The 72,089-nt window shown below is 27.1% G+C and overlaps 7 protein-coding genes across 7 annotated transcripts in view; 5 read left to right on the top strand and 2 right to left on the bottom strand.

Annotated features, from left to right (window-relative positions):
• Positions 1-2,388, top strand: part of LOC129985358 (adult-specific rigid cuticular protein 15.7-like) — a 2,459-nt gene extending 71 nt beyond the window's left edge. Inside the window, exons 2-3 of the mRNA XM_056095358.1 lie at positions 783-845; positions 1,829-2,388. Coding sequence (XP_055951333.1) covers positions 783-845; positions 1,829-2,251 — 486 coding nt within the window. The 3' untranslated portion in view covers positions 2,252-2,388. The remainder of the gene's footprint in view (positions 1-782; positions 846-1,828) is intronic.
• A 3,784-nt stretch (positions 2,389-6,172) lies between these two features.
• Positions 6,173-9,014, bottom strand: LOC129983577 (cuticle protein 10.9-like). Its single transcript, XM_056093108.1, has 3 exons — positions 8,954-9,014; positions 7,823-7,882; positions 6,173-6,643 (listed from the first exon to the last, which is right to left on the bottom strand). The coding sequence occupies exons 2-3, from the start codon at positions 7,880-7,882 to the stop codon at positions 6,302-6,304; spliced, it is 402 nt and encodes a 133-aa protein (XP_055949083.1). The 5' UTR covers positions 8,954-9,014; the 3' UTR covers positions 6,173-6,301.
• Positions 9,015-12,837: 3,823 nt separating this feature from the next.
• Positions 12,838-15,750, top strand: LOC129984734 (adult-specific rigid cuticular protein 15.7-like). The gene is made up of 3 exons (XM_056094681.1): positions 12,838-12,888; positions 13,992-14,054; positions 15,150-15,750. The coding sequence occupies exons 2-3, from the start codon at positions 13,992-13,994 to the stop codon at positions 15,570-15,572; spliced, it is 486 nt and encodes a 161-aa protein (XP_055950656.1). The 5' UTR covers positions 12,838-12,888; the 3' UTR covers positions 15,573-15,750.
• Positions 15,751-21,517: 5,767 nt separating this feature from the next.
• Positions 21,518-25,410, bottom strand: LOC129984736 (cuticle protein 10.9-like). The gene is made up of 3 exons (XM_056094683.1): positions 25,379-25,410; positions 24,270-24,329; positions 21,518-21,996 (listed from the first exon to the last, which is right to left on the bottom strand). The coding sequence occupies exons 2-3, from the start codon at positions 24,327-24,329 to the stop codon at positions 21,643-21,645; spliced, it is 414 nt and encodes a 137-aa protein (XP_055950658.1). The 5' UTR covers positions 25,379-25,410; the 3' UTR covers positions 21,518-21,642.
• Positions 25,411-30,149: 4,739 nt separating this feature from the next.
• On the top strand, positions 30,150-33,762 carry LOC129984735 (adult-specific rigid cuticular protein 15.7-like). Its single transcript, XM_056094682.1, has 3 exons — positions 30,150-30,156; positions 31,236-31,295; positions 33,192-33,762. Exons 2-3 carry the CDS (start codon positions 31,236-31,238, stop codon positions 33,612-33,614), a joined length of 483 nt encoding a protein of 160 aa, XP_055950657.1. The 5' UTR covers positions 30,150-30,156; the 3' UTR covers positions 33,615-33,762.
• A 14,601-nt stretch (positions 33,763-48,363) lies between these two features.
• Positions 48,364-52,243, top strand: LOC129985302 (adult-specific rigid cuticular protein 15.7-like). The gene is made up of 3 exons (XM_056095280.1): positions 48,364-48,407; positions 49,592-49,651; positions 51,630-52,243. Exons 2-3 carry the CDS (start codon positions 49,592-49,594, stop codon positions 52,050-52,052), a joined length of 483 nt encoding a protein of 160 aa, XP_055951255.1. The 5' UTR covers positions 48,364-48,407; the 3' UTR covers positions 52,053-52,243.
• A 16,335-nt stretch (positions 52,244-68,578) lies between these two features.
• LOC129985253 (adult-specific rigid cuticular protein 15.7-like) overlaps positions 68,579-72,089 on the top strand; it is a 4,018-nt gene continuing 507 nt past the window's right edge. The window contains exons 1-3 of the mRNA XM_056095211.1: positions 68,579-68,622; positions 69,710-69,772; positions 72,018-72,089. The exon at positions 72,018-72,089 is cut by the window's right edge and continues 507 nt beyond it. Coding sequence (XP_055951186.1) covers positions 69,710-69,772; positions 72,018-72,089 — 135 coding nt within the window. The 5' untranslated portion in view covers positions 68,579-68,622. The remainder of the gene's footprint in view (positions 68,623-69,709; positions 69,773-72,017) is intronic.

Below are 72,089 nucleotides of genomic sequence, written 5' to 3'. Positions count from 1 at the left end.
GAAAATCTGAATTTAAAATTGTATGAATTTCTTATCAAAGACAATAAAATGATGGTAAAAATGAAAATATGTTATGTTCGCTTTTAGATTGTAATTAATTAATTTCAGAAATATTAGATGAAGTTAGATTTGTATGTGAATATAATTAAATTCAGATATATGCCATTCAATAACGTTCAAAATTTGTGTAAAACATATCTTTGGGCTTTCAACAACTAAAACTTTCATGTAGTTACATGTTAGGTTCTAGGAATTCCCTAAAAATGAGTTCCAAACTTTTATTCAGATTTTTCTTTAAATCCCCAAAAAATACAGTGTTTTTCTTGAATAACTATCACACAAAATTTACATTTGAAACTTTTTAAAAGCTTTTCGCTATAAACTATTTTATTCCTAATAATTGCTCGCTAATCTTAATTCATTTTAAAAATAATACAGAAAATATTTTGCAGCAAAAATTTTTCATTGTTTTAGTTATTGCATCTTTTGCTTATTTCCTTTCCTTTACGCAAGTTAAAACATAAATAGTATCATTAAAGATATTTTACCTTTATTTTGACTTTATTATGATTACGATAACCTTTTATTCATCGATTAGCATATCAAGATGAAATTTGCAAAAGTATCACTAAGCAATACTTTCACTTTAAATTTCGGTTGTGAAGGTTTTTTGCAGTGTAAATTCTTCTCTATAATGATGATAAAACGAGATTTTTTAATATATATATCTTCCACTTATTTATTAACGCAAATAAAATAATCATGTAATTATTTATTTTCAGATGTTTCTCTTAACTGTATTAGCTTGCATTTCTCTCAGCCAGGCCAGTCATCTCCTCTATAATGTGAGTATTAAATTTGCACTTCAAAAATATAAATTTCAAAACTATTTTTTTGATGTTTTAAGTTATATACAGTTTAGTTAGAATTGATGGAAATATTCTTAACTTACTTACGGAAAATTGTTTTAAGCTTGTTTATCCAATTACGATTAAAATTATTTCTTATGTTTCTATTTAGTTTAAATAATTTTCGATTTAAGAAAAGTTCTGAATTAACTTTATATAAATATCTTTTAAATTCTTTTCCTATGACAGGAAGTTCAAGATTTAGAGAGCATTATTTGAGGAAATATATATTCGAGTTTATATTAGCCTTTATATTTCTATTTATTATTATATTAAAAAGAGAAACCTTTAATTTGCTGATTCCTAGAAATTTACAATCCATAAGAATATTATTTCGGAAAAATGAATAAATAAATATCTAAAATGTAATGAAAAAATATTGAATACTTCTTAGATTCTAAAATTATTTTCCAAAGAATAACGAATACGTATCATTAATTTTAAATCTTACACAATAGAAATATCAGATGAACCCATTTCAGCGGTGTAAAAAGTACTTGTATTATGTTTATTACTTCTTGTCTAAACGCCACACATATACGCATTTTAAACCAACATCATAAAAGCAAGTTTCAGTAGAAAACTTATAAACTGAAAAAAACTCAGAAACAATATATTGTAATTTTTATTCTAATTAAATACATAGAATTTTATATAAGAAGACAAAAGAAAACCTACCTCATAAGTCAAAAAGAAGAAAAAAAAAGATATTCAACAAAACGTTTATTTTCCCTTTGGAATTATAGGAATATCTTCTCAGAAAATTTTCAAGCAAAAGTTAAGAAAAACCTCTATAATATTTTCCAGGTAGTCTTTATTGAAATAAAAAATATATTAATTTTATTCTATTCTCTGAAAGTTTATGGTCAAAAATAAATTTCCATTTACTACTAAGATAATTATTATCTTCTTATTTCCAGGCTTATCCTTACGCCCGTCCTTATCAAGCTGGATACTACGTCAGAGAGCCTCATCGCCACGAGCACGCTGAAGTAGTTAGAGACCACGGAGGTGCAGTTGCAGGTCGCTACGGTTACCTCGACGCCAGTGGAATTGGACGACAGGTCCATTACGTCGCTGACCACGCCGGGCTTAGGGCTAAAGTACACACCAATGAACCAGCAGTCGTCCGCAACGCACCACTCGCCGCTGGTATTGTCTCTGATGGTCTTCTCGCTCGTGGTGTAGCTGCTGCAGTTCCTTCCTATAATCCAGCCCTCGGTTACGATTATGGATTGAATCCATATGGTTTGGCATACAACAGATTGGGTCTTGGATACGGCTATGGAAGTGCTTTGGGATACACTGGTCTTCTGGGCAGCTATCCAAGTCTCTATGCTTAATTTTTTTAGTTTTTAATCAAAACGAATTTGATTGCATCAATATAAAAATTGATGATTAGTACCTTGAAATTCTGAATCTCATTTTCTTTTTACATTCTAACTTTCTTAAAATGTTTTTTTTTTTTATTTCTTTAGTCATGCCAATTAAAATTTTCTTGCTCTTCTTCAACTTGTACAGTATAATTCCTTATTTTTTTAGATGTAAATAATCTTTGAAAATAGTCATATTATTATTTTCATCTATTTTTGTAATAATTTGAATAATAACAAAATAAATTTGAATTGAATATATACTATTGTATTTTTTTCCATTAATTAAGTCTAAATTGCGGCACATATTAAACCAGCGGAAAATATTATTTTGGGTAGTTACAAACTGTTTCCTTTTACACAAATTTATACTCTCTTAAATTTGATTCAGTAATGCGGGACTAAGGGATAAAAAAAAATAATACTTTATATATATACATTTATGAAATTTGTAGATAGTCATATAAAAGTTTTAAACTTTGAATTTAATAACTTATTAAACTTTGATAACTTGTATGAATTCAAAGCATAAAAATATAAAATAAATAATATAAAAATATATAGTGAATGTGAACAAATGTGAATATATCTTTTTATTAATTATTAAGGTATTCAGGATTTAATAAATATAGGAATTTGTGAAAAAGTGAATTTCATATTAAGCTTAAATATTTTGATTGAAACTTTCTCATTTCTTCTTTTGTATATATACATGTAATGGATTTCGAATCCTGTCGACTAAATAATATGAAAACATTATTTTGGTTGAAACAGAAAGCAGGTTCGAAGACATAGACGAGACGTTGCATTTTTAATTTCGTTTTATTCTCTCTCTACTGGTATGATACAAGAAGACGCAGCGCGACACAAAAGCAGAAGTAAGAAAGAAAGCAAAAAGGGACGAATAAATGATCACTAGTCTTATATAACATAGGATTTCCGGCCAATTCAATAGACATGTTGATCTTTGGCACCTTTTCAAGGGCACCGAAGGGATCACTTTCATTTGAGATGTAGTACTGATGGCGCTTTAATTTTAGAAAGGGATTAATTAATTAAACCGAAAGTGGAATTGGATCACGAAATAAGAAAATATTTTTAGAATGAAGTTGCTATGGGCTAAATTAAGATAAAATTTTGAAAATTAATTAAATTGAAATTAGAATTAAAATATTATTACATACATATATTTTTATTACTCATTAAAAATGTCCTTTTCTTTTATATAGTAAGTTTATCTTATTATGAAACTCAATTTCTATTATATGTAGAATTCAAAGGACACTCAACGAAAAAAATTATAATAGCAAATTATATTAAGTCTTTTACAGTAACTACGTCTTTGAAGTTTTATTCTAAAGCTGTTAAAATAATCGACTAAATCACTAGGCAGATGATCAATCGAATTTATCTGAATTTATTTCTTGTTAATTATATTTTCTGTGTGCCAAAAATAAATGTAACTAATTCTTAAATAAATTCACTCTCATGTGCAGAGAACAATTTACTACATTATTTATGTGAAATGATTAATTATCTTGAAAGTAAGTTATTTTTATGATTATAAAAAGAAAGAAATCATAACTACATGAAAACCATCATTGAGAAACGCACAAAAAATCACTACTTTTCATTTTTTTTTTCATAAATGACATTAGAAAATCTTATCATTTATGTGATAAAATTTAGCATTCTTGAATAATTCAACTGTTTTTAATATAATGTAATATAACATTACACTCAATTTTAATCAACACAAATTTTAATTAAAAATCATAAAATATAAATTGAAATGATATAAAAACGAAAGAAATTAACATGAAAAAATTAATGTCTTTAATAACCATTCGCTTTCCAAAATTATGTCATAGATAAAGCAATTAAATATTCCAATTAATTTTGTATTCAATAAGAATAAAACTCAATTTCAGGAAATGAAAATGAACGAGATAACAAATTTTACATGTTAAAAACCAAATTTTCATTAAAAAAGTAATTATTCTTTATGATAAGAATGACCTAAAATTAAATTTTGTGCCAATAGGGATTAAATTTTCCGTTAAGTTTTTTTATTACATTTATTTTTTATTAAACATAAAACGACTTTTTTAGAAAAAATGAAGCCATGCATATTTCATTATTTTATGCTTCATAAGTTAATCGTTTTTCCTTTGAATAATTATAAAAACGAGGAAGAAAAAAAAATCCCTGAAACATACGTTTATTCTTTACGCATGAGTTCCTTTTTATTCTTTCTTTAAATTAATCTTGTTATCTTAATCTCGTTGTAAAGAAGCACATTTTTATATGTAGGATGAGTCGTTGATAATGTAATAGACACTTTTTAGAGTAACGAAATTTTTTTCCTGGCTCTTCTATAATATGATGCATTACAAATAAATTAAAAACCTAAAAATTATTTATAGTATCTGAATAAAATCAGACTTTTAAGAATAAACAAATATAACATGCTTTTTTTTACAATCAATAATATTAAATATTAATCAATCTCAAATCTCAACTCCAATATTATCCATTGGTGAGCATGAAATCTTTTTACAATATCCCAGACATTATCCATGTCTATTTCTTCAATATAGATATTCATGATTAATATCATAATTCTAAATATCTAAAGTTGTTTAGACAACTTTAGATATTTACAATTATTTTAAATCTTGTAATTCGTCATTTGATTTAAGAAAAACAGCATTATTTTGATTGCAGAGAAAGACACAGATAGCTGTATTTTAATGAAAAGAAAGCCTATCGGTGTCAGATTTACGCAAGATACAGGATATAAGTAGATGAATGTACCTTTTTCACAAGATTATTAAAAGAAAAGAAAACAAAGCTCAGTTAATATCAGAAAAAAAAAGAAAAAAAAAAGAAGAAAATTATTGTTAAATTCAGATAAAATACAAGATATATATAATTGTAATCGAAGTCAATGTCTATAGCGTCGATATAATATCTTTATTAACAACAATATTTGGAGAATGGTAAATGGAAGTGTTTGATGGGGTAAGACAGCTGCTTAAAGTAGAGAAGTTTATAAGACATCCCTTAATTGAAGAAATGAATAGGAAGCCAAAGCTTCTAGAGCTTCAAAGTAATAAGTCACATGTCACATCGTTGCTGACAACTTGGACTCTTGATTTGCTTGAATCGTCTTGACAATTATATCTAAAAGAAGCATTTTTTTTAACAAAAAGGTCATGGTATACTTGCAATGCGTTAAATTCATATTCCCATCGGGATTCATTAATTCCCGGAAAACTATAAAGTATAAAACTATACAAATTTCCATGTGACATGTGATAACAATATTGGTAAACAATTTGTTGAACAAGTTTGTGACAGCTACAGAAAGCATGTCAATTTTCTTTAAAATGTTCATTGTCGATGTGTAGGACTTTATACAGAAAAGATGACTTTCAACGGTTAGCCGTAGATTAAATGAATTCAGAAAAAAAAATCTTGCTTGACTTCTGCACATTTTTAAAAAAAATATTAAAGTTTAATTCTCTTATATAATATTAATCATTGAATATCGTCAATTGGTACAGTTTAGAAATGGGAATAAATCTATTTCTTAAACTGTTACTACAATTTAACAATAATTTTAACAACTGTTCGTTCCCGAATAATCAGTATTATTAATTAAACAGCTTCTGTAAACTCTTGTCTTAAAAGCAATTATAAAGAATAGCGGATTTTGAAATAAATATTATATTCCATTCATAAAATAAAAGACACCAAAAAATGCATGAAAAAGGACTTTTATTTTACAATCAAAATATTCCTATACATTTTCAAATGCTTTGTATCAGAATCTTAATTTTAGAACACTTTTATAGATTAAAAATTATAATTAATATTCACCAAATATGAGGAAGAATGCATACTTAAATACTTAAGCAATTTATATTGGGAAAAAAAAAGATAATATTTTAAATTTGATTTTGACTAATCTCTTTTCTTATTTTCTAGGATTCCTTAATCACAGTGTCATAATTCTTAGAAAACCAATCCAGTACCAAAATCATGGACAACTGGGGCAGAAACTACAGCCACTGGATGAGGAAGAGATTCAACTACTGGAGGTTGATGGGAAATCACGTGGACAGCAGCAGGATTTTGATTGGCAGTACCTGGTTCGTTGGTCCTGACCTGAGCTCTGAATCCGGCGTGGTCGGCAACATAGTTGACCTGACGGGCAATTCCTCTTGCGTCTGTGAAACCATAGTTTCCCACTACAGCCCCGAGACCGTTGCCAGTTTCATGCCTGTGCTGTTCACTAAAGTGATCCTTAACAGAGTATCCGAAATTGTAAGGTTGGGGATTATGAGGATGGAGAATCTGAAATGTTAAGAAAGATAATATTTATTTATTTTGATTTAATAAATAAATATTATGAAATTACCATTTTAAATTAATTAAATTTTTATTAATTAAAAATGTTAAGAAAGATAATATTAAATATAAGTTTTCCTAAATAAATTGGTAAAAAAAGTACATTAGAGTTAAAATATATTTTCATTATATATTTGTTTAAAGTTCAAAATTATTGACTATCATGATATATAAGGAATAAAAATAAATAAGAAAAAGCAAAATAATAGCTAATACAGAAACACACACACACACACACACACACACACACACACACACACACACACACACACACACACACACACACACACACACACACACAAATCAAAATATAAGAATGAAATGGCAAAAAGAAAGAAAAAAAAACTTTGGAATGTTGTTCTTTATAGTGGAAAATGTCCTAATTGTATTCAAAAACATTAAATATCATTATATTACGCCATTTATAGAATATATTCTTTTATTTCTTTGAAGGTATATTATATTTATTAATACGATATTTTCTAATTATTTTTGATTATTAAATATTATACACTAATCAATTAATATCAATTTTATATAGTGAAATATTAACTATCGCTCCCAAAGCATTAAATATTAAGAATTTAAATCTCCTAAATAATTTCAAAAGATCCATATATGGTTGAACTGGTTAATAAATCAATGTCCGAAATATTTGAATTAAAGATATTATACATGAACTCAAAATAATATTCTAATGATATTATAAAAAAATATTTTTTTTTAGTAATGTCAAAAAATAATTACTATTCCTAACTACTGTCTGAATTAGGTATTATCGCTACTGGATATAATTGTTAATCTCAATGTTTCAGTGGGAAGCATATGTACGATTGATCTTCGGGAAATGCTATGAAAGCAGTTGTTTGTACCTTTATTAATTTATTTCATTGCAAAATTAGGAATGAAAAGTTCAGTCGATAGATTGTAATTACTGTAGCACAATTAAATGTACGATGTAATAATTTCCAAATGAGTTTTTCTTGCTATGGTTGTCTTCCTTAAAATTGATTTGAGAGTGCGATTCTGTGAAAGGCCCATAGCCGTTATAATTTATTCTTAAATATCCATAACATCGTTATAAATAGTTTTATTTTATTTTCAAAAATAAAATTATATACTCACTGGTCCAGAAGGCTTGGCATGTGCCAGGACAATGCAAGAGAGGATCACTAGAAGAAACATCTAAAAAACAAAATAATAATCCTTAAATATTTGAAAATAATTCTATTTTTCATATTCATGCAACATTTCATATATACATCAGTTCTTTGAAAATATGATCATTAATACTAATGCAATAAAATACATTGGAAATAATTATCAAATGTATAACTTTAAAAGACGTTAAGCATTACTTGCACTTTAAATCATTATTTAGAATAAAGAAAAATGAAAATATAATTTTCTTAGCTTATCAAAATATCTTAGATTAATTTGAAAGAGGGTTTAGTTTATTCAAATAGAGTGCATAGCAGTCGTTTTATCTGCTCTTTTGCCATAAATTCTAATTAGGTTTAACATTATAACTGTTCTGCATTTCTATATTTGTGGAAAATTAGTTACAGTTTTAAATTAATGTTATCTGCATGAGAATTTAATTTAATTTTTTACTTACTAATTCTTCTTTCTCATGAAAAGAGTTATAATTTTTTTTCTCAATTTTTATTAATTTAAAGTTAAATGATTTATTAAAACAGTACAGCTATTATTTCTTTTTTTGGGAGTTACCAAACAATGTTTATCAATACAACTTAATTATAGACATTTTCTTTAAAATTAATAATTTCCTTATTTAATACGGAAATATTGAATATTTTTTTAATTTTAAAAATAAGCCTTTTAGTGCAATTTTGTTAAATTAATTTATGTGAGAAAAAGAAATGTTTTTATTTTTATATACAAATATTAGTTTTAAAAAAACCGGAAGAATCTTTTTCGAAATTTTATTTTAATTTAATTATGTATTGTAAATTGGATGAATTATCATTTAATTCAATTTTAAAGAAATAAATGAATATACAGAACTACTTTAGAAACATCTTTAAAAGTTACGTTTCGAATTATTTTAACACTGAAAAGAATTTAGATGTTAAAATAAAGAATAATGAATTACATGATGTAAAATCATGATGATGTCTTAATAATACATTCCTTACTGTAATGCAATGAATTTAACATTTTTATAACGTAATGTTTTTCAAATACCAAATGATTTACAGAAAATACTTTATGGCATAGTCTGAAAGGACTTACCTTTGCTAGAATATGATATTTTCTTCACAGAGAAAATATAAAATGATTTTGACAACAGCTTGCTAACTTCCTTTTATACTTATTCTAAAACCCAATACTTATTTTATATTTCGCTATGACTTAATTAAATTATTTAATTTTACATTTTTTCCTTTTCAAGTTACTTTAAAATCAGATATTGACTAACGTTTTCAAAAGAGTGTGATATTATTCTGATGTCATTGATAGATAAAATTGTACAACGCAGCTTTTCAGCGTATCAGAAAACGATTGAAACCACGATATCGATTTGCATCTGATTTACTCTCATATAAATTTGAATTTTTTCCGGTTTTTGACTGCAAAACATTATTTACAAATTATTGAATTTAATTAAAAAGTAAAACATAAATGCATATGGCTTTCATAACTAGATTATTAATTCAAAGTAACATTGAGGAAAATATGTTTTGAATTTTTAAAAAATCAATAAATAATGTATTTTTTATTGTTTTATATTTAAGTGTCTCAATATCTATTTATTACAAAACGTATTGTTTAAGAGTTCCCTCCTCTGACAAAGTTTTTTCATTTATATATATATATATATATATATATATATATATATATATATATATATATATATATATATATATATATATATATATATATATATATATATATATATATATATATATATATATATATATATATATATATATATATATATATATATATATAAGTAACCAATTTTAAGTAAGAAAAAGTTTGAAAACGAAACAAAAACAGTTTCGAAATCGCAACTAAAATTTATAACCTATTTAAACTAAAACCAAAAAAGAACTTCATAGTATTTAGAGAGCGCAATTGCAGCTACTTCTAAAACACAGATGAATTGATACAAAAGTATTAGAATCAAGTTAATAGGAAAAACAAAAAATCAAATAAAAATTAAACCAAAAAAATTATAAAAAATATAAAAAAAGAATCCGGCCTGAAGACTTTATCCTTTCTGTTAAAATGGTATATCTCTTGAGCATAATTTCAGGGGATTTGCGGGTCACGAGGAATCCTTATTAGACAATGTCTGTATTTCCTCACAGAAAAAATCCCTTTCTTTGAATCCCTGCCTGAGTGTGACCCTTGATAAAGTCTTCAGGCCGGATTCTTTTTTTATATTTTTTATAATTTTTTTGGTTTAATTTTTATTTGATTTCTTGTTTTTCCTATTAACTTGATTCTAATACTTTTGTGTGTATATATATATATATATATATATCATATCATATATATATATATATTCATAGTGTTCGTGAGCGCAATAGAAGTGAATTTCTTCTTAAGAATTAAGAGGCAAAATGTTTTCCAAATTTGATATTCACGACATGGTTTTAGAAAACTGACCATTATGTTATCATTTGAAATCATAGAAGAACATTTTACGAATAAATTTTTTTTTCTTTTTGTTAATTCTAACTGATAAAAAAATACTTATAGGCATTTTTCTTTATAAAACCATGTTTTTTTTTTTTTTTTTTTTTTTTTTTTTTAAATGAAGCCGAATTTTTCAAAAAACAATTCAGATTTTGTATTACAATGACTTAACTTGTATTCCAAGAATTTTGCTAAAATGAAGAAAATAGTTTTCAGAATTCGCAATTTTTAAAAAAAATGACATTTTTCATGAAATTGAACTATTACAACATTTTATGATTTATTTCTTGACCTGTTTAAAATCTGCTGGATTTAAATTTTCAATTTTCCTTTCAGGACAAAAGATTTTCATTTAAACGCAAAAAAATCTATATTAAATCTTCTACTCTTCATCTCATAATCCGTTAACTGATTTGGGTGCAAACTTAGAGGCCTATTTTGAATCGGCAGCCCGATAATTCAAAACAATTGCAATATTGAATTATTGAGCTTTATTGTTTTTCAAGAAAAAGTGCAGTTTGACTTCACTGCACTGTACATCACAAAATTCAATATAATAACTCAATACAACTGCTGTACTGAATTTTCGGGCTTTATTGTTTTTCAAGAAAAAGTATACATTGTACATCACAAAATTTATCTTGAAACTCTTTTTCTACATAAACTTTAACTATAAAATTTTTAACTATCTATTTTTCTACATATACTACTTTAACTATAAATTTTTTTGTAATGTACATAAGACTTTAATGCTTAACTATTCTATCTTCTTTACTTGTACTGTGTTTGAAAAAAATTGATTTCAGTTTATTGTACAAATTGTATTTTTTCAAATTTGCTTTGCATTAATTTAAATGAAAGCTCTTCTATTTCAAATTAAAGTTTGAATTTTAGGGAAGATCGCTGAAAATAAAGTAAATGCATAGAACTTAAGAATAGAATAATAATAATTATAGCACTATTAATAATAATCGAATAATAACTAATAATAATAGAAAAATAATAATAGCCCAATAATAAAATAACAAAATAAAAACATTATAATTAAAAATTGCAAAAACGGCATAAGATTATCAAAATCTAAAGATAAATATTTTGCTGATGAAAATATTAAGAAAAGTTACATAAAATATACAATGGAAATTTTAGCAACCATGAATCCTGATGAACAAATTGATCGTCAAAGTAGTAGATACATATATGTATCTACAATTAGTAGATACATATATAAGAACCTGTAACTATGTAAACAGATATATATTATTTTAACTATATAATATCTCAAAAGCAAAAACGTCCTAGCCTTACATAAGAAATACACTTAAATTTTTATCATTTATCATCCATTAAGCAAAAGAAAACCAAACTTTTTGCGATGCAATCGTTCTTGCAAAACATTACAAAAGAAATTATAATGTTGTATGGTTCCTAAATTAGTGTTGCTAAGCTGGACTATGTGTTGCAAGGATTTCTTTCTTTCTTAGTTTTCCACTGCAAAAGCATACCCAAAGAAACACCCTGTGCAGTTGCGATTGTCAACTCAAAATAAATATAAAGAATAGTTTTTTTCTAATCTCGAAGTCCCACATCGGTGATTAAAATTCTTAGGTGAGTCTTCAACAAATAAACACGGTTGCAAATATACACATTTGTTATTGTCAATGTATACAATGTTGCTGTGTACATTTGCATTAGTCAACCTCAAATTCATGTAATTAGCAGTTGGATTCTGATTATTTATATCTGAAAATGAGGGTCAAATGACCTCTTTTGAGTCTTTAAGAAAAAATTAATTGTCTTTATGGATACATTGCGAGGTACAGTTAATAAAGTCAACAGAAATCTATAAAATTGCTGCTGTTTCCGATTCCTAAAAATCGAGTGTTAAATGTCATCTTATGAGGACTGAAGAAAAGTTAAACACATTTATTAATGAGATGCAGAAGTTTGAAGGAGAAGTGTCAGGTCAAGCATCTTTTTTTGCCGTTTAACTACCATCAAATCTTAGAAGTTCACACTAAAGTAACTTTTTTCAGAGCATAATGTCAGTATAATTAAATGAAGTAGCCATCCCTTTGAAGGATTCTGCTGTCCTTTTCCTAAAAAACGCCTTATAGGATTTGTCTTATAGGATAGATTAAAAAAAATCCCCTTTTAAATTTTGTAAACTTTTTTAGGAAATATTTTTCTTAAGTAATTCAACTGATAACAAGTTTTTCTTGTTTGACTTAAACTTCAAAACAAGTGTTAATTCTTATGTTTGAATGTTTTATGAATGTTCACAAAAAATAATGCATTCAAACTTGGAGATAATAATCAGAAACTGTGTTTCTTAGTTCAGATTGATTAGAATCGAGATTCTATCTGAAATATTGACTGGAATTTATCGCATCAGTAGTGTTTTTGATTATTGAAGGTCAAGTGCTGACTATAAATGAGCTTGCAAGAATCAAAACACACCACAACTTCATCTTCCACAACAAAGCAGTTTGTCTTTCACAAGACAGTGAACAACTTTAAAAGTAAGTATAATTCAAATCATTTTCACATTTCTACTTAACAATCTCAAATATAAAATTTATTATCAAATCAAGCTTGCTTCAAAGGCAGTAAAATTAGAGTAAAAATGCCGAACTTAGCATTCTATTTATTGGCAGAACATCATAAATTTATTTCAAATATATTAAAAGAAGGAGGATTGTGCTCTTTCATTTAATACGGTAATGTTTAGAGCAAGGTATAATATTCGTAAATTGTGGCTTATATTTCCGATAAAATTCAAAACAGTCTACAGGACAGAAAGTTGTATATAGAAATGAAAAATTTGACATGTAGCTCCTTTATTAGGTAAAACGCTCATTGAGAAAGACATTCTGAAGTTTCAATTAGATTTTTACTTTAAAAAATCAATTAAAATATATTATCTTTTCTTCAATAATTATTTTTAAAATCCACATTTGCACTTCGAAAAAAGTTAAAGAACTTTTTAAAGGTCTCTATTTTATCCCCTAACATTTTTTTATTTCTAATATTAATATATTCTAAAAATATTTTTAACTATATTACAGCGATACTTTTTATATATTTAGTTGCTGTATTTATACACGTTTGCATTGTACGATAATAAAATATTTTTCTGTTCTTATTGCGTTGCTATATATATATATATATATATATATATTTAAGAGTTAATTATAGAAATGAATTAAAGATTAAAAAAATCCTAAAATGTTATACCATTGATATGTTCTGGGTTGGAGGCTTATATCTCCTTAAGTATTTAACAAATTTCTTTTGTAAATTATTACTAATGGTATTTTTTTTTTCGTTTTGTGATAGAAAGTTTTTTATTTCTATAATTAAAAATTTTATTACTGTATAAGTTTATTTTAGAAAGTAAAATATAGTCAATTCTGTAAAAAGCATAATATGATACTTTATTTTTTTTACAACTCTTCGAGTTAATATCAAGGTAAAACTCACAAATCTATCTTAAGTACTGTGTTCACCATGAATTTTAACTTTGAATGATTCTTGTAATATAAAAAAGAAAGACATAAATAATAAATAATTTCTAGTCATTCATTTATGCAAATTAAATAAATATTTAATTAATTATTTTCAGATGTTTCTATTGACTGTATTGGCATGCGTTACTCTTTCCCAGGCTAGTCAACTCCTTTACAATGTAAGTATTGAATGAGTACTACCAAAATAAAAATTGGAATGACAAATTGCTTCTGTGGTTCTTATTTATAAAATGTTTAGTATCAATTTGAATATTTTTAATTAACACCGAAACTACCTTCCGTGTTCAAATAGCCGTTTTCCAATGGCACTTTCAAAATATTTGTGAAATGTTATGTGCTTCTTTTGCCTCCTTGTACGTTTAATTTTAAAACAATGAAAACTTGTATTAAGCATTTTTACCAAATAACGCCATAAAATGTTTTTATACTTCCCTTTAGTTTAGATAATTTTCTTGGCTTAGAAATTTTGTATGTGATAAATATTTCAAATTTTAGAGGCCATTGTTTCAGAAAATATATCTTTATATTACTTGTTTTTTTTTGTCAAGTCAGTTTGTCATCATTTTAACGCGCAGTTCTTTAATTGTTGATCTGCTGCATAATTGCAGTTTGTAAAATAATCTGTCAAAGAATAAAATAAATCAAAATGCTGAATTTAACGAAAATGTTTGAACAGTTTCCATGAATCTATCATTAGTTTTTCAATGAAGAATTAAAAAGGAACTATACATAACAGAAATATTAGATTCTATTCCCATCATGCACTCATTTCAGCTGTGAATGAAGTAATCAATATTGTAAAATCGGTCCGTATTCACTTTGTTTTTTCTTTATTAAACTCAATGTGCAAACACATTTTAAAGAAAAATGACCTAAGAAAATTTCATACGTAAGGTTATAAGGAAAAAATATTTAAACAGAAACATCTTACTAAGATTTAATAGTAACTTTTATTTAGAATAATCTATGAATTCGTATACAAGGAGGCAAAAGAAGCACATTAAAATGCATACATAAAAGCGAAGAATCTTCCAATAATATTGTTCATTCCTTTTTTATATATTTTTGGAACTTTAATAGAAAATACACTAACAAAGAGTCAAGTAAATATATAATATTTCTCTGTATAAGATGCTGTCTATAGAACTAGAATATTTAAAAGTTCAATCTCCTCTCAGGACATTTATTCTAAAAATTATATTTTTTTAAACTTATGTGAGTAATTTCCAATATTTCCATGATCTTATTTCCAGGCTTACCCTTATGCTCGGCCTTACCAAGCTGGATACTACGTCAGGGAGCCTCATCGCCATGAGCATGTTGAAGTAGCTCGAGATCACGGAGGTGCAGTTGCAGGTCGATACGGTTACCTCGACGCCAGTGGAATTGGACGACAAGTCCATTACGTCGCTGACCACGCCGGACTTAGGGCTAATGTACACACCAATGAACCAGCAATCGTCCGCAACGCACCACTCGCCGCTGGTGTTGTCTCTGACGGTCTTCTCGCCAGTGGTGTAGCTGCTACAGTTCCTTCCTATAATCCAGTCCTCGGTTACGATTATGGATTGAATCCATATGGTTTGGCATACAACAGATTGGGTCTTGGATATGGCTATGGAAGTGCTTTGGGATACACTGGTCTTTTGGGCAGTTACCCAAGTCTCTATGCTTAAGTTCTTTAATTCATAATATGTATGAATATGCATTCCTCAATTGGAAATTTGATGACTGATTATTTGAATTTCTGAATCTCATTTTTGTTTATCTTTGGATTCTCATAATTTTTTTCTCTTATATATATATAAACTTTCTTGACAATCTTAAAACAATAAACACTTTATTTTCTTTTAATTTATACATGCTTTGTGACAAACATTGGTTTTGTTATTTTCTTCTATTTTCTTAACTATGCCAAATAAACATGAACTAAATGCCTAAGATTGCTTTTTTTTTTCATTGTTTCCATTTAAATTGAAATTATTGAATTAAATCTGAATGAAAAAAATGAATTAAATCTGTTCAATATTTAAATTTGTCAATATGATTGGGTAAACTCTGCACATAAAAGGTTTACAAACTTTGTATCTGCACACAGACAATAAATTGACAGACATTAATTAAGGAATTCGATAATTCAGAAGAAAATATGAAGAAGATAAATAAGATAAATAAATATGTATGTTTCTTGATTATTAATATTTTCAAGACAAAACAAATAATAAAATTCTTAAAATTTTAAATTTTATTGTATATTTTGAAATCTATTTTGAAAATAACTTTCCATGAAAATTAATGATTTTTACAGTAATTTCATATTTAAAAATAAGTATCATATGGTATCACAATATTTTTTGATACACTTTCCCAATTTATTATCAGTTTTTAACAAAATACTTTTTCCTGAAAAAATTAGCGAGGATTGTAAACGCATTACCCATACAGATCAAATATCAAAATATGCGTTTAATCTGTAAATTTTTATTAAGTTGAAAGAATGTAACTTTATTCGTTATTCTTTTCTCTATCCAATGCTTTTTAAATGTACTTTTTCTTTCATTGGATGATTATTCAATGAAGAAAAAGCTCTAAATAATAACTTTAAATTATTATCAGGTAAAAATATTTCTTTCTTACATTTTTTTAAAATTTTATGTGAAACTAAATTTCTCTTCAATGTGTGATTCAAGTAGACATACAGCGAGAAATTCCTAATACTCCTAAAGACAAAAATATAACTATTATTTAAGTGAAACTACTTTCTTTATGCTCCAGTCTCGAATACGTCATAAAAAGAATAAAATATTAGACAAATAAGTGGTATAATGAAATAAATATTTTTTGGTAAAATAATAATATTGTGAAAAAATTAGCCATACCGCTATTCAACGTTCTCTTAAATTACTTCTTTTGTACGGACGGAATTTTTAACAAATAAACAATTGCTAATGTTATATTTCTTCTATTAATCATGAAAAAAAATTCTTTCTCTCCTAATGTTAATTTTATTTCATTGTGAAACATAACTAAGATTCAAATAAATGCTTAGTGAAACACCAAAGAATATTGTTAAAACGAACTGCTAAGCTATTGTTCTATAATTACTACTTATACAACAATAAACTACTTATTGTGTAGTTACTACTTATACAGCAATAAACTACTTATTTTGTAATTACTACTTATACAACACTAAACTACTTATTGTGTAATTACTACTTATACAACAATAAACAACTTATTTTGTAATTACTAATACAACAATAAACTACTTATTGTGTAACTACTACTTATACAACAATAAGCAACTTATTTTGTAATTACTAATACAACAATAAACTACTTATTGTGTAATTACTACTTATACAACAATAAACTACTTATTGTATAATTACTAATACAACTAAAGCAACTGAAATAAGTGAATGAATCATTAAACTGAGAAGCAACTTTATTTATCTGAATTAATTAATCAAGTGGTTAGCTCTAATTTTTTTCTCCAATAATAATTATATTTGATTCTTTAATTAATCAAATTAGCTCTTTTCTACTTTTTAACTAACGGCTAAAGACTTTTAACAAATTTTTGACTGAATTATTTTGAAATCATATTTTATAAACGCTATTTACATTAAACAAGAAATTTAACTTGAAAGAAATTTTCTTAGGATAGGAAACAGAAAACAAATTTATAGCCACGTGAAACAAAAATCATTGGGAAATTTCAACAATGGCTATACTACTATTCAGTATTATTTTTTTTTAGCCACGGGAATTAAAACACTTATCATATCATGTGATCAAGTTTCGCATTTTTGAATAATTCCTTTCTTTTTAATATAATGTAATATACACATATACAATCATTTTTTTTAATCTGCGCAAATTTTAATTTAAACAAAAAGGTAAAATATAAGTCGAAACATTCCTATTGATAATCATTTGCATGCAAATTTATGTCACTGTTTTTGCAATTAAATCACTTGCAATTTAATCAGCGCAAAATTTAATTTAAACAAAAAGATAAAATATTCCTATTGATAATCATTTGCTTGCAAAATTATGCCACTGTTTTTGCAATTAAATATTCGAAATAATTTTGTATTCAATCTGAATAAAACTCAATTTCCGGAATTTAAAAAGGGTAAGATAAAAAATTATACATTCTAGGCCTATTCTCATTTCAAATAAATTGTTTTTACCATAAGATATACACGCTTCAGAAAGCTGAGCTTCAAACGTGAATTATATTTTCCTTTGACGAATCATAAAAAAAATGAACAATAAATGAAAAAACAAAACAAGACAAACAACAACAACAAAAAAAAGACACAATCCTGAAACGTATGTTTATTTTTTTACGCATGAGTACATTTGTATTCTTTCTTAAATTAATCTTGTTATTTTAATCTCGTTGTTAAGAAGCAAATTTTGACATGCACGTTAAGCCATTGGACAGGTGGACATTTATAATTTTTTCTAATCTCTTTTGTAATATGATGCACGGGAAATAAATTTTAATAAATAATCAAAACCTAAAAGAACCAAACTATTTTTATTATCAGATTAAAATCAGGTTTTTAGGAATAAATAGATATAGTTTTCTCTCTTTTTATAATAAACACAAAGATTAATTTAAAAAAAATAATCTATAATTATTTAGATTATATTTTTTTTCTTAAACTAGTAATCCACCATTTGATGCTTGGTAATAACGTAATTTTCATTGCTGGTAAATGTGAGATTAAAATATCTTAACAATAGCAAAAAAAAAAAGGATGTTAATTTTAGATAATGTTATATGTAAATGAATGTTAAAGCTTTAGAAGCCTTATTAAATAAAAACAAAACAAAGTACAACCTTTTTGTTTTTCAAGTATGAAATATAACAACTGAGAGTTTAAATTGAATATAGATATAAATATTCAATGTGATTCCCCTCATAAATGAATATTCCAAAGAAGCAGAGCTATTAAAAAATAATGAACATCTTTGTTGTTCATCAAAAATCAAAAATAACATTTGAATGATTAAATTAAACACAGTTCTTAATGTTCAATGTGAGACTCTAAAAACAGCAAAAAGGACATCGAGGTGTACGATGACACATCCCACAATTTTGTAAGCAATATTCTTTGGCGTTTTGAAAGTAAATGTTTATTCGTATCAGTGGAATAAACACCTGCTCATATTAAACATATATAACTGTGTCGAATTGAAACCTTTAACTGTCCTTTTTGATTTTCTTTGAACATCAAAAGTGTAGTTTGTATCGTTTCATTTGAAAAGAATTGTAAATTTGAAATAGACACTTATGTACGTTCAGTATTATCCATTCAGCACAATGAAAATGTAATTATAATATCATTTCGGGAGTGATAAAATCCATTCATAAATGAAACCAGTTTTTTTTAAAAAAATAGCTTTTGTAAATATACTAAAAACTTGTGATTGCAAACAATTAAAATATAAAAATATCTAAAATTAATTTTGTTTGTATGACATTTTTTTTTGTTTTCAATATCTTCTAACAATAAACTTTTAAGTTATAATTCATCATAATAAATATTATGGCATCTTGAAATCAAATTTTTCTTAAATTGTAGGTAGAATTGATCCTGTATTATGCCAGGAGTAATGTCCAACCAAAGTACGTAATACTTTTCATTCTAGTATTAATAAGCTTGCATTTATTCTAGAATTTTAAATTTTTCTTGAATAACAAGGTAATTCTGATTGAGCGGATAATAGAAGGTAATCACCTTGGCCACTCAGCCCCACCTAAAAAAGGCATTCGGATTAAATCTGAATGTTACTAAATCTGCAGTTACAATAAAAAAAATACAGTTGCAGGATACAAATCAGGACTTTTTATAATAGAGTTTGAAATGTTCCATTGTACGATCCAAAGTTGTAACGCAAATTTATGAGTATCATGCAGTAAAGTATGCTTGATGAAATGCATGAATCAAGGACGGAGATAATTTTAACATCACATAGTAGTTCAGAATGCTTATTTAGCATGCCAAAGCTCAAATCTCTCATATCATTAAACTACCCCCTAATCCAATAAAATATTCATTCTAGATATGATAAATCATAAAAAAATAGCTATCAATATTTTCGTTTTTTGGTGTTCTTAAAGGGAAGAGATTTCCGGCTGAAATACGTAATTTAGAGTAGTTTCACATGAGTACATTTTTAAACAAAATCCTATTTTGAGAATTATTTTACCTCACAAGTAATTTTTCAGTTAGCATAAATTATAAAATATGCATTTGATATTTTTTCCTTTTTTTAATTAATGTACTGTTTTTAATGAAAATTTGAGCAATATTATGCTTATAAAAATGGAATTTTTTTTTTTAAAGTATTCGTTATTCATAGAAGTAGTTTTTAAAAATAATGTTCTTTTTATTCGCTTTTGGACGTTGAATTAGAAATTCAATAATATATATTTGATATTTGAGTTGTGATATTTATTTCGTTACAGCATATAATATAATGAATCGCTTAATGCAGTTGTGCATTTTTCTGAATTTTTTTGACAATTTCTCAAAGTCCGGAGCTTCTAAAGTGGTTTAATGTGAGGCGTTTGTTAACCACAAGTTAAAGCCAAGAGATTTTTATCTGTTAATTTATGTGAAGAACCAAACCAATTAGGAAACCAAAATTTTCAGACTAAATGATTATAAAGCAATGTTAAGGCTCAACTCACATCTCTATTGCAAAAGGCTCTTCGATGAAGTGATTTTTAAAGCTTACCCGATAATATGACAGATGCCTGAATGATTCATGGCGATTATATTGAAAAGTAACCATATATGTACATAAATTTTGGCAAAGAATTCAGTTTTTATCTACTATTGTTTTTTATGGTACATTGGAGAACGAAGAAAAAAAAATATCCTTCTGTATTTGCAATGCATTAGATTGTTATTTACACCCAATTTTAGTAAATCCAAGAAAACTATATAGAACATTAACTTATAAAGGTACAAAGACTTGATTTCTATGATATATTGATGAAAAACTATTACTGAGAAACTTTGTAAGAACAATTATAGAAACTGTATGAGATTTTGAAGCAAAAGTTTAAAACAATTCTTTTTGGCATGACGGACTTTATACCAAATATAATTAGTATAAATTATTCGCCATTCACAGAATTCTTTCAGAACAAATACTTCTTATTCATTTATATCACCTTAATTAGTTAATATCATAAATTAGTGATATTTAAAAAACACAGTACTTAATAATGCAATTTAATATTATTCTAACACAATCCTTATTTTAGACCATTGGTAAAATTAATTAAATTGCAAATAAACTTGTGTCAATTGTTATCAAAAAAGCTTATCGTAAACTAAACGGATTTCAATATAAATTCCGTTGATAAAATAAGACATATAAAAATTCACGAACTTTTTTATATATATATACCAGATAAAAAAAGACACGTAAAATGCATGCAATTCTTTTTTTATTTCACAGCAAAATATTTCCGATACATTTTAAAAATATTTTTTAATAATTTATAAATATTTTAAATAATGTCGTACAGATTACAGATGATGTTTGATGTTCACAAAAAAAATATAAAAAAATGTTTCTTCGTATAAATTATTAAGTTTATTTAATTGTGAAAAAAAAACTTCTTGAAAGAAAAAAGATCAAATTCTCTATTGATTAATCTGCTTTTTTTGTTTCCTCAGTTTTTTTAAAAACAATATCATCATATTTTTAGAAAACAAATCCAGTATCGAAACCATGGACAGCTGGGGCAGGAACCACTCCCACAGGATGAACAGGTAAAGGTTCAACTACTTTAACAACAGCAGGCTGGTGAGAAATCACTTGAACAGCAGCAGGATTTTGGTTGGCAGTACCTGGTTCGTTGGTCCTGACCTGAGCTCTGAACCCGGCGTGGTCAGCAACATAGTTGACTTGACGGGCAATTCCTCTTGCGTCTGTGAAACCGTAGTTTCCCACTACAGCTCCGTGACCATTGCCAGCTTCGTGCCTGTGCTGTTCACCAAAGTGATCCTTAACGGAATATCCGAAATTATAAGGTTGGGGATTATGAGGATGGAGAATCTGAAATGTTAAAAAAAAAAACGAGTAATTATTTATATTACTTCTAGTTTTTCGTTCTATAATTATAAATAATAATAAAACTATATATAAAATGAAAATTAAGAATTCAAATCTTCTAAAGCATTTGAAATATAGTTTAGATGTTTAAGAAATATGAAAATGAGAAAATGTGTTAATGAGAATGTATAAATTAAAAATTTATAAAGTATAATACTTTAAGAAAAACTATTTGCATGAAATTCTCAGAATATTTAATAAAAATTGCAATATTTTTGAACACAGAATATCATATTAATGATACTATGTGAATTAATATTTTGATTATTTGGCTCAGCTTGTTGATAAATATAAGGATGTCTTAAATAAAACTCAGAATATTTGGATTAAAACTATATCTATCAAGTTTGCATTCATATATTCTCTCTCTTTATATATATATATATATATATATATATATATATATATATATATATATATATATATATATATATATATATATATATATATATATATATATATATATATATATATATATATATATATATATATATAACATTATTTTAGTTGAAGAAGAGTGCAGGTGTTTGAAGACATAGACGAGACGTTGTATTTTTAATTCTCTTTAATATCCATTCCGGAAAAGCAATTTATTTACAAGCAGACGCAGCGCGACACAAAAGCAGAAGTAAGAAAGAAGCGCGAAACAAATGATCACTAGTCTTATATAACAGAGGATTTCCTGCCACGTGCCAATGGAAAAATATGCTGACCTCTGTCAAGGGCAACTAAAGTATCACTTTCTTTTGATACGTAGTACTGATGGCGCCTTATTTTTACAAAGGGATAAATTAAACTGAAAGTGGAATTGGATCACTAAATAAGAGAATATTTTAGAATGAAGTTACTATGGGCTAAATTAAGATAAAATCTTGGAAATTAATTAAATTGAAATTAGAATTAAAATATCATTACATATATATATATATATATAACTCCAATCTGAGTGCCACAGAAAGAGCCTATCTCATTGATTACTTCTAAAGCTACTCTTAATTCAATTCTTCGCTTAGCTGATAGTGACGCTACAAAATATTATAAGAAAATCTGGAAAAAGATATCATCAAAACTTCAACCTAATCAGATGAAAATATTTTTAAAAGTTAAAAAGTTTTTATCAAACATTTATAAAGTCATAGAAATAGGCATCCAAAAAAAAATTGTAATCGAATGTGAGAAAAAGACTTTTCACACTAATTCCCTCATGACTCGTCTATGGTTCACATTTGCTATCTAATTGTGCCAAACCATCTTCCTAATTAAACGCCCTCTTCTCAGATAATTGCCATTTAATTAGATAGATAGTGATAACATCAGGCGTAAGTCATGATAATTAACTGATTTCTGTAGACATTTTCATTTCCACTTTTATTTTGTTGTTAGTTAGTTAGTTAGTTTGTGATTTTTTGGCGCAAGGGCCATATTTGGCCATGCTGCGCCAATAGTATGGTAGAAGTTACTGGTCTAATGGTATGGTGAATTATTTCAGTAAAAATCAAATGCAAATTTTAAAATATGAAGTGTTCACTATAGTAAACAAGGTTAAAAGTGTAAAAAGATTTGCTATTTAAATATGATGATAAAATCCAATTGCTTTCAGAAATGTAAAAATGTTACAATGGGGACTTATTTTGTTGTTAGTGAGCTTTTTAATTTATACGTGCAATAAAATGTTTTAGAATTATTCAACTCATATTTTTTTGTATTTTGAAATAAAAAAGGGAAATTTTTAAAAAAGGGCATTTTATAATAATAGTTTAACATATCAAAATGTCAGTAAGCTAGATAAACAAACTGGTCCCTATAGATGACGGGTAAGTTTTATTAATGAAATTCAATAATAAAGTTATTATGCAGATTCAGTTTTATTAAATAAAAAAAATTACTTTTGATAATAATGGTTTTTATTATGATATATACTTTGCATTGGACAATTATTGATTAAATTATTTTTAATGTTTCCTTTGAGAATTTATATCTACTTACTTATACTAATCAATAAAACCATATTTTTTTCTTATTAACTTATTTATTTGCAAATTTAGAAATTATAAGTTCAAATGATAAATTACAGTTTTTAAGCACAATTATAAAAGCTATTTAATAATTACCAAATCTATTTTTATCAATGTGTTCATATTATTTTATTCTCTGTTATTCACTACGACAATGTAAAGAATTTTATTTTGATTTTTATAATAAAATTGTATACTCACAGGTGCAGAAGGTTTGGCATGTGCCATTGCAATGCAAGCGAGTACGACCAGAAGAAACATCTGAAATGCATAATATTTATTATCATATGTTTACTGAAAATTCTGATTATTTTTTATATACATGCATTAATTTTATGTACATTTGAACTCTTTAAAAAATTAGGACATTAATATTATAACAATATATTAAAAAAATATATTCATGTAAATATCTGTCCGGTATATGGTTATAAAGGCCATTTTAAATATTTGTTTAGGAGGAGGAAAATATTATTTAGCTTTAAAAAATAATTTTACTTGAAAGATTAATTAGTTTATTTGAATTATAATGTATAAGTTTTGTTCATTGACATTTGTTGGATAATGCAAATGTTCTTTAATTAAGGCTTCTATATTTCCTTATTTGGAGATAATTTGTTTTAATCTAATACAATTAACAAGATAATATAATTTCATTTATGAAATACTAATTATTTTCGCTTCTGAGAACATAGATCTGATATTTTTTCGATATTTAATAACTTAAGGTGATGTGAGGTATAAAAGCCACGCAATTAATAATTCCGTTTGAGAATTAATTAATTCATTTTTTCATATACGTTTTTTAAAGTAACAGTTTCATTTCTTAAGGCAAAAAAAGAAAATTATTAGAAGCTCCTTTTTTGAATTATATATCTTTTCAATGTAATGCTGTTATATAAAGTTACATCAAAAAACGAAACTGCTTTATTTTTATATTCAAATTCTCGTTGAAAAATCATCTTTTGCGATTTTTTTTTTCAGTTTCATTAAATATAAACTTAAATTTAAATTTACCGAAGAATCATTTAATATCATTTTGATTTAATTACAATGAAATAAATTCATATAGAGGATTATTTTCAGAAATATCTTTAGAGGTTTGAAATCAATTAAATCTCAAATAAATTTAACAACAAAATGAATTAAATGGTTTAAATAAAAAAATGAATTACACGAATTAAAATCATGACAATGTTTTAATGGTATGAATTTAATCATGACAATGTTATGAATTTAAAAGTAGTATATTTTAAAGTTACCAATTGATTTAGAGAAATAATGTTACTTAATCATCTGAAATAGCTTACCTTTGTGGGAATTTGATTTTCTCTTCACCGAGAAGATATTGAATGTGCCTGACATAAGCTTGTTAAACTCCTTTTATACTTATTCCAAAACACTAGAATTAATTCACATTGCTGTGACTTAATTAAATATCTATGCTTCCATTTTAAATTTCAACATTCTTCAAAATCAGATATGGATTCATGTTTTCAAAAAATCTGATATTATGCTGATGTCATTGAGAGATAAAAATGTTCAGTATAGCCTTTTAGAGTATCAGAAATTATTTAAGCATTCGACATCTTTTTCCAGCTCACTTGCTTTGATATGAATTTCAATTTGTCCCTGTTTTTCATATCAAAACAATGTTTCTGAATGATAGATATCTAATTTATGCAAATGTAAAATTAGTGAATACGATTTGCAGAACTACAACATATAGTGATTGCAGTATTGAAAACCTATATGGATAAAAGTTAAAAATCAGTAAACATGTTTTTTTTCTATATTTGAACATATTAAAAAATATTTTTCAACGTCACAAAGTTATAAAATCACATTTCCAATGTCTCACAATTTTAAAAAAAAAAATATTTTATTGAAATTGTGAGTTCATTCAATATTTGAATCTCTTTTTTGTGTCTCTTTTCAAATGATATACACCATTTTATTTGCCTTAATATTTTTCATGATAAAGAAGCTGCAAAGTGTGAACAAAAAGTCATAAGCAACGTCAGGCTTTTGAATTTCAACAAGAATTGATCATCTTTTGGTATTTTTTAATTCCATTTAAATATGTTGTCTCAGTAAATACTTTACACTGTCCTCCTTTCATTTATGAGCGGGAATCGATGTTAATAATAACCACACCCTTCATCCATTTATCCGGTAACATCGAAGTACAAATTTAGACGCCTGCTTTGATATTATGCTCACTAACAAACAAATGAAATGGTTAAGTATTTTCTTATAAGATGAAGTAAAATTTGAGTGGATTGCATCGTAGAATTCTGCTTTTTTTCATGGACTATATTTATTATTTGTAAATAATATCATATCCATTGCCAAAACTTGGTATAAAAATGCTAATAGAATACTAGAGTACTATTTTTATATTATTATCTGTAATACTTACAGCAAAATTTAATCAAAAGAGGAGAGGACAGATAATTGGCCTAGAGCTACAAAAATTGACACATAGTTTTTTATTGGCAAGTATAACAATACATTAACAAAGGTATTTGCAAAATTTGTTAATTTTTTTTTTGAAAAACTAATCAAAATTTCTATTTTCGTCTTCAATAACTTCAGAAAATATTATTGTGCAAAAACCATTTGAGAATTAATAAAAGCCTTGTAAATGACGTTAATATTAAGTCAAGGAAATTTTATTTTCTATAATTCAATTAATGTTTAAAAACATTTTGAAGTTTAATTTTTAACAATACAATTTATTGTCTTTGTAACTACTTACTTAGTTCAAGTGCCTTGCAGCTATGTTAAATACATGTTATAGTGCACGTTATTTCTACTAAAGAATTAAGTAAAATATTTAAGCAAAAATCAAGGAATTAAGCACTAACAATTATCATGCTTGAAGACTCGTATTTCCCGTGATAACTTTCTAAAATATTACAGTATCAATTTGTTTTTTTAAAGCAGTTTAAAATCCAAAATATTGTCATTTTAAAGATTTTAATCAGTTTAAAAAAATATTTTAAGACTATTTCATATAACTATTAAGACTATTTCATCTTCTATATCAGTATATTTCATATAAAATAAAAGTAATATGATATCTTTACTAGCGCAACACGTGTGCGTAGGAAAAATGTTTTTTTTATACAGAGTTGCCATCACGTTGATAATAGCTCAAATTAAAAAAATTAAGTTAGTTCTCAGTGCAAACTGAATGCAGAAAATTGCTGTAATTAGTAAGAGTCTATAAAAAATCAAATTAATATTAAATTTACCACATATTTTCCAAAAAATTAATATTAAATTAACATCATATTTTCTTGTGTTTATTAAAAACAAGAAAAAGTTTTGAGGCTTTAAAAAAAATCTATATTGATGATTGAATACTTTTGTATTATTCATTTAAGGCAAACATGAATTATATATGCAAAATACGAATTCTAATGGGAGCTTTATTCTAATTTTTAAACCATTCGTAATAAGTATATAATTCTTATAGAAGAATTGGTTTCAATGAAGAAAAAAAAATTACACTTCATGTACTTTGAGATAATAAATATTTTAAGGAATTACGATTATTTAATTTTTAATGCAGATTCCTAATATGATGACCTATAATTTATAATTTTTCCTTCATATTGTCAGCTGAATTTTATATAGAATTGGGGAAAATTTTATTGGATAATTCACTAAGGTATTGCATACATTATAAAAATATTCTGTTATATATATGACTTAAATTCTATACGATTTTATTTTCTGCAATCGTATTAAAAAAAGTGACTTCAGCAAAGAAAAGAAAAACATTAGTTGAGATATAATTTTAAATTTCTTTTAAAACTCTAGTTCGAATTTTAGGGGAAATTATAGAAAATAACTAAAATGCAAATTGCAATTAACATAATGGTGTAAGTCTTATGAAATAATATCAATTATATGAAGATAAAGTTTAAATATTAAAAATATTCAACTTAGGAACTATTAAAATTAAATTCCATGAAATATTTAACAGGAATTTTACCCATTATTTAAAGCAGCGAACAAGTTATAGATATCTAAAATCCAAAATTCTTAAACATATATATAATACCTGTAATTACATAATACCACAATATAATTAGGATATGCAACATTGAAAATATTTTTTTTTCATGAGAAACACACTCAAGTATTTCATTAATTGCTCACATTTAAGACAACTACAAATTTTTGAGAATAAACCAAACTTAAAACAATTGCAATGCCTAAACCCTTAATATTATTTAAATGTTTTCGATTTCATGAGTCCTTCTATCAATTTCCTGCTGTGAGTGATTCGTCGAGAGATAAGCTTTATTTTATTAATTTTCAACAAAATTGAAATGTTCTAACGTATGTGTTGAGGTTCTAAGTAGCAATGGTTAACTATCTGACACCCGTAAAAATAGTAATTGGTTCCCTAATTCTTAAATATGCCTTTGAGGATCAAGTATACTGTTATGAGTCCTCAAACCGAGTTAAATGGCTTCAGTGACATAATGCAGACGATTGTGGGTGAGGGCTGTCAGCTTAACCCTTAAGCGGGGAGGTGAAATTTTAGGACTTAACTGGGGAGGTGCGGTCTACGAGACCGCATTTCATTTAGACTCAAATTAAATTTTCTAATGAATGTATTAGTATGAAAAGCTGTCAATATATTTTGCAGATATTTTTCTTGATATATAGATATGTTTTAGAAATTTTTCAAAATATATTGTCATTGAAAAAAGAAAATGCGTTGGAACATACATTTTCTTCACAAATTACATGTTACAATAAATAACATTCTTGAAAAAGCATATTACTTTTTACTTTTTAAATCATGTTTATTTTCACAGTATATGAAGGTACATAGAAGACAATATAATGTAAAATTCAACAATTATATGAAAAATAAAAAAAAGTGACAATGGGTAAAATTGCTCCTTTTTATGATCGGCTTGTGTAACTTTCATAGAACGGTTTTTTAGGGCATTTTAAACGTACAGGTTAAGAACTAGTATAAAAATCAACCTATTAATTCCGTATATATATCTCTTGGTATATTAATATATTTTATAAATTTTTCAAAATACATTATCACCAGAAAAATTGATTATGTTTGAACATACATATCAAAATCAGTTCAATGCAAACTTTCATCGAAAAACTCTTCTGCATAAATTTTTTATCACTAAAATTACTTTCTGCTTCATTTAAAAGTGTTTGGAGCACTGCTTCATAATAGGATCAGTAAATCGGATGATATTTCGGGCTCAAAGTTTTAGCGCCATCTGCTAAGCCTTGTTTATCACTGGGACACTAACAGGGAGATGCGGTCTTAGAGACCGCGCTCTAAGAAATAACTGAATTATTTTAAAAAGCATCTGCTGAAATCGGTTGAAAAAGTGCACATGTATTGAAGGTCACAAAACAGGAAGCTACAGGGTCAATCCATTCAATTGAGCTAAAAATAGAATAGGGGTGATAGAAAACCCATCGCTAGCGGTCTCACAGACCGCACGTCCCCAGTTAAGGGTTAAGATCTAACCACGGCATAAAGCTTAGAAGTTCATTCCAAAATAACTCTTCCAGAATTTGATGTCAATATAACTAAATTAAACAAGCATCCGTTTGCAAGATTTTACACATTCATGTTCATTTATTTTTTATTTTTCTTAGCATTTCATAGATCAGAATTATTTTTTTTATTTCTTTTTAAAACTTCTAATAATTTCAGGCAATAATTTTCTCAACTAATTCAATCCATAAAATGTTTTTTTTTGTTTCCCTTCGTCACACACACACACAAAAAAAATGCTAATTTTTATTTTTGAAATGTTTTATGAATGTTTACAGAAAAAAATGCATTTAAGCCGGGAGATACCGATCAGAACTTATGTTTCCTCATTGTTTCCAACTGATCAGAGAAGAGATTTGCATCTGAAATACTGAGTGGAATTTATCGCATCAGTAACATTTTTGAATAACGAAGGACAAGTTTCTGACTATAAATGGCATGGAAAAAACATGAAACACCACAGCTCCATCTTTTACGACCAAGCAGTTTGTATTTCAGAAGAAAGTAACAACAACAACATTAAATGTAAGTATAGCTCAAATTTTTCCTCACTCAAAATTAAAATCCATCGCTATTGTATAAAATTCTCTTAAAGATATGACAAACTGGCATTTGCTTTTATGTTGTCATAAATATATATTTCAAATCATTATAACAGTTGCCTTTCTTTCAACATGAGGATGCTTAGAGCGCAATATGTTATTTTTTAATTGCAGCATGTATGATCCGATAGCTTTCAAAATTAATTACAAGACATACCTTTGGAATCACATAAAATAAATTTGTGATGTAGCTTCATTTTATGTTGTAGCGCCTGACTAAGAATAAATTTTCAATTTAATTAGACTTTATGTTAAAAATCAATACACATTTAATGCTTTTTTTAATTTAATTTAATTTTATTACAAAAAATTCCCTTTGACACCTTTAAAAAAAATTTAAATGCTTTCAATGGCAATTTTTTTTATATTTTAACAATTGTTCTCTTATTTTAATGTATTTTAAAAATATTACTAATGTTTTGGGCAATATTTCTCCATTGTATTTGTCTCTGCATTCATATACAAGAATTTTATGACGATGTTAAACTATTTTTTCTGAATAGATTGTCATTGTTAAAAAATTAAGAGTTAATTTTAAAAATAAAATGAACATAATCAGATAAAACATAATCAACATAATAAAAAAATAGTGAATTATTATTAATAATACTGTTTTTATTGTTATGCGAGTGAAAACAATATATTTGTACGATTTATATGAATTCTTTTACATAATCAAACTTTTTTCGATTATATAATATGTTATTTTTCTTTTGGCAAGTTATATCATAAATATTGCGCTGAAAAAAATTACACTGCAATAATCTTTTTTCATTTTAATATTACAATGATAATTTTATTATTGGCATATTATAATATCAATGTAAGATTTACAAACACATCTGAAAGTAACACTTCCATCTTAAATTTTTGATTTGCATGTTTGCTTGAAATATAAAACTTTTACTTTATTAATGATAAAACAACATTTTTAATAAATATTTACTACTTATTTAATCACTCACTTACTACTAAAATACTCACGGAATCATTTATTTTCAGATGTTTCTTTTAACTGTATTAGCTTGCATTTCTCTCAGCCAGGCCAGTCTCCTCTACAATGTGAGTATTACATTTGCAATGCAGAAATTGATAATGCAATAATATTTTTTCTAAGATTTTTTATTTATAAAATGTTTGATTAATAATGATGAAAATATGCTTAACTAACATATGATGTAATGCCGTGACTGAGCAATTTTAAATGCACTTGATGTAAAACGTTGTATTTCTGAATGTTTTTTGTTTACTAGCTAATTATATATTTACAAAAGAGCACTGTAAGTGTAATTTAGATCTTGATTATTGAAATATTTACAAAATGTACAGTTTAAGGCTTTTACAGTAAAACAATTTTATTATAGTCTATAGTTAAAATGTACACTACAAAAGAGATTGCGGATTTGTAAAAACATGTTCAAAATTGGTCCGATACTGGAATCAACAAATTCCAAATTTGCCAAAATATGTTTTTTTACCAATTTATACCGATAATCATTTCTAAAAGTTTAATAATCAATGAATAATCAACGTAATTCAAACCTCGCAAATATTAAAATAGAGAAAAGTAATAATTATCAAATGTCATTGGTTGGTCTTATATTTCTGCCAAAAATTAAACTGAAGAATCATTGCAATTCATATTCGGAGGATTGTATTTTAACAAGTCCACTTGTTGCTCTTTTTCCTCTGGCAAGAATCAATGACACAAATTAAACAAATTTATTTCTTTCATGCAGGGGCGAGGCCTGAATGTTTTTAAAGCATATAAGTATCTTCTGTTGCATATTTCAAAATCGCTTACCATCTCCCAGATTGAGCAGCTATCTCCTTTTTTTAAAAAAATACCTTGCTTGATGTTAGAACTTGAAGTAGAACCAAAATTGTTCAAAGACTTGAACGTGTCTCTGTGAAACTATATTATCTGCTTTTAATCTATTTGAAGGATTCGAAAACGGTGCTCTCCTTTCTTTGAACAGGGTGCAGTTAGTTTCGTAGTGGATCTGCAGTATGATTTTTTTGGGTTCTTCTTCTAAAACAATGGTTTCAACAAATAGCAAATTTCTTTTAAGTAGTCTTACCCAATTGCACTCCAAATATTTTCTTACATTCCGCTTTAGTTCAAATACTTTTCGGCTTAGAAAATCTAAATTAACTTTAATTAAATATATATGCGAACACTTTGAACATGGAATATAATTCTTTTTATATGAAATGTATATGAATTCTATAGATATTTCATGTTTTAGAAAGCTATGTCGAGGAAATATATTTTTGAATTTATATTAGGCTATATTTTACTACTGATTATTATATAAGCAAATCAAATACTTCAACTAGCTTATACACAATAGATTTACTACTCTTAAAAATACTTTTTGAAAAATAAGTAAACATCTAAAAATAAATGAAAGTGTAATGAGGACTCTATAGTAAATATTATTTTTAAAGTTTTGTTTTAAAGAAAAATAAAAAGTAAAACAACAATTCTTATTCCGTACTAAATAGAAGTACTGGATTTTTTTATGTAAATGTAATGCATTCTAAACGTAATGCATAAAGATATTTTAAAGTAGTGTGATATTTTTGCTGAAAATTTATAAACGAAAACATGACTGACAAACAGTTGACACTAAATATTATTAAAATAATATATAAATTTATGAAAAATGGTTCAAAAGAAACACATGAAGCATTCCGATAACATAAAGAGCAAGAAAATGACTTTCAACATTTTCCTTCAGTTCTTTTATTATATAAATATACTTCATTGAGTTTCATGGAAAATACTCGGACAAAGAATCGAGAAAAAAATCTTTATTATCTTCTTCTATATAAGATGCTCTATATTGAAACAAAACCTTCAACTATTTTAAAACCTTCTTGCAAAATTTATTCAAACAAATCTTCCTTATTTCCATGATTAATTTCAATCCTTTCTTATGATCTTATTTCCAGGCTTATCCTTATGCTCGTCCTTATCAAGCTGGATACTACGTCAGGGAGCCTCATCGTCACGAGCACGTCGAAGTAGCTCGAGATCACGGAGGTGCAGTTGCAGGTCGATACGGTTACCTCGACGCCAGTGGAATTGGACGACAGGTACACTACGTCGCTGACCACGCCGGACTTAGGGCTAATGTACACACCAATGAACCAGCAGTCGTCCGCAACGCACCACTCGCAGCTGGTATTGTCTCTGACGGTCTTCTCGCTCGTGGTGTAGCTGCTGCAGTTCCTGCCTATAATCCAGCCCTCGGTTACGATTATGGATTGAATCCATATGGTTTGGCATACAACAGAGTGGGTCTTGGATACGGCTATGGAAGTGCTTTGGGATACACTGGTCTTTTGGGCAGTTACGGAAGTCTTTATTCTTAAGTTCTTTAAATTCTAATGAGAATGAATTTGCATATGTGAGGATTGATACCCCAAATTTCTAAATTTTCTTTTCTTTTTGACATTATTTTTTTTAAATTTATCTTTTTGCTATCAAAATTAAACTTTCTTTTCCCTTCTTGAACCTTTGCAATACAACCCTTTCCATTTTCCTCTTTTTCTTTAAATGATTTTAGTGAAAAACATTTATGTTGTTATTTTCTTCTGAGATTGTATTAAAGAAGAATAAATTGGAATTGAATACATACTGGCGTATTTTCCTATGAATTAAATAAAACTTGCTTTATAAATATGTATAAAATATCCACTTGTATAACCAGAAATTGTTTCTTTTAACATTAAATTTTATTTGCTAATTTGGAAACTAATATAAAAATGATAAACAGTGAATAGGAAGGATATAAAACATTCTTAGTGATTATTGAAATATTTAAGAGAAAATATGAAAGATTTCGTAAGATTAAGAATTTCATTTTAAACTAAATACATTTAATTTTAATTCTCTATTAAAGATAATCTATTTTAAAACAAATTTGGATTTCAAAACAAACTATCCGGTACTATAGAAATTTTATATAACAATCTTTGTGTTCTTTATATTCATATCTAGCATCTGTAAATCAAGAAATATATTTTAATATATCGTCTCGATTTATTATCTCTTTGCGACAAACTTAACTCTCCTATAAAGAAAGATAAAAAAAATTAGAAATGCATCACTAATAAGAATCAAATATCAATATATGTATTAAATATGCTCCATTTTATTAAGAGTAGGAAATGAAATTATATACGTTATTCTTTTCGCTATTAAAAAAATCTAACTTCTTTTTCAATAAATGATTCTTCAACAAGGAAGCAAACGTTTATAGTAATGCCACATTTTTTTATATAAAAAAAGTTTTGTCTCTCTTAATTTATTTTATTTAAATGTGAAACAATTTCTGGTAAATGTGTAATGAAGCAAATAATTCAACGAAGCATTTAGAATTATTCTAGTAACAAAAATATGAATACTATTTTTAGATACAGTTCAGCAATGGATTGTAAAACCCTCCGCGCTTTTGCGCATGCATTAGAATGGGTTTAAATAGGGGTGAAAGGAAAGATGAAATAAGGAAATGTTTACATCTATTAGTATATAATAGGGGAAATCCAAGGTCAAAGGGAATACCGGAAATGCGGTCGTCTCAGAATCTGTTGACGAACTATATCTACTTTTTTTATACTTCATTCTAGATATTTTACTAAAGAGATTATCAAACAAATAAGCAGCATAATCATGTAAATATTCCTAAAAAATTATGCATAGCACTTTTCTAAACTTTCTACAATTTTTTTTCATGCTAGGATTTTTCAACAAGAAACAACAATTCAATGGAAAAAATTTCCAACTTTTAACTATGAAAGAAAATTTTTTTAAAAAACTTTTGATTTTATTTAATTAGGAATTTTAATAGGCGTAATACAAAAAAATTATAAAATAATAGGCGTAAGATTGAAACGAACATGCAGAGAAATATTCAAGAATATCCTTATCATAAGACATATATTTAACTGAATTTAGCTGAATTTATTGTTTAAATAATTCGTTCTCTTAATTTCCCACAAAGAATAAATTTAGTTGAATTGTTAATAAGTCTACCCAATTGTTATTGAAATTTTTATTAAAGAAACTAATTAATCCATTATTATATTAGTATCATGTGATACTAAAGCTATTTATATAAAATTAAAAATTTATCTTGAAAATAAATTTTCCTAATATTGCAAACAGAAAAACAATTTATAGCCACATAAAATAATTCATAGGAAAAAATACAGTAATCCCTAAATTACTATTCAATTTTTTTTCTCTATTGAAATTAAAACCTTTACCATCTCATGGGATTAGCCAAATGAAAGAATTCATTGGAAAAATACAGCATTCCCTAAACTAATATTCGTTTTTTTTCAGAATTGGAATTAAAACCCTTATTATATCATGAGAACAATTTACGTATTCCCATTTAATCAATATAGATGTTAATTTAAAAAAAAGAAACCTTAATTATTTGAAGAACTAATCACATAAAAAGATAAATTATTTTATCAATTTTACAATTAAATATTCTATCAATCTTATATTCTACTGGAATAAAAATTATATTCAGCAATGAAATGTAATTAGAAAATTAATTTTGCATGATATATCTATTTAAATGTTGAAGTAACAGCCATTAGTGACCATGGGCTCGCTCGCTAAAATTTTCAATTAAATATATTATATAACTTGGTCTCTTAATAACTTTTTGGGCAAATAATCTTTAAATTTCAAACATTTGTCATATAAAGACTACTACCATAGATTTTTAAGCATTTATATTCATTGTGATATTTCCTAAGGAATCATATTTAGTGAAATATTCTTGGCATTCCTATTTCAAATTAATGATATAAAATAAAATGTTTACATCTTTTGTAATCAGATCCGATCAAATTATGAAGTTTCGAATGCTATAATTTTACAACAATCAACATTTTCATACTATTAGGCCAGTTAGTTTTGGGGAAATTCTTGGCCCTGATTCATTTATTCCATTTGAGATGGTCCATTTAATTGTTTAAAATAGAGCTTTTTTACACTACATTAATATTCAAATTTTCATAACTCACTCTGTATTAGTCGCAATAATATGGTCCTTTCTTTATATTAAAAATTTTTTTGTCAAACAGCTGGTTCACTGGGAATATTGATTACATTGAATTATCTTTAAACTGTGTAGATATAATTTCATATCCATGATTCTTCCAAATTTTCACAACTTAAACCCATGTTATTTTAATTGTTTCTTGAATATATTCTGTTATTGTGCGCATGAACCTTTTCAACGGAAATCAATTGAAGCATATCAATGCGCTTTTAAATATTTAAATATTCATTATGTTATTTTAATTGTTTTTTATTATTATTGTTAGTTACTATTATTCATTAATTTATTATTATTATTTATTATTGTTATTTACTATTATTTTTTATTGTTATTGCACTGTTATTTTAATTGCATATTGTCTGTTTATTGTGCACATGAACCTTTTCAATGGAGTTTAATCCAAGCACATCATTGCGCTTTTAAAAATTTATATATCCGGTTTATCTATCTTCTAAATTTTACGATATTGTAATTTCCATTTTACATTGCGTAAATTACTCAGTTATTGATCAGAAACCTTGTTTTTTAGCTTTCATGGTGGAAAAAATATCACACGAGCATATAGTTAAGGAAAGAATGAAAACCTTTTGAACTTTAGGGCAGCTATGTAATGTATTGTTGGAAATCAGGCAAAAAATATCTATTTAAAAATTGTCAAAGTTCAGTGAAAATTTGTAGGATTATTTAAATAAATATCATGAAAATATACATATTTATAAAATTTTAAAACGGTGGAAAATGTACTCATTTGCGATAATATTTTCAAAAGTTATCATGGGAATCAAATTTAATTTTTAATTAATTAAAATTCTAATAAAATATTTAAAAAAAATTGCTCCATAGGCACATTTCCAACCTCCAAATTATGCTTGTACCAAATTTGGTATTTGTAGGTCAAACGATCTGGTCTGTGGAGTGCCGATATATCCACAAGCGCTTCTAGAAGAAAGAAGGAAATCTAAGCGATACACTAAATCACCCTACTGTTTTTTAAAGCAAGTTTTACATGGCACTATGAAAGCTAGTATTCAGTTAATAGTAGTAGAAAAAGCATCAGCTTATATTTGAAAACTGTAATGCTTACACTGAGCATTAACTGTGCTGAATTTTAATTTTCAACTGTTACTTTTGAATGCCGATGTACAATTATATATACAGGTATTACGAATTTATCAGAATGAAAAATGAATGTAATACATTTCGGAATGTAATAAAAGACATTCGTAAATAAAAGCAGTTTTTTAAAAATAGGTTTTCATAATTTTATAAAGAAAGAGTTAAAAAAATTTTAGAATATGAATGCTACTAATTTTTTTTAATTTAACTAACTTTTAATTTTTAAATTATAATGCATTATAATAAATGTTATGAAATCTTGAAATTATTTTTCTCAAATACCTATATGGTATTGGGAAATACCTTTTCTTAAATACCTATATGGTATTGGGAAATACCTTTTCTTAAATACCTATATGGTATTGGGAAAAATATTTCCAAACTTGTCATACAATACTTTTTTTTCTGTAATATATGAATTGCGTTCATTCTCGAATTACAAATTTTTAATCTGATTTAAGAATTAAAAAAATGATTTTGATTTTAAAGAAGCATGAAGAGGATATGAATCTGAGAATGCATTAAATAATACATTTTCAGGGTAGAATTCAGTACATTTTATACCGAAGAGGGTGATATCCCCAAATCCAACAGATTTGAGTACAGCAGGACGTGATCATGGATAATGTATTGTTAATGTATGAATTATTGACATAATTCCCAAAACTTCATAGACATCCAGCCTAGTCATAAATCTTAAATTCTTAAACTACTGTTATTGATAATTGAAATTTTTGCATTCTCATGTTGCTAAATTATCAAAATTTGTCATCTATTATTTGTTATTTTATGTTCTCAAGGTGAAGCGGTTTCTGGTTGAAGTATTTAATTTAGAATGGTTATACATAAGTTCTCGTTAAAGAAAATTCATAGTTTAGGATTTATTTTTAACTCGCAAATGATTTTTCATTCAGTATAAAAATACAGCATGCATTTAATATTTTATATCCATTCTTTTCTAGAATGCACAATTTTTAGGAAAAGTAAAGCAATATTAATCTGAGAAAATTGGATTTAAAAAAAAAAATATTTAACCTTTTGAAATAAGTTTTATTTTTTCACTGTGGTCACTATACAGTTTGAATATTAAACATTATATTTTTCACATTTCAATCGAAACAAGTGGCTTTTAGCTACTCTGTTGCTTCCTAACTTGAAAGTATATTTTATTTTGGTGTTACTTAAGCAATTCTTTGCAAAAGTGAATTTTTGAAGACAAAGAATTGGGGGGGGGGGGATGCTTAAGAAAAAATATTTTTCTGAATTTATGCAGTGAGTTGAAATGAATTAATGTATGGTAAATTATTTAGAAGAAGTGGATAATAAAGCGGAAACAAATATTAATTTCATTTTAATAAACCTGTAATTCAAATGGACAAACAGTAAAATAGGCTCACACAAATTCTTGTTGAGTGATAAGCATTGGTTAAATGGCATTTTTAAATAAAAATTTGGTTATTTACAGCCTGTAATACAGTTTGTCGCATAATGTAGGCGACTTTGTTGGAACAATTTCTTCAAATCGAGACCATTTCTAAGCTCTTAGCAGCTTCTGGGGCAATTTAAATGGGAAGAGTTTGCTCCCTTGTCGTATAGGCTTAGCATAAAACTGAGAGATTTTCATCTCTTTATTGAAGTGAAGAATTGATTAGGAAATCAAAGCTACCAGTGTAACCAGATGTTTTAAAACAATGTTAAGGTCCGTCTCACTTCACTGGCGATAACGCTCCTTGAAGAGGGGATTGAGAACCCCTCTTCAAGGCTTCAATTATTCATAAATTTTGATAACAAATTCAATTCTTCCTTTATATTAATAATTATTAATATTAATAATTTTCTTGTGGAATATCGGAGAATTAAAATAAAGGCATTAATACATTTGTAAAGCATTAAATTCTTATTCATAAGCAGTTCTGGAGAATCCAGAATTACTATATAGAACTCAAACAAAAATAAAATTATAAACTTTATTTTGATACTACGTGAGACTATTCTATATGAAGGTTGATGAGAAATCCTATTTGAGAAACTTTGTGAGAACAATTATAAAAATTGAGTTAGATGGCAATCTATTGATCAATTTTTTTCTTTCTCGACACATTCGATTTTATACAGAATAAAATGAGTTAAAACGATTTGTAATTGACTAAATAAATTGAGAAAAAACTTTCATCCGAATTTCCATAATTTTACATTTGCAGTATTATTGAAGTTATATTTATCTTACATCACATTAAATATTTGATATCGTAAATTAGTGCTATTTAGAAAAGAAAATATAACGCCACAATAAAATTTTATAATAATTCTATAGATAATTTTATTTTACTTCAAGTAAAAAAATGAGAAAATTAAGTAAGTTGCTTATAAGATTATGCAAACTACTAATTTATAAACATTTAGAAAGTTAAACGGATTATAACATGTTTTATTTTACAACCAAATGTCTCCAATATATACATAAGAAAAAAAATGCAAATAAGCAAAAAAAGAAAACAAAAAACACTAATCGAAATGCCATAAGGAAGTGGCAGAAAATATGGGAAGAATATCAGTGGAATTAATGCTTTTTTTAAAGGTATGTAATCAAGTAGTATTAAAAAAATTAAGTTCCAGTATATCCCTTATTGAATAGTACTGAAGTTTATCCTTTTATTCTTATAAAGATCTATTTGTGAAAAAGATATAAGGGATAATGCTATAAATATCTCAAGAATATTATAATTATTTTGATTACCAAGCATTATATTCTAATAAGATAATAAAAGTTTTAAACAGTGGAATATTATTTATTGCTCCTAAAAATTAAGAATTCAAATCTTCTAAAATGTTTCAAACTATCCGTATATGGTTCAGCCAGTTAATAATTTAGTACTACGAATTTCTGAATGAAAATTTTACAAACTATATAGTGACGGTAATGTTTTAATAGTGCAATAAATGTATTAATTTACATGAAAGTAAAATCACTATCTAGAAAGTTTGCTAAATATAGACAGATTTACCTAAATAATTTTACAGTATGATGTTAAAGAGCTTACTTTTGTTCACTAAAAAAATATTAAACATGCTTGATTGCAAGTTTTAACTTAATTTCATATTCATTTAAAAAAAATGGTTCACACATTGAGGTGACGTAACTGATTATTTATGATCCCATTTAAAGTGTTTGACATAAATTAAAATCTGATATGGATTCATATTTTCAAAAAATGTGAAATTATTGTCAGATAAAAAAGTGTAGTACAGCCTTTCAGTGTATTTAAAAATGATTTGACCTTTGACACCCATTTCCAACTGAATTATTTAGTTTCGATTTTTAATTTTTTCCTTCTGTTTCTTATTACAAAACAATGTTCTCGAATGATAAAAATCTAATTTATTCAAATGTAAAGGTCAATGAATACAATTATCAGAACTGCAACATATACTGATTGTAGCATTGAGAAACCATATGGATAAGAGTTAAAAATCAACGAACACATAATTTTTATTATTCTATATTTAAGAGTCTATTTATCGATATGTTGAAGTTTTCATATCATGCAATATAAGAATAAATTTTTTACGGCTCTTTTCAGATTAGATAAACCAATTTATTTGCTTTTATAACTTTCATGATGAAGAACCTGCAAATCTTCAACATGAAAGCATAAGCAACGTCAATTGTATTGAATATCAACAAGAATTGATTTTGCTTTGGCAATTTTATTTGTTTGATGTATCTACGTTTGTTATCTCAATGAGTGCCTCATCAGTAGGAGTATTATTTAGCTATAAATATATTGGCAAAATATAATTAATTCGCACTCATATCTAACTCTTCTCTTTACATATATCTATTTATCCGCATAATAGAATATCATTAATCTTTAAAATTTCTTGTATCGTAAGATATTTAAATGGTGAATATACAAATGGTAGGATTGTTGTATCTATTAAAATAATAATATTTTTCTTACATAATATATTTAAGTTGAATATATCAGTAATTATGCATTACCCAGAGTAATTACATTACATTGCCATTTGAAGTTAGCAGGTTTATTGATTTCTATTATGGAACAAATCATTCTGAAAAGCAGCAAAATTTAAAACAATACAAGTTTTTCGATTCTTCTGATATGAATGTTACGTTAACGCGACAGTTAACACAACTTTCGCCACGAGGATGCAAGTATTCATTTTTTTACGAGTTGATTCGTGATGCTTTGAATTTTCACGTGAAATTGTGCTCGCGTCAAATGTTTTTGAATCAACGGAGGCAGGTCCTGAGATTTTCAAAGCCGTACCATTTGAGAACAACTCCTCAGATACTAATGTATCTAATCAAGCATTCGAACCTCGAGGACTTACCTGCCACTTACAGTATGGTACAAGGATTAATTCTTTCTGAGTTTGGCAATTCGGGAAAGCACATTAATCTTGTAAACTGTCAGAAAAAATAGAAAATATGAAACAGATTCCTTAACAGTAATTTTACTGGCTAATAATGTTGAATTGTATATCCAAATTAGGACTTTAACTTTGGATTCGACAAAGAGGGTGAAGAGTTTGGATGTGTTATCTTTGCTAGTTCGTGTTTACAAGAAAAGCTATAACTCTAAGAGGAAAACTTTATAAAAGAAAATATTAAAGCAATTAAACAGAACTATAAAACAAATTACAGAATTTTTCGAAAGTCTATTTAAATCAGGATTAAATGTCAAAAGGAAGAGTTTGGAAAATTATTTTTCATTTTTTTTTAATATTCAATAGGCGAAATTTTTTTTTTTTTTTTTTTTTTTTGTAAAAAGTAAATAGTTTGGTACTATTTTAAATTGTAAAATAATACTTTTAGACTAGAAGTTTTTCTTAATGTTCTTGAATTCTATCTAATGGTAAAGTACCTATTAGAGAGAGTTAGACAATAGTCATTAATTAACAAATTTTAGAAAAAATACTGGTATTGAATTAAAAATTTGGCTTGTTATCTCATTCTATAATTAAAAAAAATAATATATATATATATTCATATAAAAATTATTCAGGGGATTATTATTCAGGGCCTAATTTCAGGAGATTTTTGGGTCACGAGGAATCATTATTAGACTTTCTTGTCTGCATTTCCTCACAGAAAAAATTCCTTTTTTTGAATCCCTTCCTGAGGGTGACTCGTGAAAAAGTCTTCAGGCCGAATTCTTCTTTTATTTGGTTTATTTGATTTTCCTATTAACTTGATTTTAATACTTTTGTTTATATATATGTAATGATATTTTAAACTCTTATCCAAAATAATTAACAAAGTTTTATTGCAATTCAGCCCATATTAACTTCATTCTAAAATATTCTCTTATTTCCTGATTTCCTGATCCCATTAGATTTTTTCTATTTAATTAATGCAACAAAAGCTTTGTGAAAATGCTTTAGTCAGTGGTTCTCACAATCCGAGTGAAAGAATAAAATACTCTCCAGCTAAGCACATTCTTTTAAAATATCCCTATGATTTCCTTACTTGTGATTGACATGTGTCAGAAATCCCTATTAAAATCTCACAGTATATATTCACACGGGTAAAATTTTCATTAGCTTTTCCTCATTTCGTGTTGTGTCGTTCTGTGTTGTGCTCGTTGCTTCTGCTTATGCAAAAAATTATGTCTCCCGGGACGGAAATTTAGGCTAAGAGTTGAGACAAAATATTATCTTCTAATTTTCCTCATCTTTCTTTCTTCCTTTTTTTTTTTTTTTTTGTAAAAATAAATAACTAGGTAATAAATTTGTAAAAATAAATAACTTTTAGAGAAGGAGTTTTTTTATGTTCTTGAATTTTGTCTAATTGGAAATTACCTATTAGAGAAAGGGTTAGACAACAGTCCTTTATTAACACAATCGAAATTTTTAGATTAACGTTTTAGTTTTAAACTAAAAAATTTTGCTTGTTGCCCATTTATATATAACACATATCTAAGCGGATTTTCAAAAACTGCACTGAAATTAAAAAATAAAATAAATACATATGTTTTTAAATTTGTATTTTTAAAAATTTTTCCTATTTAAAATTAAACTATTTTTATGTTTTCTCTTTCCTAATTTATTTTACAAATATGTTTATACCAGAAACTCTTTTATTAAAATTTTATTCACCAGGCAATAAAATTTTATCCATTCACGAAAAACCGTTTTTATAAGCACCATTCTCTGCACCTTCTTAACCGATAGGATGTCATATTTTTGAACAGTTTATTTTGCACAATATAAAAGTAAAATTTAATCTGCATGATCAGTTTATGAGCGCGTGGGAAAAATTAGCTTTTATTAACGTGTTGCCATTACGTTAACAAAACTTAAATTGAAAGATTCAGTTAACTCTTACTGCATACTAAATTTAGGAAATATTCAGCATGTGTTTGTATGAAATGAAATAAGTATAAAATGTGATATTTTCTAAAAAAGAAAAATGCGAGAAAAATTCTCTGCGACCTTTTAAAATATATATATTATTAATTCTATAATTCAATTTTATTTAAGGAATACATAGAAATATTCAGCATGTGTTTGTATGAAATGAAATAAGTATAAAATGTGATATTTTCTAAAAAAGAAAAATGCGAGAAAAATTCTCTGCGACCTTTTAAAATATATATATTATTAATTCTATAATTCAATTTTATTTAAGGAATACATAGAAATATTCAGCATGTGTTTGTATGAAATGAAATAAGTATAAAATGTGATATTTTCTAAAAAAGAAAAATGCGAGAAAAATTCTCTGCGACCTTTTAAAATATATATATTATTAATTCTATAATTCAATTTTATTTAAGGAATACATAGAAATATTCAGCATGTGTTTGTATGAAATGAAATAAGTATAAAATGTGATATTTTCTAAAAAAGAAAAATGCGAGAAAAATTCTCTGCGACCTTTTAAAATATATATATTATTAATTCTATAATTCAATTTTATTTAAGGAATACATAGAAATATTCAGCATGTGTTTGTATGAAATGAAATAAGTATAAAATGTGATATTTTCTAAAAAAGAAAAATGCGAGAAAAATTCTCTGCGACCTTTTAAAATATATATATTATTAATTCTATAATTCAATTTTATTTAAGGAATACATAGAAATATTCAGCATGTGTTTGTATGAAATGAAATAAGTATAAAATGTGATATTTTCTAAAAAAGAAAAATGCGAGAAAAATTTTCTGCGACCTTTTAAAATATATATATTATTAATTCTATAATTCAATTTTATTTAAGGAATACATAGATTAATATATGCGTGATATTCACTATAATCAAGACTCAACTGCTTATTTCTAAAACATTATTAATTGGCGTCTACATCTAATAAAAATAGGTCTAAATGAAATAAATAATTTTATTTAATGTAGTTTGAATCCATGAATGTTCTGATGAATTACGAAATAAAATTTTATACAGATTGTCTGTTCTGTGTGTCATCTATACTTATAATAAAGCTCAATGTGTGTATGTGTGTGTTGGCGCTCTAAAGGCCAGATTGTTTGACCTACCGCTGCCAAATATGGCACGTGTATACCTTGGGGACCGGGAATGTGCACGTCAGAGCAATTTTCGAAATTTTAATTAATTAAAAATTAAGTCAGATTCTGACGTTTTCTCGCCAGAACTTCCGAAAATATAACAGCACAAACTTGATTTTTATATCATACTGAAGAACAAAAAGTTATATTTTTAATGATACAAATGTTTTAACCAACAATTTAAATTACCATTTTTAATGAATTTTGAAAAAAATAATATAATTATATTTTTTCAACAATTTATTTCACACAAAATAAAAATAAAATTCAACGTGCACGTGCCCCGTACGCGTGATTGAGAAAAAAATTAGCTTTCGTTGCCATCATATTGCCAGAAGCTCAAATGAAAAAATAAATCAACTATTACTGAAAATTAAAGATATAAAAATGCAATTTTCAGCACGTGTCTGTAAGAAATGAAATAAAAATAAAAATTGAAATCTGCCATCTCAAATTTCATGTTATCATGTCAGAGCATTATTATTTTTTAAGTCAGTGTTCGTCTTACTTAATTTCAATCATTAACCAGTTTAAACCGGTTTGAAACAATCACGTGACTATCAGATTACGCATGTGTTGATATTTAGAAAAATAATGGGTCCCCCCCCCAAAATTTGGTTTAAATTGCTTTACAATGATCACGTGACTACTATATTGCGCAATCGTTAATTTTTTGAAAAGCAGTGTTTTTGATTTTTCTCAAAATCTTTCCAGCTCCAAAACTTTTTTTGCTAGTAAGAAAATTGAAAATGAAAGTTTAAAAAAAATTATATTATTACTGAATTATAATATATACGTTAGATTATAATTCTACGCATAATTATATACCTTTAGATACTTCCCTTCGACGTTTCGTGTTGATATCCGTTTCCTTCTTTGTGCTTCTTCGGGCGTTAACTTCTTACAATCCTGCTCTTTATTGGCCAGTCATGATAATCGGGTACATGGCGGATATTCGTGCCAAGTTATAACTTTTTATTGGCGATACGTCGTCAGATGTAACAATCTGATTTATCATTTTCTAATAACCCTAAAAGCGAAAAATTGATACCTCATAAGCGATAAATCGCCAATTTTCTGCCCGTGCTTTTTGTGGCTACAAAAGCCTAAAGTCAAACAACATCATGTTCTCACATGATAATATATTTTCTAAAAAATAAAGGCAAGAAAACATTTTCTGTGATGTTTTACCATGCATTTACAGTATCTACATTATTAATTCAATAAATGAGCTTAATTAAAGCAAACATGCTTTAATGTATATCCTTTCAATTCAGGGCTGATTTGTAAAATTTAATAATAGAAATACAAGAGTTGAATGGTGTAAATGAAGTAAATAATTATATTTTATGTTAATGGAGTCAATGTATGGTAATTAAGAATGTTTAGCTTTTATCTAGATCCTCTTCTCTGTGAATCATATTTAACAAAATATCCTTGAGACGCTAATATTTTAAATAAAAAGAGTTACACTGAAATTAATTTAATCAGTCACTAAAACTGGCTGATTTATGGAAATATGAATAACACTATTCAATAAGAACAGGTGATTTAAGATCACTTCATCTATCGTCTCAAAGATGATACCCTAATCAGCGCTCAGTGTTTTTCCAAGACAGATTCTCCTAAGGTTATGAAAATGTTGATTGTTCTAAACTATGCTATTTGAAACTTTATAAAGCGACCAGATTTGATAGCAGAAAATAGAAACGTTCCTTTATTTATTTAAAAGTTGAAGTGTCAAGAATATTTAGATGAATATGATTCCTCAGAGCCAAAGGACAGTATAAAATTTAGATTTCATAATTTTTTGAAGTATATTTATAGACCGAAACAAAATAAAATGTTATTCACGGCATTTAAGTTCTCTTGAAAGTAAAACATATACGGAATTGCATGATGAATCTGTGAAACTTTTGTTAAAAAATTCTTCCGATATTACATAAATTATGAAAGATATTCTTTAGTGCTCATAAGGTTTAAATGCTCAGCGATTTGGTTTTCAATATATTCATATTTAAAAAAATGCTTTGTTTCTGTAGAAAATGTTTTTATATTAATTGCAGTTTAATCATTTCCACTTCAATTTAAAGTGCAAATTCTACGGAAGCTAACGGAAAATTAGAGAGATACATATTATGTTTAGGATGAAAGCATTTACAGCATTATGAGTGAATTATATGACTATCAAAATTTGAACCTTTAAAATATTTTGAGGAAGAAGCTATTAAAATAGGAGTTATATAAAATATTTAATTATTAAAATTTTAACGAGCATTAATGTTGTCGAAACGTCTGAACGCTAAAGGCGGCTAATATTTAACAAAATATTTTGAAATGCAAAATTTTAAATAAAGAACAATTTTATTCTTTTACAATTAAATGGTGGAGTTTTGAAAATTTGAATGCTTTTATTTTATAAATATAGGCGATATTAGACTTTTTAATCTTCATGAAGAAAATACGTCAATCAATTCTTGAACTTTGTTAAGATAGATTATCCAAAAATGATGATGTTCAAAGATTTATAATTAGGTCAGGCTTGATGGCAGAAGATTGAAACGTTAGACTGTGAAGATAATTTTACTGAATATGATTTATGGGATCGAAGGTCTGCATAAAATGTAGACTTCAAATCTTTTTCAGAAGTCTTCAGAAGAATATCTGAAATGAATTTAAAAGAAAATATTATTATTTACTGAATTAAAATGATTTTGAAAAACTAGAAACTAAATTTAATGAGGAATCAGAGAATTGTTTATAGAATAATTCATTCAAATATTATATAAATTATAAAAAATAATGTATGGCACACATGAGATTAAAAGGTAAAAGAATTAGATTTTCTGTACTGAGATTTTTTTTAAAAATGTGTTGTTTTCAGCAAAAAAATGTTTGTTATTAATGTAACTTTTATATCTTCTATTTTAAATTCAAATTTAAATCTTACGCAAGCTTATAATAAATTAGAGAGATATATCGTACAATGAACAAAATATGGATAAGACTTCTATAATGGTATGAGTCATGTGACTATCAAAATGAAAAGTTTAAAAGTATTTTGCTGAAAAAGCTGTTAAGAGACCAAGATACATAAATATTTAATAGAAAATTTTGGAGATAATTCCTGCTGGCAAACCAGCTAGTTGTCAAAGGCTGCAAATATTTAATGAAATTAATGCATTCAGGCCTTTTGATCCCAATCGGAACTTGTGTTCCCTAATTCTCCCAAACTGATCACAAACGAGATGTGTATCGGAAATACTGAGTGAAATGTATCGCCTCACTAGCATATTTGAATAACGAAGGACAAGTTTCTGACTATAAATGGCATGCAGAAAACATTGAAACACCACATCTCCCTCTTCTACGACGAAGCAGTTTGTCTTTCAGAAGAAAGTAACAACATTAAACGTAAGTATAAATCCATTTTTTCCCTCATTTCTTCCTAAAATTAAGAATTTAAAATTTGTGATTATTGTAATCTTTCTCTTGAAAGACAATAAAGTGGTAGCAAATATTATAAAGTAAATTTCGTTTCCTTTAGATAACTACAAGTTTATTTCAAATATCTTAGAAAAAATCATTACAACAGTTACTTTTATTTTAATTTGATAATGTTTAGAGTTTTTCATATTATTTTTTTAATTGTGACATGTGTGATCTGATAACTTTTAAAACTACAACAAGAGAGATAGTTGGACCCACATCAAATAAATTTATCATGCAACTTAATGTTTCGTAGTGGGGCTCACTAAGGAAATATTTCCAAAATTGTAATTAGATTTTTGCTTCAAAAATCAATAACAATACATTGCTTTTCTTGAACATCTATTGCACAAATTTCATTTTTGCAGCTTGAAAAATATTTTTAAATGTTTTCTATAGCAACATTTTTATATTCAAACAATTTTTCTCGACATATAATACATTTAAAAAAAATATTTTACCATTTACGCAATATTTTTGAAAATTTTATTTTTTATTGCAATTATAGACTCGAACACCATGGACATGTTAAACTCTTTTTTCTGAACATATTATTATTGCCAAATAACAAGAGCTAATTTCAAAATTAAAATAAGCGTAGGAAAATAAAACCTAAAATATTATTACGCTGTTATGTTCTGAAATGGGCATTCGCGTCTCCTTAGAGATTCAAAATATTTTCGTGTACTATTATTAAAGGTACTATTTTTATTGTTTTATGCGTGAAAACAATACATTTATATTACACATTCTACCATACATTTTTACTATTTATTTGAATTCTTTTCCATAATCAAAATTCTTTTGATTATATAATACATCATTTTTCTTTTATCAAGTTATAAAATAGATATTACAATGAAAACAATTGTACTATGATGATATTTTTTTTACTTTAATATTACTATGATAACCTTATTATTGACATATTATAATATCAATGCAGTATTTACTAATATAGCTGAAAGTAATACTTCCATCTTTAATTTCGGATTTGAATGTTACTACACTCAACTTCACTCTATTAATGATAAAGCAAAATTTTTAATAAATAACTTACTACTTATTTACTAAGCAAATAAAATACTCACGGAATCATTTATTTTCAGATGTTTCTTTTAACTGTATTAGCTTGCATTTCTCTCAGCCAGGCCAGTCTCCTCTACAATGTGAGTATTACATTTGCAATGCAGAAATTGATAATGCAATAATATTTTTTCTAAGATTTTTTATTTATAAAATGTTTGATTAATAATGATGAAAATATGCTTAACTAATATGTGGTGTAATGTAGTGACTGAGCAATTTTAAATACGCTTGAACAAAACATTGCATTTGTGAATTTAATTTTTCATTTAACAGCTAATTGTATTTATTTAAAAAAGCATTGTAAGTATATATAGATCTAGGTTATTGAATTATTTACAAAATGTACAGTACAATGCTTTTACTGTAAAACAGATTTATTACAGTGTATAGTTAAAATGTACACTCCAAAAAAGACTGCTGGTTTGAAAAAATATTGAAAACTGGTCTGTTACTGGATTGGATAACAAATTCCAAAGTTTGCCAAAATACGTTTTATTTTTCAACTTACATCGATAATTATTTTTAAATCTTTAATGACCAATAATTGATCTTTTCCCTCTAATGAGAATAATTCAAACTTCGCAAAACTTAAAATAACCTTCAATGATCAATGCTCTTATTTATCTAGCAAGAATTGAACTTATGAATCGTTAGGAGTTTTATTCGGAAATATATGCATAAATAAGATCACTGATTCGTCTTGATGAGTCCTTTCTGGTCCAGTACTTTTTTGGCAAGAATCAATGTCACAAATTAAACAAATTTCTTCCTTTCATGCAGGAGCCAGACCTCGATGTTTATAAAATGTACAAGCTTCATCAGCTGTGAATTTTAAAAGTACTCATCATCTGCTAGACAAAGTAGTTATCTCCTTTTTAAAAAAAAATGTATTGCTTGCTGCTAGAACTTGAAGAAAAAATTAAAATTGCTTCACCGAGTCCCTGTTTAGCGGCAGCTAGAAGCGTCAGTCTATAGTTCATTATATATATATATATATATATATATATATATATATATATATATATATATATATATATTGAAAAGGTTGCCGTTAATTTCGTAATAGGGAATTTGGTCTGAAGTTTTTTTTTTATTCTTCTAAAACAATGGTTTCAACACAATGGCTGATTTGTTATAAACAGTTTTATCCAAATGCTGCATAAATATTAACTTATATTTCTCTTCAGTTGAAATAGTTTTCGGCTTAGAAAATCTGAATTAAATTTAATTAGATATGTACAAATTCTTTAAATATGAAATATAATTATTTCTATATGAAATATATATAAATTTGGTAATTTTCAAGTTTTAGAAAGCCTTGCTTGGGGAAATACATATTTGAATTTATATTTGCTTTATATTTCTATTAATTATTGTATTAGTAAACAAAATACTTCAACTATCTTATCCACAACAGATTTACAATTCATGGAAATAATTTTCGAAAGATAAATGAATCAGTATATAATAACAAATGCAAACGCATTGAGGTCTTTATAGAAAATAATGTTTATAAAGTTTTGACTTTAAGAACAATAAAAAGTAATACAATAATTCTAAGTCTTACTCAATCGAAGTGTTGGATTCTTTTTCTACGAAGGAAGTGCATAAAGTATTCCATGCGGGAAATCGTACTCTAGTTTCGGCTATTACTTCCTGCCTAAATGTAATGCACAAACACATTAAAAAAAATATGCCAAAAATAAGTTTCAAAAGTATAAACGAAAATATGTATGACAAAGATTTGATTGCAAATTTTATTAATCTATGAATTTTTACACGAGGTCAAATGAAATGCATGAAAATTGTCAACATCAAAGTGCAAGGAGAATCCTTCAACATTCTCTTTCAATTTTACTTTTTAATATTTCATTGAATTCTATGGAAAATATTTGGACAAAGTGTCGAGTAAGTATATAATATAATTTTTGGAAGATGCTTTGCATTGAAATAAAACATTCAACTATTTTATCACTTTCTCAGAAAATTTATTCCGGAAAACCAATCTTCCTTATTTCCATGATTAATTTCAATCCTTACTTATGATCTTATTTCCAGGCTTATCCTTACGCTCGTCCTTATCAAGCCGGATACTACGTCAGGGAGCCTCATCGTCACGAGCACGTCGAAGTAGCTCGAGACCACGGAGGTGCAGTTGCAGGTCGATACGGTTACCTCGACGCCAGTGGAATTGGACGACAAGTCCATTACGTCGCTGACCATGCCGGACTTAGGGCTAATGTACACACCAATGAACCAGCAATTGTCCGCAACGCACCACTCGCTGCTGGTATTGTCTCTGATGGTCTTCTTGCTCGTGGTGTAGCTGCTACAGTTCCTGCCTATAATCCAGCCCTCGGTTACGATTATGGATTGAATCCATATGGTTTGGCATACAACAGATTTGGTCTTGGATATGGCTATGGAAGTGCTTTGGGATACACTGGTCTTTTGGGCAGTTACGGAAGTCTCTATGCTTAAGTTCTTAAATTGCTGATGAGAATGAATTTGAAAATATGAGGAATGATACATCAACATTCTGAATCACATTTTCTTTAGAAATTCTTCATTTTTTTAAATTTATTTTTTTGCTATCAAAATTAAACTTTCTTTTCTCTTCTTGAAACAATGCAGTATAACTTTTTTCTTTTTCTTCCCTTTTTTTAAATGATTTTTGTGGAAATCTATTATATTGTTATTTTCTTCTGAATTTGCATTAAAGAAGAATAAAAATGAATTGAGTGCATATTGGTGTATTTTTTTCGTGAATTAAATGTTAATTGTTGGTTAAATTTTGTAAAATATCAATTTGCTAATCATAAATTCATTTTTAACAACAATTTTATTTGCTACTGCCAGAGTCAATATAAAGAAGATAAACAGAGATTAGGAAGGAATCTAATCATATATTTTTATTTGTTATTGAAATATTTACAGAAAAAATTTCTCTCCTTTATATTGAGGAATTTTTAAGATTATGAATTTTCCTGCATATTAAATGATATATTTATTTTTAATTCTCAGTTAAATTAATTTATTTTTAACCAATTTTGCTTTTAAAAAAGTTATCACGCCGTATGGGATTTTTGTATAAAAATGTTTGTCGTCTCTACATCTTTATCTTGCACTTCTGAATGAAGCAATATGTTTTAATACTTTTTTTTCGATTTATTATGTGTTTATGACCAAATTAATTTCTGCGGAAAAAATGATCAAAAACTGAAAATGAGTCACCGATAAAGATAAGTATCAGAATAGGCATTAAGTATGCTCCTTTATATTAAGTATTAGGAAATGAAATTATATACATTATTCTTTCCGCTAATGATGAATGTACCTTCTTTTTCATTAAATAGTTCCTCAACAGCTAGCAGTTGATAATAATATTGAATTTTCTCATATAAAAAATTTTGATTCTCTTAATTTATTTTATTTAGATGTGGAACAATTTCTGGTAAATGTGTAATCAAGCAAATAATTCAAGGAAACATAAGATGATCTTACTAACAAAAATATGAATATTATTTTTAGATGTCTACTTCTTTTTTACTACATTCTAAATATTTAACTAAAGAAATAATAAGACAAATAATCAGCATAATCATGTAAATATCCCTAAAAAATTGCGCATTTCCACCTTTAATACATTTTTTTTTCATGTAAAGATTTTTCAACAAGAAACAGCAAATGAAAATATTTAAAAGTTTTAATCACCAAAAAGAAAATTTCTTTCAAAATTTTAATTTTATTTAATTATAAACTTCAAGAATCATAATAAAGACTGATAATAAAATGATAGGCATAAGATTGAAACAAACACTCAGCGAAACATTCAAGATTATCCTTACAGCATTATCATATACATCCTTATTATTAGCCAGATTAACAACGATCCTTATATCTTTATTGTCCTTTTTATTAGACATATCAACAACTGAATTTACCTGAATTCATTGGTTAAATAATTCATTTTTTATGAAGAATAAATTTGGCTGAATTGTCAATAAGTGTATTTAATTTACATTTAATTTTTGACTAAAGTGACTACTGATTAACCTATTATTATTTTAGTACCATGTAACGCAAACGCTATTTAAATGAAATCACAAATTTTTCCTGAAAATAAGTTTTTTTAGCAATGTTAAAAAAAAAACAATTTATAGTCACGTGAAAGCATTCATTGAAAAAAGTACAATTCGTATTTTTTTACTAAATTTTTTTTCACTAAATTGCAATTTGGTTTTTATTCATATCCTTGCTGTATCCTGAGATCAATTTATGCATTCATGTTTAATCAATATAAATGTTAATTTTAAAAAGAAACATAAATTATTTGCAGAAATAATAACATGAAAATATAAATAATTTAAAAAATTATTTTACCGATATTAGAATTAAATATTCGGAGTAATCTTATATTGGACAAAATATTCAGTAGTTCAAAATATATTATAAACTAAATTTTGCATGGTACATGTCTCTTGATTTTAAACTAACCATCTTTGGTGACCGGCTGGTCACCCGCTAAAATTTTTTTTTAAATAGTTTATGTAACTTGATTTCTTGATAACTTTTTTCGGCAAAATATTTTTTTAAGCTTCAAATTTTGGTATACAAATAATTTATATAGAAGAAAATTACTATAGAAGCCTTAAGCCTTTCTGTTCATTGTTCTTTGTATGTCTCTAATTTTCTGTCAGTTCCCGTAAAATGAGAACTTCAAATTAAAGTGGGTGTAGAGCTGGTTGTGTGTATTTAAGCCAAGGAAAGATGCTTTCTTGTCCTTTCTTATTTATTTTGCACGCACACACATATAACAACACATGGACGATGACTTCACACATATAAGGTAACACATAATACTATATACAATTAAAGTAGAAATTGCCGCTAACAAAGAGCGAACGAATACTTCTTTTTGCCGCTAACAAAAGAGCGGGCGGTGCCTACTTGCACCAGTTTCACACCAACTCTCAGGGAGAAGTGTTTACAAAAACAGCTTAAGTGAGCCTTCCCCACATTCCAAACATACACAGCGCCATCTATGTTCAGTATTAATCTTTACTGTATGAATACATATACAAAGAAACAAAAATACAAATAAAGTAATTAAATAAAAACAAAATATTATAAATAATAAAATCACATAAACATACTCCCACCCATCAAGAAGTCATTCTTGATGCACAGGTAAGATACACAGTTTAACTATAGGCCTTTTAAAAAGCCCTTTCAAAGTTTTTAATGTAACTACTCTTATGGCCCCATCCTTACCAGGATGTATAGCTACAACCTTACCAAGAGGCCATGTTGCTGGGGGAATATTGTCTTCTTTAATGATTGCAATATCTCCGATTTTTTTGTTTTGACATATTACTTCTAAATCTACAACATACAACACAATTTAATACACATTTTCTAACTATTCTTTTAACATTTAATATCCAAAATGTTTGGCGTAAAATACCCATTAACAAATTACCACATGCATGCAAATTTAAAATATGAAAATATTGTACAATCAGAATACTTAATTTATGCTGGTTAGGTAATATGATAGGATGTTTTGCATTATATTGCAAAGATGCATTTTGAAGACGCCCTCCCACTCTGAGCAACCCGTCCTTATCAATGAATGGACAAAGTGCTGATAGTGGGCTTTTCTTTGGCATTATTTGGTTTGACCTTATACAATTGGTTTCAGCATCAAAAAATACAGTTTGAACATATTTTACAATAATATTACGAGCAAAAATTCTTTCCTTTGAAGTTATAGGTCCAATTATACCTGTAGAATTATTAACTTTACCAGTTTTACAATTATTTATAAATCTAATACAAAAACATAATACATTAATTAACTTAGTATATGACGAGTATTTTTCAATTAATGAATCTATTAAGTCATTTTTCAAAATTGCAGCAAATACACATGCAGTTTTTTTCTTTTCCTTAAGGACAGAGTCATTGTTTTTGAATACTGGTTGCTTTGGCCAGTCAGCCTCTGATGATGTTAGGAAAGTAGGGCCCTCCCACCATAGACGACAGTCTGGCAGATCCTTAGGAGACAAACCTCTGGATCCTATATCTGCTGGATTTTCCTTTGACGGCACATACCTCCATCTATTTTGAGGGATGAGGTCCAAGATCTCTGAAGTCCTGTTGGCAACAAAGGGCTTCCAATTTCGAGGAGGTGAAGACAACCAGGAAAGAACAACTTGAGAATCTGTCCAAGCATATATATTAATAACATGATCATTAAAAGTTTTAATTAGAACAGATAATAATCGGGCTAACAGGAGAGCTATATTTAACTCCAGCCGTGGAATGGATACAGGCTTTAGCGGAGCTACCTTGCTTTTAGCTGCTAAAATAGTGACCTTCGTAACACCATTATCAGTTCTTTGAACCGCATAAATTACACAGGCATATGCTGATTCCGATGCATCCGAAAATCCATGAAGAGTAGTTTCCTTTTCTGTAGTTAGAAGCCATCTCGGAATAGAAATGTGACATATTTGCTGAAATTCCTTTTTGAATTTACGCCACTTAACTGCAAAATGTTCCGGTAAGGCACTGTCCCAATCAAGTTTCAGCAACCATAACTGCTGATAAAAGAATTTTATTAATATTGTGCAGGGTGAAAGAAAACCCAAAGGATCAAATAGCCTTGCTGATTGTGACAGAAAAGATCTTTTGGTGATTTCATTCTCAAAATTAAAGTCAATTTTAAAAACAAAGCAATCAGTAGAAGAGTTCCAAATAAGTCCCAGAGTTTTAGAACAGTTTTCGGGATGAATTTCCACATTAGATTCATTAGCACTCAGGCATTCAGCTAAATTATTTAAGACATGTGGAGAATTAGAACGCCACTTTCTTAAGTGAAATCCTCGGACATCTAGAATTTCCGACAATTTTTGAATTAACACGATTGCTTCTTCATTAGATTTTGCTCCAGCCATCAAGTCATCCATATAAAAGGAATTTTGAATTATTTTAGATATTTCAGGATTTATAATTTGAGAATCCAAGCCTATTTGATGTAAACATCTAGTAGCTAAAAATGGAGCGGATGAAGTTCCATAAGTTACAGTAGAAAGTTTGTATTCCTTAATAGTGGAATCAGGTGAATTTCTCCACACTATTTTTTGCAAATTTTGATCTTCTGAATCAATTAAAATTTGTCTATACATTTGCTTTATATCGGAAGTGAAAGCAACTTTATTTAGTCTGAATCTGACAAGAATAGTAAATATATCTGGTTGCAATAATTTTCCTACCCCCAAAACTGAATTCAACGAATTAAAGTTAGGCGGTTTGCAGGATCCATCAAACACAACTCGAAATTTGGTTGTAATGCTATCTTTCTTTTGCACAGCATGATGAGGAAGAAAGTAATCCGGTTTAGAAGAATCAAAATCTTTATTAGGTGACATATGCCCCAATTCTTCATATTCTCTCATAAAACTCTTGTATTCCATTTCAAATTCTGAGTCAAACTTAAATTTCTTTTCCATAGCTAGAAGCCTAGAAATAGCCATTCCCTTTGTATCTCCTAACTGATTAATGTCCTTATAAACAGGTAATCTTACAACAAATCGACCCTGATCATTTATCCTGCAAGTCGATTTAAAATGATTTTCACAAAATTCTTCTTCATCTGACATAAGAAACTTTTTATCCGGCAACTCTTCCATTTGCCAAAATTTTTGCAAAACAGAATCAATGTTACAATCACTTTCAACGGAAATCAGATGCGATTGTGTGTACGATGAGGAAATAGAATCTCTTCGAATCTGGCCTGCGACAACCCATCCAAATATTGTGCTTTGCGCAATTGGTTGTCCTTCAGACCCACTGATTTTTCCATTACAAAGGATTGAGAAAAAGCATTCAGAACCTAAAATTATATCACATACGGATGGCTTTGAAAAATCTTCATCTGACAGAGGGATGCCCTTCAAATAATCTAATTCTTTAATGTTAATATTCTCAACTGGGATTTGAGAAGTAACCTTATTTAAAATAAAAGCATTAACTGTCACACATTCTTCACTAAATCTTGACCCAATTTTTAAATTAACTGAGCCACGTGTGGTTCCTGCTTGAACCCCACTTATCCCACTTAGAGACACTCTAGCATTCTTTCTTTTTAGTCCTAAAATATTTATTACATTTTCACTGACAAAACTGGACTCCGAACCACTATCTAGTAAAGCTCTGAATAAGAAAGAATCACCCCCACTATTATACAGTAAAACCTTTGCCGTGGGGAGGAAGGTTATAAATTTGGAGTTGTTTAGACATGTGCTAGAACTAACAGGCCTTTGAGGTTCCACTGATTTATTGCGTTGCGTTTCTCCCCCTGGGCGGATGTCGTCTTCGGAGGGGTGTTTTGGGGTTTGATCGTTAGGTTCGGGTTCGGATTCTGAAACACGTGCACTATTTACTACCCTTTTAACGTCTTCATGCAAGAGTGAATTATGGTTTCCTTTACATATGGTACACTTTAAATGGCAATTAGTGCAATCCTTAATTTTATGAGAATTCAAACATAAAAAGCAAAGATAGTTTCGCTTTACAAAATTCTTCCGAGCATTCAAATCCATATTTCTAAATTTAATACACTTAAACAATTTATGCATTCCCGAACATTTCAAACAATTTTTATCACTTTTATTTCTTTGAATATTTTCACATGCAACAAAATTAGACTTAGTAGGAATTTTAGTATCAGATTCATTATAAACCATTAATTCAAGAGATGAACATCTGGTATTTAAAAATTCCAAGAATTCTTCCCACGTAGGAAATTCTATTTCTGAAGTTTTCACGGACCAAAGTCTTCTTGTTTCAGGATCTAATTTTTGCAATAACAAATGAATTAGCCATGGATCTCTGCTAGATGCCTCTTCTCCTAAAGATTTTAACCCTCTCAACACCTCATCACTCGTGTCAACTATATTTCGCAAATTCGTTGAATTGGCTTGAGAGATGCCTTTTTGTTCTAAAAATATTTTGATTAATGCATTAATTATTTTCTTCTTCTTATCATACCTGTCCATTAATTTTCCCCATGCTTCTTCATAGGAATCATTGGACAACGGTATGTGCTTAATTAAAGAAGCGGGTTCATCAGACAACAAATCCTTTAAATACTGAAATTTTTGGCTATTGCTTAGTGAAAGCTGCGAATGAACTGTGGATACAAATAAATCTTTAAAGTTCATCCAATCTTCAAATTTACCAGAAAACACTGGAATAGTAAGTTTCGGTAAACGAAAATTCGAAATAGATTCAACTGAAGAATTTTGTGTTACAACAGAAGTAAATTGTGATCTATTAAAGACATCAATTTTATTTTGAAACTTTAATTTCAAGGAAAAATATCTATTTTCGAATTCCTCTATTTCAGAATCCTCAATAGTTAATTCTGAATCTAATTTTTCGAATTCTTTCAAAAGTTCTTCTAACCTCTGCAAACGAATCGCTACTTCATTTTTTGATTCTAATTCATCTGCAGAATGTTCTAATCTAGTTAAGGAGGCCTTAACCTTGCCTCTTGCTACTTTAATTTGCGTTATGTGTTCCTTATATCTTTTCGGATCGTCCATGTTGAAAAGAAATTATATAACAAATCGTTTGCGAAACGGAACCGAAACTAAAGCAAATTATGTTCGCTCGCAATTCGAGAACTTCGTATTAACTCTTCAGATATTCTTCTCTTTAAAAACATCAAATTAATAATCAATAATAATAAGAAACAAATGAAAGAAACTTATCTGTTTCTCATGCTGACATCTCGTCGGTGCCTCCAATTTTATATGTAGAGCTGGTTGTGTGTATTTAAGCCAAGGAAAGATGCTTTCTTGTCCTTTCTTATTTATTTTGCACACACACACATATAACAACACATGGACGATGACTTCACACATATAAGGTAACACATAATACTATATACAATTAAAGTAGAAATTGCCGCTAACAAAGAGCGAACGAATACTTCTTTTTGCCGCTAACAAAAGAGCGAGCGGTGCCTACTTGCACCAGTTTCACACCAACTCTCAGGGAGAAGTGTTTACAAAAACAGCTTAAGTGAGCCTTCCCCACATTCCAAACATACACAGCGCCATCTATGTTCAGTATTAATCTTTACTGTATGAATACATATACAAAGAAACCAAAATACAAATAAAGTAATTAAATAAAAACAAAATATTATAAATAATAAAATCACATAAACAGTGGGTCTGATTGAAATTCAATTAATACATTTTTTTTGCTATAACCAAACATGTTTTTTTTAAATATGAGTGCATTAAATAGAACATTGAAGTTTTATGCGGGCATTAGAATAATTTCTCTGATTCATCATAAATTTCAGTTTTTAGTTTTGTATTTTATTTTGTTTCAATTTATAAATATTCTGAAAACACTTATGTTTCAAATATCATACAGAGCTTAAATCCCAAAAAATCATATTCAATGAAATATTTTTTCACAAAAAATTATGGTCCAAATGTAATATAATACTTAAGTCCTAAGAAATAATATTCAATGAAATATTTTTTCACATTCTTATATTTAAATGAATAAAATAAATTAAAACAAACGTTTCTACCTTCTGCAATTAAATCTGGTTGACAAATAGTGCAGATATAGTTTCATTTTCATGATTCCGCTAATTTTCAGATATTAAAGCCATATTATTTTAATTGTATCTTACGCATACTCTTTTTATTGTGACCACGAACCTTTATTATGGAGATAACTTCAAGGACATCATTGTGCTCTTAAAAATTTAAATATCTGATGTATCTATCTTCCGAATTTTGCAATATTGTAACTTCATTTGTACATATCGTAAACTAACCAGTTATTAATCAGAGATCTTGTTCTTTAGCTTTCAACAATGAAAAAATATCATTCAATCAGATAGTTGATGAAATAATGAAAAACATTTGAATTTAGGGGAACGAGAAAAGTATAATTAGAAATCATGCAACATATATATATATATATATATATATATATATATATATATATATATATATATATATATATATATATATATATATATATATATATATATATATATATATATATATATATATATATATATCTGTGTGTGTGTGTTTATGTGTGTGTCTATGTATATTTAAAAATTTACCAAAGTTCAACAAAAGTCCGCAGGACTGTTAAATGGGTATCATGAAGGGAAAAAAAATCCGGATTTAGATTTTTAAAAAGTGTAACTATAATCTTTTGGAATGATATTTATAAAATTTATGGAGAAAAAACGCCTTAATTCAGTTTCATTTTTAATTCATTAAAAATTACTCTAATTAATTAAAAATTGCACATTTTCGACCTCTAAGGTGTAGATGCGACAAATTTGGTAGATTTAGGTCATGATCTTTCTTGTAGAGCGCAAACACATCCACCCACAAATCCACAAACCTGTACAATGTTTTATGAATGTATTTAGAAGCGAGAAGAAGATATAAGCGATACAATAACTCATCCAACACTTTTTTTATTGCAACATTAATACTTTTTTAGTTCTGCATGGCGCTTTAAAGTCACCTTCAGTTAAGAAAACATCTGTATCTGTTCAGTATAGTAAACATCTGCTCATTGAACAGTTATAACTGTATTGAATTTACAATTTCAAAAGTTACTTTTGATTTCCGAATTACAACAAGATTGCAATTTCCTTTTAGCCCGGCAACATTGGTTTATTCATTTATGTGCATACAATATTATGCAGTGACTAGAACAATAAAGTAAATATAATATATTGATGAGTCCATAAATGATAGGATTATAGTAAATAAAGGCAGTTTTTAACCAGGCAGTGTAAAATAGTAAGTTTACTTAAAAAAAAAACAGTTCTTACGGTAAGAACATTAATTGATTTTTCTTTGTGTTTACTAATTCTTTCAACTTCTCTTCAAACGTTCTATCATTAAATTATAAGTCATTATAATTATGGAATCCTGAAATCATTTTTTTCCTCAAATTATCTTTTGAATTGTACTTGAAAGGCGTTCAGAAATATCTCAAAACTCGGCATGCAATATTTTCTTTCTGTGATTTTTCAATTGCGACCATTCAAGAATTTGAAAATTTTCATCTGATTTAAGAATTAAAAAAAACGCTGATGAAATGAATCTGCTATTACAATAAAAATATAGTTGCTGGATAAAATTAAGGACATTTAATACCGAAAATGAAGATGCTGCCAAATCTTACATATTCATGAGTGTATCCAACCGCATCATACAAGGAAGAATAATGTTCATTAAGGATAAAGTTAAAATTCACGGTAATTGACATCTAGTTTATCAAGGGACAAAAATCTTGAGTCGAAAAACTTTTTCATTCCACAGATGTTAAATCACTAAATATTTAGTGGTTAATAGTTACTTTAATTAATTAATAGTCACTTAAATAATTAGTTAATTAATTTTTACTTTTCTTGTTCTGAAGGTTAAAAGGCTTATGCCTAAAATGTTTAATTTAGAGCACTTGCACATGAGTCCTTATTAAAGAAAATTCATAATTTCGGATTTATTTTTTTAACTGATATATGATTTTTTTATTCAATATAAACGATAAAGTATATATTTAATATTTTTTCTTTTTTTGATGTACTATTTTTCAGCAAAAATGGAGTAATGTTAAACGTAAAAAGACAGATTGTTTAAAAAAGTATTGAAATTTTCGAATTTCTTTTTATTTTTTCGCTGCGTCACGCTAGAAAACAGGTTAAATAATATATGTTCCCTATTTAAATCGAAAACAAAGTATATTTTAGTTACTTTAACGCTTCCTACATTGGAAGTATATTTTCTTTTGAGTTTCACATCCAATTCTTTTCAAAAGAAACTTTTTGAAAAAAAAAATCTTGGATACTTAAGAGAAAACAATTTTTTAGAACTGATACAGGGAGTTAAAATTAATTAATGTATAGACAATTGTTTAGAAGAGATGGACAACAAAGTGGAGCAAAATATTAATTTCGCTTAGATAAGGCAATAATTAAAATGGACAAGAAGTAAAATAGACACACAAAATTTTATTTTTTAATCAGGAATGATAAAAGGTTAAAAGGCTTTTTTATATTGAAGTTTGGTTAATTACCATCTGTAATGCAGGTTGTCGCTTAATGTAGATGTGCAATTGCTTCGAATCTAGATCTCTCCTAGCAGTTTCCGGAGCAATTTAAATGAGAAGAATTTTCTCCCTTGTAGTATTCTTTAACATAAAGCTGAGAGATTTTCATCTCCTCACTGAAGTGAAGAATTGATTAGGAATTCAAAGCTTTCAGAGTAACTGGAAGTTACAAAACAACGTTAAGCCCGTTTCACATCAATGGCGACAACTCTCTTTGAACAGGGGATTGGAGACTTAATCCAAGGATGTGACAAATGCCTGAACAAATATTCATAGTGATTATGTCGAAAAGTACGCATGTTTGTTGACATATTTTGAAAATAAATTGAATTCGTCCTTTATTCTAATAATAATTATTATTTTCTTATGGAACATCGGGGATTGTAAAAGAGGCATTCGTACATTTCTAAAGCGCTATATTCTTGTTTATATGCAGTCCTTTATATCCTTAATATTTTTATATCCTTGCCTACAGCAAGTTGGTGAGAAATCACGTGAACAACAGCAGGATTTTGGTTGGCAGTACCTGGTTCGTTGGTCCTGACCTGAGCTCTGAACCCGGCGTGTTCAGCAACGTAGTTGACCTGACGGGCAATACCTCTTGCGTCTGTGAAACCATAGTTTTCCACTACAGCTCTGTGACCATTTTCAGCTTCGCGCCTGTGCTGTTCACCAAAATGATCCTTAACATTTTATCTGAAAGTGTAAGGGTTGGGAATGAAGATGAATCTAGAAAATATTCTAAAAATGCTTTAGAGAAGTCTGTAAATATGACGTTTATATTATTAATTACAAATGCATATCATCTGCTATAATTTTATTTTATGAATAAATTACATTTACTTTAATTTTAACATTGAAATGAATATATATAATATGAAAAATATATTACATGAATCAAAATCGTGTCCATATATAAATCGTGTAATAAATGTTGTAATTTACATGAAATTAAATTCATCATACAGGAAGTTTGGTAATTAAAGACTTATTTACTGAAATAGCTTTAAAGAGTTTATCTTGTCTGTATATTATATTATCTTCCCCAAGTAAATATTAAACATGCTTGATTGAAGCTTGTTAACTTAATTTCATATTCATTCCAACTCAAAAATTAGTTCACGCATTGAGGTTACGTAACTGATTATTTATGCTCCCATTTAAAGTATTTGACAAAAATCAAAATCAGATATGGATTCATATTTTTAAAAAACGTTAAATTATTGTCAGATAAAAAAGTATATTACAGCCTTTCAGTGTATTTAAAAATTATTTGAGCTTTGATACCCATTTCCAACTGAATTATTTAGATATGATTTTTAATTTCTTCCCCCGTTTCTCATTGCAAAACAATGTTCTCGAATGATAAAAATCTAATTTATTAAAATATAAAGCTCAATGAATACAATTATCAGAACTACAACATATATTGATTGTAGCATTGAGACACCATGTGTATAAGAATTAAAAATCAATAAAACGCATATTTTTTATTATTCTATATTTGAGAGTCTTTTCATCAATATTTTGAAGTTTTTTTTATCATGTAATATACGAATCTCTTTTTTATGTCTTTTTTCAAATGAGATAAATCTATTTATTTACTTTTATAACTTTAGTGATGAAGAACCTACAAATCTTCAATATGAAAGCATAAGCAACGGATTGATTATGCGTTGGAATTTTTATTTCTTTGGTAAATCTAAGCATGTTATCTCAATATATACTTCATTAATAGCAGTAATATTTAGCTATAAATATATTGGTTAACTGCAATTAATTTACACTTGCACCCAACTCTCCTCTTCGCAAGCATCTGTTCATCCACTTTGTAGAATGTTATTAACCTTTGGGAGTTCTTGCATCGTATCTAAGATATTTAAATGGTATATATATATATACGAATGATTCGTATTTTGTATATATTAAAAACAATAATATTTCTTTTACATAATATATTTGAATTGAATATATCAGTAATCAAAGCATAACCCTGTATTACTCAACATTATATTGATATTTGAAGCTACAAGGGTTATTGATTTCTATTATGAAATAAATCACTCTAAAAAAACAGCAAAATGTAAACCAATATAATTTTTTCAATTCTTTTGTTACGGGCGTCGTTATAGTGACAATTTACATATCTTACGCTGTGGGAATTTTTAATGCCCATTGTTGATTTATTTCATAATATAAATGAATAATGCTAATAAAGATTTTTATAATGGGACAAAGCAAAAATGAGCATTTATATAAAATTTTAACTAATTAAAGTCTTTTTTCGATTGTTCAGTTATGGGCGTTATGTTAATTTGACAATTAAAATAACGCTTATAACAGGAGAATCGAAAAAACTGATATTGGTCACATTTTATACAAATGCTCATTATTGATTTGTTCCATAATATAAATAAAAAATTGCTGGTAGGATGATCGATTTCTTTTGTGGAATAAATCACCCTAAAAAAAAAGAGAAAAATTTGAGCCTAGTTTTGCGAGTGTTCTGTTATGGATGTTATGTCAACGAGACAGTTTACATAACTTTCAAAATAGAAATATGAATGTTCATTATTATTCGAAATGATTTGGGATTCTGGGAATTTTCACGTGAATTTGTGTTAGCATCAAATATTTGTGAATCAACGGAAACAGGTTTCATTACGACGGTCCAGAGAACTGCGAAGCTTTACCATGTTAGAACAATTCCACTAATGCGAATGCATCTAATCAAGCTTATGATCCTCGAGGAATGCTTGCTTTGCCAGTCACATGCTGTATTAAAGAAAGATTTTTCTCAGTTTGGCAATTCAAGAGAGCACATATATCTTGTAAAGAGCTAGAAGCAATAGCAAAACATGGGGAAAATATTTAACAACAAATTTATTATGATGTAGAATTAGCTATCCAAAATAAGCCTCTAATTTTCACAGGGATAAGAGAGTGAAAAGGTGAGAAGTCTTATCACTGGTTGTTTAGCGTTTAAATGGAAAGCTATTACTCTGAGAGGAAAATTTTGTATCAAAATTAAAGTTATTAAACAGAACTATAAAACAAATTACGAAATTTGGCGATAGTCAATTTAAATTAGGATTAAATTTGAAAAATTATTCTTCATTTTTTAAATATTCAATTGGCGAGGTAAAATTTTCGGAATTCTATTTTGATGCATAGGGACGAACGACACTGGTAAAATGTTTTCAAGTCAATATCCATATTATATTTTGAAGTAAAAAATTATCTTAGTTTTAAAAAAAAGAAAAACAGGGAGTCGAAAATTGCCTATAAAAATTTCTACATTGGAAAAACCTTAAAAAGTACTGTTCACAAGTGTAACAGTCGTCGAAAGGAAATTTAGGCTAAAAATTGAAACAAAATGTTATTGAACAAACTTTTCCTCACAGTGTTTTTTTTTTCTTCTAAAAGGTAAATAGTTAGGTGCTATTTGAAATCGTAAAATAATACTTTTAGAGTATGAGGTTTTTTATGTTCCTGAATACTGTCTAACAGGAAAGCACCTATTAGAGACAGTTAGACAACATTAATATATTAACAAAATTGACATTTTTATAAAAAATTCTGGTAATGAACTAAATATTTTGCTTCTTGTCTCATACTATATAACACATACTTAAGCGAATTTCCTAAAATGTCACTGAAATTAAAAAATATAATAAATATATATTTTTTTAATTTGCACTTTAAATTAATTATTATTCCTCATCCAATTAAACTATTTTTATGAATACTATTTTCTAATTTATTTGATAGATATCTTTAAAACCCCCGGGGGGCACCCCGAAATGAGGATGAGATGCTTCCAGCAAGGTGGTTGGATTTCGCCATTCTGGAGGGTACACTGATAGGTGGGGGATCTGACTCCTTCCATCGATGACGGGACGTACTTCCTTCGGGGAGGGTTGTACCGTGGCCGGTGACAGCCCTTAGGACTCAACCACAGTTCCCGCCAATGTAACTGTTGCGGCGGTCCGGTCATTCAGTTTTTATGGTTTAAATCCATGTGCCTTTGTGGCGGGTCGGAGAGTTAGATGGCGGACTTATAGATATGTTTATACCAACAACTTTTTAATTTATAGTTTTTCCCCCAGGCAATAGAATTTTATCCATTAACAAAAAACTGGTTTTATAATCACCATTCTCTGAACCCTCTTATCCGGTATAAATATCATATTTTTCCTTTCTAATAAAATTATTTATTTTGCACAAAATAAAAGTAAAATTTAACCTGCACGAGGACGTTATAAGACCTTGAGAAAAATTAGCTTTTATTAACATTTTGCCATTACGTTGACAAAACTTACATTGGAAGAATATAACTCTTTCTGCGAACTAAACTATTAAAGCGTAATATTTAGAGTGTGTTTCTATGAAATGTAATAAGTATAAAATTTTACATTTTCTAAAAAAAATGCGAGAAAAAGTTTTCTAAGACTTTATAAAATAGTTATATTATTAATTCAATAATTTATTTTTATTTAAGTGATACATATATTAATCTAAACAGGATATCCACTAAAATCATTAATCAACCGCAGATTTTAAAAATATTATTTATATTTTTATATATTTAATAAAAATTGGTTTAAATGAAATATATAATTATATTTTATGTACTTTGAACCAATGAATGTTCTGATGAATTACGAAATAAAATTTTATACAGATTCTCTATTCTGTGAGTCATCTATACTTATAATAAAGCTCAATGTATGTATGTGTGTATTTGCGCTCAACAAGCCAGTCCGTTCAAACTACAGCTACCAAATTGTATACCCTGGGGATCGGGAATGTGCATGTCGGAGCGACTGTTTTACAGTTAAAACTGATCGAGTTTGAAAATTTGAGTGCTTTTATTCTTAATACATACGATTTTAGACTTTTCCATCTTCTTGAAGAAAATAAGCCCATCAATTCTTCAACTTTTTGAAGATTGGTTCTTCCAAAATAATGATATTTAAAGTTCTATAATTAGGTCAGGTTTGATCTCAGAAGATTGAAACGATAGACTGTAAAGAACATTTTATTGAATACGATTTATGGGATGAAAGGACTCCATAAAATTTAGACTTCATATCTATTTTCAGAGCTACATTTATTCATCGAAACAAAAGAAAATATTTTTTACTGAATTAAAATGCTTTTGAAAGTAAAATTAAAAAAACTGAACTTTATGATTTATAAATAAACTTTTACGGAACAATTCATTGAAATATTGCATAAATTATAAAAAATATATTCTGAGGTACACATGAGATTAAAATGTTAAAGAATTAGATTTTCTGAAGTCAGATTTAAAAGAAAAATTGTTATTTACAGCAAAAAAAAAAAAAACTTCGTAATGAATTTAAATTTTATCTTTTCTATTTTAAATTAAAATCTAAATTTTACGAAAGTTGACAATGAATTAGAGAGATATATCGTACAATGAACTACATATGGTAAGGCTTCTATAATGGTATGAGTTATGTGGACTATCAAAATGCGTAGTTTAAAAGTATTTTGCTGAAAAAGCTATTAAGAGACCAAGATACATAAATATTTAATAGAAAATTTTGGAGATAATTCCTTTTGGCAAACCAGCTAGTTGTCAAAGGCGGCTAATATTTAATGAAATTAATGCATTCAGGCCTGGTGATACCAATCGGAACTTATGTTCCCTAATTCTCCCAAACTGATCACAAACGAGATGTGTATCGGAAATATTGAGTGGAATGTATCGCATCAGTAGCCTATTTGAATAACGAAGGACAAGTTTCTGACTATAAATAACAGGCAGAAAACATGAAACACCACTTCTCTAACTTCTACGACGAAGCAGTTTGCCTTTCAGAAGAAAGTAACAACATTAAACGTAAGTATAAATCAATCTTTCACTGATTTCTTACTAAAATTGAGAATTTAAAATTTATTATAATTGTAAAACGTTTCCTTGGAAAACATTAAACAGACAATATATAGAGTAAATTGTGATTTTAGGTCGTAAAAAATTTATTTCCAATACCTTAAATGAATTCATTGTAATAGTTCTTTTTCTTTTAACAGATAGTGCTTCGAGAGTAGCATATTATTTGGAAACTGGAAATGGAAAGATATGACAATAAATTTGTCACATCTTTCCATTTTAGGTAATAGGAGTTAGTTATTACCTAAGTTGCAAAAATTGTAAATGGATTTTTGCTTCAAGTTCCTTAAAATACCATTGCTTTTATACAATAACTATTGCACAAAATTTGCTTTGGTATATTTTTAAAAATATTTTTTATGTTACTTATTTTTTTTTAATTTTTCATACATTTTAAAATTTACATTTAATAATTACATTGCATTTTAATAAGTATATCTACAACAATATTTTTTCACAGTTTTAATCACTACATTCATACATTATAGAATACTATGATAATATTAAAATATTTTTTGTGCTCATTATTATTGCCAAATAATTAAGAGTTAATTTAAAAAATAAAATAAAGGTAGACAATTAAACCTAAAACATTATCATGTTGATTTATTTAGAAATAAACATTCGCATCTCCTTAAGACAATTTTTTTAGTGAATTATTATTAATGGTATTATTTCTATTAGTGTTTTTTGCATGAAAACAATATAGTTGCGCAATATATTTGAATTATTTCCCGTGTTTTTTGAACTAGATATATTGTTTTTTTCAGCAAGATGTAACATAGATATTATAATGAAAAATTTGCATTATGACAGTCTTATTTTTTACTTCATTATTAATGCGATTACCATATTATTGACCGATTATTATATACATATATAGCTGGAAGTAATGCATCCATCTTTAATTTCGGATTTGAATGTTGTTAGAAATATAAAACCTTCACTTTAATAACGTTAAAGCAAAATATTTAATTAATAACTTCTACTTATTTATTAATGCAAATAAAATACTCACGGAATTATTCGTTTTCAGATGTTTCTTTTAACTGTATTAGCTTGCATTTCTCTCAGCCAGGCCAGTCAACTCCTCTACAATGTGAGTATAACATTTTCAATATAGATACTGAAATGATAATATAATTTTTTTCTAAAATTATTTTATTAACAAAATATTTTATTATTCTTAAAGGAAATAATTCTAACTCATATATGGTGTAACGTCTTGACCGAGCTGCTTTAAATTATCTTGAACAAAACATTGTATTTATGAATTTTTTTTGTTTAATACCTAATTATATTTTTATAAAAAAAATATTTGAAATTTAATTTAGATCTTGGCTATTGAATTATTCACAAAATATAAAGTTTAAGGATTTTCAAGTAAAACAGTTTTATTACAGCTTACAGTTAAGATGCACACTCCTAAAGAGACTGCAAACTTGTTCAAAACTGATCCGTTACTAGAGATGGTGACGAATTCCAAAGTTTTCCCAAATACGTTTTCGTATCAACTCACATCTATAATTATTTCTAAACTTTTAATGATCGCTAATTGATCTTCTTTCTATGGTGAGAATAATTCAAACTTCGCAAATCTTAAATTAGAAAAATGTAAAAACATTCAAATATTATTGGTCGGTCTTATTTCTCTTGGGAGAATTAAACTGACGAACCTTTACAATTTACAATTCGAAAGAATATGTTTCAATAAGAACACTGGTTGCTTTTCGTTCTCGGACACTGAATTCTCTGACAAGAATCAATTAATGCTGTACAATTTAAGGGGAAAAAACATTCTCAAAAGAGACTGAAGATTTGTAAATAATTGATCAAAATTGGTCTACTACAGGAGCGAATGGCGATTCTAAAGTTGATCAAAATATGTCTTTTTTTTACACTCTTATTTTGATACTTATTTCTAAAACTTTAATGATGACTGACTGATCTTCTTTTTTGATGAGAATTATTCAAACTCTACAAAGCTCAAAATATAGAAATAGGGGTTTCAAAGAGCATTGGGTTGCTCTTTTTTCTCTGGCAGGAATTTATGACACAAATAAAACAAATTTGTTCCTTTCATGCAGGAGCGAGGCCTGAACGATTTAAAAGCATATAAATTTCATCTGCCACATATTTTAAAGGCATTCATTATCTCCCAAGCAAAGTACTTGCTTTCTTTTCTTTAAAAAAAATGTCTTGCATGCTGTCAAAACTTGAAGAAGAAATCAAAATTGCTTCAAAGACTTGAACATGTCTTTGTAAAAACGAGAAGATATCTTCAGCCTATAATTCATTTGAAGGATTCGAAAATGGTACTCTTCTATTTTTTGAACAGCGTGTCTTCAGTTTGGTATTAGAGTTACAGTATGATTATTTTTCTTTTTCTTAAACAATGGTTTTGAATTAATAGCAGATTTGTTTTAAATAGTAGTATCCATTTGCTCTCTAAATATTTTTCTTATATTTTACTTTTCAGAAATACTTTTTGGCTAAGAAAAATTTCTGAATTTAAAACTGTGTCAATATGTATGAATTTTTTTATTTCAATATGTATGAATTTTTTGTTAAATATTTCAAGTTTTATAGAGCCTTGTTTGAGAAAAATATATATTTGAATTGATATTAGCCTTAATGTTTCTATCAATTGTCATATTATTAAAGCAAATAATTCAACTAGCTTACACAACAAATTTAAAATCCTTAACAATATTTTTTTAAAAATAAATCTAAAAATAAATGAAAACGCATTCAGGATTTTATAATAAACAATGTTTGAAAGTTTTGTTTAAACAACAATAAAAAGTAAAACAGCATCTGTAAGTCTTACTCAATACAATTAATGAATTATTTCCCACAAAAGAACTCATTTCAGTAGTGCATAAAGTAATCCATACTGCAAAAAGTACACTAATTTATGTTTTTACTTCTTGCCTGAAAATAATACACAAACGCATTTTCAAAAAAAGTATGACAAAGGTAAGTTTCCTCAGAAAGGTTCTAAGGGAAAATAGGACTGACAAAGATTTGAGAGTAAATTTTATAAATTTATGAATTTCTACAAAAGGAGATTAACTAAATATATGAAAAAGGCCTATGTCACAATGCAAGAAAAATCCTCAAGTATTTTCCTTCAGTTCTTTTTTTATATTTCATTCAATTCCATTTAAAATATTTCGACAAAGAAACGAGTAAGTATATAATATATCTTTTGGAAGATGCCCTAGAATGCCCTGAAATGAAAAATTCATTATTAAATCATTCTCAGAGTATTATTCTCGAAAACTAAAACTCTTCTAAATTTATATGAATAATTTCTAACCTTTCTATGATCTTATTTCCAGGCTTATCCTTATGCTCGTCCTTATCAAGCCGGATACTACGTCAGGGAACCTCATCGTCACGAACACGTCGAA

The sequence above is a fragment of the Argiope bruennichi genome, chromosome 9 (assembly GCF_947563725.1).
Source record: "Argiope bruennichi chromosome 9, qqArgBrue1.1, whole genome shotgun sequence".
Lineage (NCBI taxonomy): Eukaryota > Metazoa > Arthropoda > Arachnida > Araneae > Araneidae > Argiope > Argiope bruennichi.
The sequence above is the reverse complement of the archived record's forward strand: the minus strand, read 5'-3'. Positions and strand labels throughout refer to the sequence as shown.

What these genes read in the sequence shown, in the direction of transcription:
- LOC129984735 (XM_056094682.1), top strand. Translation starts at nt 31,236, where the DNA reads ATGTTTCTTTTAACTGTATTAGCTTGCATTTCTCTCAGCCAGGCCAGT. An exon ending in AGGCCAGTCTCCTCTACAAT is followed by an intron (nt 31,296 to 33,191) that starts GTGAGTATTACA and finishes TCTTATTTCCAG; the next exon opens with GCTTATCCTTATGCTCGTCC.
- LOC129985302 (XM_056095280.1), top strand. Translation starts at nt 49,592, where the DNA reads ATGTTTCTTTTAACTGTATTAGCTTGCATTTCTCTCAGCCAGGCCAGT. An exon ending in AGGCCAGTCTCCTCTACAAT is followed by an intron (nt 49,652 to 51,629) that starts GTGAGTATTACA and finishes TCTTATTTCCAG; the next exon opens with GCTTATCCTTACGCTCGTCC.
- LOC129984736 (XM_056094683.1), bottom strand. Translation starts at nt 24,329, where the DNA reads ATGTTTCTTCTGGTCGTACTCGCTTGCATTGCAATGGCACATGCCAAA. An exon ending in ATGCCAAACCTTCTGCACCT is followed by an intron (nt 21,997 to 24,269) that starts GTGAGTATACAA and finishes TTAACATTTCAG; the next exon opens with ATTCTCCATCCTCATAATCC.
- LOC129984734 (XM_056094681.1), top strand. Translation starts at nt 13,992, where the DNA reads ATGTTTCTATTGACTGTATTGGCATGCGTTACTCTTTCCCAGGCTAGT. An exon ending in CTAGTCAACTCCTTTACAAT is followed by an intron (nt 14,055 to 15,149) that starts GTAAGTATTGAA and finishes TCTTATTTCCAG; the next exon opens with GCTTACCCTTATGCTCGGCC.
- LOC129983577 (XM_056093108.1), bottom strand. Translation starts at nt 7,882, where the DNA reads ATGTTTCTTCTAGTGATCCTCTCTTGCATTGTCCTGGCACATGCCAAG. An exon ending in ATGCCAAGCCTTCTGGACCA is followed by an intron (nt 6,644 to 7,822) that starts GTGAGTATATAA and finishes TTAACATTTCAG; the next exon opens with ATTCTCCATCCTCATAATCC.